This window comes from Conger conger, chromosome 8 (genome assembly GCF_963514075.1).
Source record: "Conger conger chromosome 8, fConCon1.1, whole genome shotgun sequence".
Lineage (NCBI taxonomy): Eukaryota > Metazoa > Chordata > Actinopteri > Anguilliformes > Congridae > Conger > Conger conger.
The window spans coordinates 18621253-18693341 of NC_083767.1; the positions used below are offsets into that span (position 1 = coordinate 18621253).

General features: G+C 42.3%; 1 protein-coding gene across 1 annotated transcript; it reads left to right on the forward strand.

The window, feature by feature from the left end:
• Positions 1 to 15359: 15359 nt before the first annotated feature.
• Positions 15360 to 56152, forward strand: LOC133135217 (E3 ubiquitin-protein ligase RNF38-like). The gene is made up of 12 exons (XM_061252064.1): positions 15360 to 17111; positions 32442 to 32503; positions 36324 to 36517; positions 37281 to 37551; positions 39003 to 39155; positions 40699 to 40866; positions 41670 to 41831; positions 42794 to 42897; positions 46707 to 46791; positions 48662 to 48783; positions 51250 to 51349; positions 52146 to 56152. The coding sequence occupies exons 1-12, from the start codon at positions 16553 to 16555 to the stop codon at positions 52206 to 52208; spliced, it is 2043 nt and encodes a 680-aa protein (XP_061108048.1). The 5' UTR covers positions 15360 to 16552; the 3' UTR covers positions 52209 to 56152.
• Positions 56153 to 72089: the final 15937 nt, after the last annotated feature.

Consider the following 72089-nt stretch of genomic DNA (forward strand, 5'->3'; position numbering starts at 1 on the left):
AAACCAAAGAACAGCGGTGACTGAATTGTTCCAGATAATTCATATTGACCTCTTAGGACAAGAGCATTATATCGATTACCTCCTGTTACCCAGTCATCTGCATTCAGCACAACTGGACACAGAATTTAATGTACAGGGTTTATGTGGTCTTGCAGGTGATTAGAAATTATTCATTTGTCCCATATTTGACTGATACCTATATATTAGCACTGAATCAGAAGAGTCAGAAAGCCACTATTCCACAGAACTGGTTGAGGTCTGAATCTTCTCGCCCCAGTCAGAGAGACTGTAGTGAGTTTCACTGCTTGTTGGACACGTCCTCCCCTGAGGGCAACTCAACTCGTAATGAGGTTAACAGATGACGCTTCTCAAAAAGAAAAAGAAAAAAAGACTGAAAGCCTACATTATAATTGTTATTTAACATGCATTTGTATGTGCAGTCAAAGTTTGAAGCTTTTATATATGATGGCAATACGTGTTTGAGGACAAACGTTTTTCCGTTGTGCCAAGCCACATATGAAATCTGTGACCGTGGGAAGCCTATATTCTTAGGAAAGTTTATATTCTTAGTTTGCTGGGACAAACACTTTTTGGCACATTGAGTTTCATTTTATTATAGTAGAAACCTCATTGTCTTTTTAGGACTTAAATAAACTGTAGTGAGTGAAGAGGTCATGCATGGATACAGTCCAAGCGAGAAGAAAAACCAAATAGCTTTTCTGTAAATTCATGCTCCCACTTGTGCTCTGACTAATGAAGTTCTGGTTTTCATTTATGTACTACTCTTCAGAATGTACTGTAACAAATCGAATGAATAAATAAATTAATGTTTTTATTTTTTGTCACCTGCCATGGAGCAGGAATAAACTCAGTCTGCTTAGTATTAACTCTCAGGGGTGATCAACTTGCCATGGTCTGATGAACCATAGGGTTTTTGTCTAAACATGGATAATAGCATTAAATGGTTTGAAAGATTTTCCACATACTTGTGTAAGTCTCCTATTATTTTAGGACACCTTCCACATTATTTTCCTTTAAGAAACAGCTAAACTTCTATGAGGAGGGAATTCAATTTGTCATATGAAAGGGAAATATCAGCGAGTCTCTAAATGCTCCTCAGTATTGTCTCTGGCATGTTTGCATGGCTGAAAAACATACAACATTTTGGTGTCAGCCATGAACCTATCACAAATCATATCAACACTCTAAAGAGGGGGTATTTATGCATGTCATGTTAATTCATACATTAAAAATTTGGTAAATATGAGTCAGTTGGCCCCTAACATGCACTGGCATCATTTGGATGTTCCACACAGCTCAGTCCTACATAATGTTATTTTTCAGTAAAATATGTGAATTCTTCCTCTTTTTCTAATTATTTAATTTAATGCGTATTGTATTTATCCACTCTCCAAATTTGAAATAATATTTAGTCTTTCAGGTGTCCCTGAAAGTTTAAACTTTCTCCAAAATGTCACATCCTCCTGTGAATATTATAGTACCATTTTAAGAGTTCTCTATCTTCTACAAAGTGAAATGTTCTGTGTTAAATCAGCCTTACCGAGTAAATATGGTCTCTGTTCGACTCATACTGTATGTGCTATGCTAGAGTTGAATGAACACCGGACATTTTACTGTGTACCAATATCATTTGTAATGTATACGAATTGAGTACAAGGTCCACTGAAGGATTACATCAAGAGATTATAGAGGAAAGATTAATGCTTGCATTATGTCACTTATTAAAAAGCCAAACATTCTGCTCAGGATTGTCAAGAGTAATCCAGCTGAAGTTCCTGTCTCTTCTGACATCTCCTCAGCAGAATCCAGCTTTACCTTCTCTGCTCTCTCCCTTTCCTGTGATCCGGGGCAGCGATTCAGAGCCCTGCTCCGGCCAAGCACAGCCTCGGAAAACAAAAAAGCCTAAAAAAACACAAGTTCCCAGAAGACCCGTGCTGGGCCTCCATCAAGAGCACTGCCAAACTCTCAGAACACACAAAGGTTTTCAACGGCCAAGTTGCTGAATGGAAGGAGAAGCACAAATTATGCTCAGGACAATGGATTTGGCTCGGCCTTAGGATATCAGGACAGTGACCACCTTTTTCATGGGTTACTCAGCCCTGGCCTTTAGGAGCCAAAATGTCTACGGGCTTTTGATTCCCTTCTATCCAGATTGAAACTTTCATTGTTGTCGGCCAAGTAAGTTTCCTCTCTGAGAAATGAGATGGTGAAACTCATGAACTGAATTAAATTAAAACACCCATGAACTTCCACATTCCACAGCTGTTACAATGTGGTTTTTCTTGACAAAAAGAATCATGTCATCAAACAAACATAATCAGTGGCATTCACAAGTATAGCTCAATCTTGTATAGGATGAATAAAAACAGTAGTGGTTATAATGATTAGTGGACATCAAAATGAAGCATTGTGTCTCAGTAGGGCCTAGAGTTTATCTTGAGCCCAAGGTTATATGGGCTGTTGAACTGAATTATTTATGAGCAGTTATCCTCCAGGTGTCCCAGTAACCATTGTGAGTTCAGCAATCATTTGGTAATAAGTACAGGCACATTGGTAATTATACAATAATTCAACAGCACCACGATAGAATAAGAATCAACACGAAGATACATTTTCATCGATGACAGAGAAAAACAGGACTATACTTTTACCTTGCAAAAAGAGTTTAAATAAAAAAATAAATTGTTAGAGGCAGATGTAGGTGAGTCAAAAAAGCAGTTTGAGGTGGTATGATTTAAGCTAATTTAAGATTTGACTGTGCTATCCACTTTGGCCCCCAAGTAGGCAATTTCAGCCTATTTTGCAGTAGTCTTATAAAAGTGTCAATATCTCAAAAACTATTCACTGCATACACATGGTTGAACACTTAAATTAAAGAAGAGGCCAAGAATGGTTTGACATAAAACTGGAGGCAAAGTTATAAATTTATGTAAAATTATAGGAGATCTTGCTGCCTGGAATTACCAAGGAGGGCAAGAGTGTTTCACTGCCTTGTGCCAGTCTCCAAGAAGCTGAGGACAGAAAGCACCTGACCATGTTGTGGAATTGGACAGGAACAATGTGTGGATCTTTTGGGTTCTGCTCCAGTGTGTTGCATAAACTGAGAAGGAGGTGTCTGGGCAGCTGGAACCGACTTGTGAGCCTCAAAGAAATCGCCTCTGTCTTTGAATATGCGCACTCTCTGAAGTAAGCTATGCTTTAATCTTCTATTAAAGCAATACATGTAAATGTAATGTAAAGAGAGGTCAACCATAGCAACAGATATCTAAGCTATGACTTGTACGTCCTATTTAGCATTGTTTACGTGTTTTAAGGAATATCTATATATCTATATACATACAAAAATATGTATATTTTATATATATGTATATACACATATATATATAAAATATACATATTTTTGTTCTCATATCACAACATGATTTTTTGACATAGAGAAATGGTATCAAGGATTGTTAGAATTTGCCTTTTATTGTCTGAGTCTGTGGTGAGGTAAGGGTTGCAAACCATGAGCGTGGCGAGGGAGAGGCTAGAGTTTTATTGCCTAGCTTTGCAAATAAAAGGCTGCTGAGCAACTAAACTGCTGTTCTCACTAGCGAAGAGTCTTTTAACGATTTTGCAGTTTTATTGTGTCATAGTTTTTATTATCTTAGAAACAACAATAATTTGGGATGTCGACGACTCAACCACAAGGGGGCAAAGTGGATGAGGTTAACTTCAGCAGCTCATATACATAATGTTCTTTTCATATGCCCAGGCATACAGCTCAATATTTAGTGAAGCAATTCAGGTTAAGTACCTTTCTCAAGGGTAAAACCGCAGCAATTCACCTGGGAATGAAAGCTACAGCATTGGAGTTGCAATCTCAGATCTATACACTGCTGATGATTCAGAAAATACTGAAGATAACAATTTGATCCACTAGACGAGTTACAAAATGAAATGCAAAGATAAGGTGAGGTGAGAGGGTAAAGAAAAGAGATGGCGAGAGATAGATAGGAAGAGAAAGAATAAGAGAGAGAGAAAGAGACAAAGCACGCACAGGAAGAATAATTAAGACAGCCTCTCCAGGGGTGCCTTGTGACTAATCAGAATAATTTGCAGCGAGTCATCCCACTTCAAAGTGCCCAGCCCCAGCCCCCAGCTGCAACCAAGCCTCTTTTCTCCGGCCCTCTATTTCCTGTCTAACAGTACTAGTGGGCTGTTGGTCCTCCCTGAGCTACTGGAGCTCAAGCAAGCAAGGCACCGAGAGCTGACAGAGGCTGTTTTACCTGCATGTGCAAATGCACCGTCTCTTTCTTTATGTGGTCTGCACCAAGACCCACCCCCACTCCTGACCACAATGTAAAAGGAGCTCAGGGCTCCCCACAGTGCCCCTAATATCAGTGCAATTACTTCAAAAAGAAGAGCTGGATAATTCAGGTTCATGAAGTAAAAGTCCTCCCCACCATTTTGTTCCAGTCACCTGGATTCGCTAATTAGCACAATTCTTCTGCCAGGAGGTAGAACTAATTAGTGAAATCAGCTGGCAGAGGGAATGCTGTACATGGCAGGACTTTTATTTTCTGACCCCTGGACTTTCCACCTCTGCTCTTCAGGGTAGTACATTCACTTGTTTTTAAAAGATAAATTGATGTGATGTGAAAGCCTCAACACAAGCAAAATATGCTACAGATCTTCATTTATGCAATTAAAATTACACATTTTCTAATCATTTAAGCATTAGTTTTGCCTCTTCATGAATTCTGACTTCATGTGTATTTTATATCAAAGATCGCATATTAGGTCTGTTTCCCTCAAAAAGATGTTTCACCAGTACTATACTGAAATTCCATGAGAATTGGATGACATATGCAAGGTCCAATGACTGCAACTTGGCACAGTTGAATAAATTATTCTGTGTTTTGTCATGTTATTGCATGATGTTCATCTCTAAAAGTACTCCACTTAAAATAACTTTCATTTTAAGCTAGCATGGATTCCAGTTACAGCTATGACAGTGTCACACGTGGCGATGTATCATATACCTGCATATTTATCAAGACACCAGTGTGATCTCTCCATTTCCCTCGGGGATACCACACTCACGCCGTCACCCAGTGCAAGGAACCTCGGCGTGGTGATGGACAGCAGACTGTCCCTTTCCGAGAACATTGCGGCGGTGACCCGGTCTTGCAGGTTCTTCCTATACAACATACGGAGAATCCGCCCCTTTCTCACCCCCTACTCGACCCAGCTCCTGGTCCAAGCGATGGTTCTGTCCCGCCTGGACTACTGCAATTCCCTCTTGGCTGGCCTCCCAGCGTCCGCCATCAGACCCCTCCAACTCATCCAGAATGCAGCAGCTCGTCTGGTCTTCAACCTTCCCAAATACTCACACGTCACCCCCCTGCTTACTTCCCTCCACTGGCTGCCTGTCATGGCTCGCATCAAATTCAAAACATTGGTGCTAGCCTTCCAAGCAGTTAAAGGGTCTTCCCCAGCTTATCTGCAAAAAATCATCAGACCCCACACCCCTGCCAGACCTCTTCGTTCAGCCTCCACAGGCCGCTTGGCACCTCCCCCTCTCAGAGCCTCCACCTCACACTCACGACTACTGTCTGTTCTGGCTCCACGGTGGTGGAACGAACTCCCCGTTGAGGTCAGAACTATAGAATCTCTCCCCACCTTCAAGCGCAAGCTGAAGACACACCTCTTCAAGCAGCACCTCTCCTCATCCCTCCCTACCTCCCTGTGAACCTTAATTGTTGTCTCTGTGACATGCTTTGTGTATCGGTATTTTTAGTTGGCTAGGTAAGCAGTGTTTGGATAGTTTTGCTCTGTTTGTTTGTTTGTTCAAAAAAAAAAAAAAAAATGGCCCTTGTCCTTATCTTTGTTGTACAGGTAGCAGTTGAAATTGTACTTCCCTCTAGGGTCTTTCAGCGAACTTATCCCTGGTTATGGGTATGCACTTTGTTGTACGTCGCTCTGGATAAGAGCGTCTGCCAAATGCCAATAATGTAATGTAATGTAATATCCAGTCAGCCTCTGTGAATATGTGAGACCTCACTACATACGTCATTTGGTAATGTTGTAACTGGCCAAGTCAAGCCAACAGATGTCAGGCCATAGATTCAGCTATTCAAATGGCTAGCTGAGTTTCAGTGCTTCAGTGTGACATACATTCAATGTGACGTTTCATGGACTGACATAGACATCTCGTTAATCCTGGTCTATCATTTTTCACTGTCTTCCACTTTTTTTAATCAACAATATTGACATACCAGATCACTTCACTGTCAGGCTAGTGAGTGGAGAAACACTCTTTATTTATTAAATTTTTTTTACTTGTTTTTGTTGTTGAAGGCAACAGTACTCAGTGGATCAATTTTCATGTCTTAATCAAGACTAATAGATAAATTAAAGAATCGTCTTACAGACATACTGTCCATACCCAATATGCTAAGAGGTGTTGGTGGTCTGTTGATTGAGGAGCATGCCAGTGTTAGTTATGTGTGGGGTGCTCAAGTGTTTGGTGTGATGTGTGACCGCACAGCAGGGTGGCAAGACCAAGAAGGCCTTCAGGGAATCGAGAGCATTGCCATAATTAGCACCTGCCTAATTATTCACTTGACCAAGCCTTTTATTCTCCGGAAGTGAGGGTTTTGGAGCCCACACTCTGGGAGTCCCTCTAGAAGGAAATGTATTTCAGGCTACAGACAACAAACTTCAAAGAAAATATTTTTGACAGATATTTTGCACATTTTCTCATTGCACAGCAAGGCCTTGGATATGTAACTGCCCCTGGCTTCAAAATGTTGCATTTTTTAAGGACAACAATAGCCTCATGACATGTATGTTTCTGTGGATAAAGGTATATACTCAACTCAGAAATGTTACATTTGTTTTGTAAAAAATGGCAATTACATTACAAAGTTAATGTTAATGTTTTTTTTTTGTTAGCATATTTGAAAGATTTGAACAGAAAGATGATGTTGGTAGCTTCTACTCAGATATGCAATTGGATCAACACATGATATTACATGGGTCATGGGTGTTTTTGGATACTTGGTATATGTAATCCAGCAAGTGACAATATCATAAACCAGTTGCATATACTCACTTATGTATTGTTGGCAACCTCTAACTCATGAGTTTTATGGTTACTGGGAGTATATTCTAAGTATTTTAAAAGGGCAAACAAGCCATACACACAGTTTTGGTGGTATTATATCATACCATAATGGTATAATAGTGTTATATTAAACCCATTGCATTTATGAAGGTGAAGGAATAAGATCCATCAAAAGTGTTTGGCTGAACATGCCAAGAATTTATAAATCACCCTTTTCAACAGCCATTGATTCTGGGTGCATTTAATACATCAAATTACTTTCTCTTGGGGTCTGGTTCCAAGTACATATTGATGTTTTCCAGAAAAAAAAAAGAAACAAAGTACTTTTCAGGGCCTAATCATGCATGTTGAATGTTATAACAATGTATACTATCTCCTATCTGTTGCCAGGCTGATGTTCCTGTTCACTTCCTCCAGAAAGCTGAACTCAGGCCCAGTCCCAATAGTCAGATCCTAGTAACCAACCTTTGTGCATGAGATGGGAATGAAATAACTACATTTCTCAATATCTCAAGATTTCCCAGTGCTTGAATCACAAGGTGGTTTCCATTGCTTCAAGAATTTCAGTTCACATATAGGCTTCCATTAAGAACACAAAAGAACTAAACTAAAAAACAACAAAATTCAAAGGGAAAATGTGTTTGTTCTTGTGTTTGCATTCTTGGAATACCTCTTGCACTTCTTTTAATGCATGAAAAAAAAATCTCTCTTCATATTCTGTTCTTCTCCAAGCCAAGTGCCCTGCTGCCAAAATCCCTCGGCTTTGGCTTGGCACAGATAGGGAGGCTAGCCTTTTTATCCCTCTCCTTTCCCAGTTCTTTCTTCATCTTCTAATTTCCATCCCTACGCATCTTCTCACTCTTTCTTTCTCTTTGTTTTTACATGAGAAAAGTATCAGAGGAACAGTGCAGTTGTGCTGACATGCATTCAAGACGGCAAACATTTGCTAATATTAACTAACCTTTGTGAACGTTATAATTTTTTCCTGTTTACCACGAATATTCGCTAGCATTAGCTAGCGTTAGCTAACAGTTTGAAAAGGTAGTGCATGGCAAACAAATATGGCTGCTGATGGGGAAAACTGACAGAAATTGACAATTATTTGGCTGTTAGAAAACACTTTTTAATCAATGTAATATTTGTCAAGCAACGAATCAGCTAGCTGGCATTGTTAGATCTAAGTCACATCCATTTGTTTTCAAAATGTATACAAAATGGCGAACAAAATGGAATGCTTATTTAAAATCTTTCAAGAGTAACTGTTTGATACAAACATAGCTCGAGGTGAACATTTTCTGTCTTGAACGAACATTTGGTTTGCTGTGTACTGTCTCTCCCTTTTGGAAGCGGTTTCAACAGGCATAAAGTTAGACAGGTGCTAGCGGGCCATGACATCCAACGCAAGTGTACCAAAGAAGTCATTGGTTCCGCTGCAATGTGACTGTGTGGAAATTCATACATATAGTGAACAGCAAGAGATTCAGCAGATGTATTCCCTGTTGTAAAGTTCTACAGAAATGTCTTCATCACACAAATGCCTTTTTCTTAGACATTTGCACTACCAGAACATGTATGCTCATTTCGCCTTCAGAATTTCAACAATTATTTTCAAAAGTGATACTTAAAGTTTCAATAACATTTCATATGATTATAACCATGCTTCTTTATTTCTATATTTATTTACTTATTCTAAAGACAAACAATTACAATGAACTGTAAAAGGGCTTTCTTACACAAATTCCATTTATGACAACTTCTATTTATGTTGTTACAACATAATGTTAATGTTAATGTTATGTTACTCTTTCCCTGAATGAATCTAGTGACAGGTATGTGTACATTTATGATATTTTTATGTATCTATTTCAGCTGCAGGGAATTTAGTGTAATACAGCCAAGTGCTGATGCAAGCTACAATCAAAGGATCAAAGTGCTTGCAGGGTTTTGGTTTCTGGCCCTTTTACTGTATCTACTATGCTCAAAGCTTGCATATCCCCTTTCTAAACCTCCATCTTATGCTGCCTCAATCGCTCCCTTAAGCACAAACACTCTGAAATAAATCTTGTGCTCACACATTGGCAGCACATGCAAGCGCATGTTCACACACTTTCACAGAGCCACGCAAACAGAAACATGCATATGCACACCCACAAAACTCTCATAATCACCAAGCATGTACCCGTACATAGTGTAGACTGTCAGGCAAACACACACACACACAGTCAACTAAGCCAAAAACCATGAGCAAAATGACATGCATAGATACATACGTACATATAAACAAACATCCCATAGCATTTTATTTATAAAGCACTTAGCTGACACAAGAGCATTCGGCATATTCAATTGGCCAACTATAATAATTACATTATAATTAATGTGGTTTACAGGGTTGTTATAGTTTTGCTGCTAAAGCTGATCTTGTAAAACTTTGAATTGTTGTACCAGTATTTCAGTGTGACCACGACTAAGTCTAAGTATTTTTTAGAAGCATAATTACGCAACAGATATTATTATAGAAATAAATGAATGCTCCACATATCTTTCCATGTACGTACATTCATTTCTCAGATTATATTTCAAACAATTTAAGCTATCATTTTCTGTAATGTGCTGTGACGAATGATGTCTCTTTTGAAAGAGGTTAAATTTTTTATTTGACATTTTAAAATCATCCCATCTGAGCGTAGACACTTAATTATTGAAACCATTTCAAAGATGAAGCAAATGGTAATGGGAAAAACTGTACTGTGTTTAAAAGTTTTAGAAAAGAAAAAAACAGGAACAAGTCAGGAGTTTTGAAACTGAATTAAAGCTGGCTTTCTCTTTAAACCTATACACTGTTCCAAAAATTACAAATAAAAGGGTGACTGTAAACAAAACAAAGATCTAAATTTAAATCCATGATACATCAGTTAAGAAATATGGACCATGGATGGCAGCGGATTAAAACAATGGCTATATTCAACAGCACCAAAACATAACATGAATGCCTGCCATGGGACTGAACTGAACATCTGGCTGCAGGACGTTGGAGGCATGGAAACTATCGGGGTGACTGTGTGCAGCCTTTATACTGTGGCCAGTTACATACTTTCTCACCGCCAACCGAGCAGGGCCAACATTCCCACCCGGCTTACACGCCCACGAAACATTGTGTCGCAAATACGTAGCAAACCATTTCGAGCAGATTTCCTGTTTGGTACAGTCGATAGACTGTTTTTGTTTACATATAATTGAATAAGCCCAATGAGTCGAGACCTTCTATATACCATAAAATGTGCCTATTTAAGGGCAGCCCCTTCATGACACACCCTGTCAAACCATGACCCTCAGAGCCTTACGACAAAATTAATTATGAGGAGGGCACGGAGGTTTTGGGGTCTCACTTAATCAGTTCAGAAGACTTGATATAATAGCTTAAAGATTGCAGGATAAATTAACTTCTGATCTTTAGCATGAAATTCATTGTTTTTAAGACTCAGTTTGGAAATTTCCTGGGACATGAAGGTTTAGGGGCACTTAGCACACATCTCTGTTAAATGCAATCATTGTTTGCATTGTACCGTATTATAAAAATACTTTAGAGTTTATCTATATGTATTTATGTTTCAAGTGGAAGGGTCTGTTTCAAGCCAAAATTATTTATATACAGCATATTTCAGTGAATGTTTGTATTTGTGTATTTCTATTCACACGTATCCAGATAGGCTATCATGTTAGAAACTTGTGCGAAACATGACTTCCCTGCCTGATGGGACTGAATGCTGGACTGAATGTACATGATCACTCTGACTCTATTCATTCTCTATTCTAGCAGGCCTCAGGAATTGTTTGAAGACAGTCATTGTTTGAGTCCCTTCACTTTGACAGGGTTGCGGATGTCTGAAAGTTGGCCTTGCCGAGTTCCAGACAAACCCGTTTCCCTACTCCCACTCACTAACTACTTGTCCATCGTCTCTGCCTACCACAAGCAGCTGTTGGTGCCTGAGCTCACCATTGTCTATTTCATTTCCAGCAAACAGACGGAGAAGTGCAATCCAGGACACTGAGATTGTATTTCAATTTGAAGCTTACTTGAAAGTTTGTTATTATGTATTTAGTTATTGAAGTTAAAGTTATTGTTGTGTTAAAATAATAAACCTGTACACATTAATGTTGCTGTGCCTTTTGTGAATGTACTGATAATGCACATTGATTCTGTGATGGGCTGGTTTTAGGTGATTTCTTTTTACTTTGATGCTTTCTCTGTTTGATCTAGTCAGTCATTTACAGGACAACACTTTCTACTTTTTTTTGCATTCGGAAATTATTTGAATATGGTGTTTTGTGCCAGGCGGCCTGTAGCGTAGTGGTTAAGGTAAATGACTGGGAAACACAAGGTCGGTGGTTCGAATCCCAGTGTAGCCACAATAAGATCCGCACAGCCGTTAGGCCCTTGAGCAAGGCCCTTAACCCTGCATTGCTCCAGGGGAGGATTGTCTCCTGCTTAGTCTAGTCAACTGTACGTCGCTCTGGATAAGAGCGTCTGACAAATGCCAATAATGTAATGTAAATGCTCTAAAATGACAACATAGGGGTAACGTTTGAAGTAATCATTACATTTCACAAGACAAGTGTGTATGAAAATACAACACAGATACTATCACTGCAAATTGCACTTGAGATTAAATGATATATAATTGAGATGCCCATGTGCAATATATTCATTAAGAAAATAATATATAAATGCAATGCAAGTATCTACCCTAAATATACTGTGAATCTTGTTCTTTTGTAGGAACAGTTTTTTTCTTCTGACCAAAACAGTTCATCCATTTCCGTGCAGATTCAGGAGCATATCTTTCCTACATAGCATTAGATGTTTAGTTTTGTTTAAAATTTGAGTAAAACATCTCTTTAAAATGGGCTTTATTTTGGTTATAAAAGGAAACGTATTGATAACACCTTTCTGCATTCACGGTGTCAAGATGAAAACCTTATCTTATTACAAAGAACGGTCTCACTTTATAATAAGGTTCAGGAATTGGCATTAACTAATGTAGTGGTTAAAATGAATTAATGATGGACAAATACATTATTAAATTAACTTTTCATTAGTTAATGCATTTGTTAACAACTAACATATTTGTTACATGTTATTTATAAATTAGCCAACCATAGGCTGACCTTATATTGAGTTAACCATTAACAAATGGCTTTGTCATTCCAATATGAATTGGCAATAACTCATGTAGTTGTTAACATGAATTAATGATGTGCAAATACATTGACAGAGCTTAACATTAACTTCTCAGTAGTCATCAGTTAACAACTACATTAGTTCATGCCAATTCATGGAACCTTATTGTAAAGCATTACCCAAAGAACATTTGCTATTTGGTCATATTATCTGAACTTTTCAAAAGAGGCAAGCAATTAAAGTTCAGTGAAACAACTATACAATCTGTTAATTATAAGGTAGCATAAGGCAACAAAAAACTGTGATTGGCACTCCATACTGGCAGGCAGCAGAAAGACAGAAATGGCTATAATGACTGGCATACAGCATCAGTATGTTTTGAACAATCTGGTTTTCTTCAGGCAGCAATTCATGTCAGTTTTAATTGCCAAACGATTGTCCCTGTAGTGCCTAAAGGGACACCTGGAGCATAACTGCTGAAATTCAAATTGACAAATCAGGTTGGCATTTGCTCAAAGATTTTCTCCAGGCTTAACCATGACTGACAAAGGCTTGACAAATGCTTTGAAAAAATGCTGAGAGGTAGCAAAAATTTTCTGAAATCTGAGGGAAAGATACCCAAGAACACAATTACAATGTCTTGTCTGAAGTCATCCTTCTTGCCCACTGGTCCCAATTTTAAAGACAAAATCAGCACTCCAGCCATGAAATACTTCTACCGCATAATAACATTTGGCAAATAAGATCCCATTTTATTATTAATTTCACAGGTTGGATATTTAGTGTCTATTGTATAATTCCAAGTATGGCTGGCTTGGAAAGTTGGGTTGCAAAAATTAGTTGCTTGGATTTTCGAGTAATATTATGCTACATCTGTTTATACATTTGTAACCTTTTAATATATCTAAACTTAGTTTTTTTTCCCCTAGTTTTAGCGATTGCGTGTGTCGAAGTGTCCCTGAGCAAGACACCTAACCCCCAAATGCTCCCGACAAGCTGGTTGGTGCCTTGCATGGCAGCCAATTGCCGTTGGTGCGTGTGAGTGTGTGTATGAATGGGTGAATGAGAAGCATCAATTGTACAGCGCTTGGGATAAAGGCGCTATATAAATTCCAACCATTTACCATTTACCACAACAGAATAAATGCAACTCAATGGTGAATCCAATACTGCAGCTGCCCAGGAGGGGGATGGCTTAACATGCCAAGATGAAAAACCCTTTAACAGCCTTGTTAATGGATCTCATATGTCTTTGTCATGCCTCACAATGGACACGGTAGCATAATAAGAATAGAAGTGATTCTTAACCAGAATGATTCTGGCTTGAATTTAGGGTGGTGTAGCAAATCATTTAACTATTACTTGTCATAATTGATTGGATGGTGTGCCAAATCCTCTTACTGGAATTCCTTCTGAAAATTGATTAAATGTAAGCTTGAAAACTGTTTGGCAATTTTGTGGAGCTTGAAAACTGTTTGTACATGTTGTGGGCTAAGCTTATAAACAACTTCCACCATTTACTTGCATCTTTAGTTTGTGTTAATATTAGCAGGCCTTCATTCTCTCTTATTCCCTCCCTTTGTACACAGTGGTTTTTTTAAGTGATAGAAGCCCCTCCCCTTCTGTTTGAACAGACCAATGAAGGGACACACAAACAGAACCCCTCGGCACACACATCCCACCGCCTCACTCCCTACCCCCACTCCTAACGGCAAAACACTCCTTACCCTTGCCACTTTCCTTATCCTGTGAATAAACATAGCACATTTGATGAAAAAAATGTTTTTCCATGCCAGTTCATTGGCCTGTGTGTGTGTATGTGTACATGCCTTCATTTCTGTGTGTGTGTGTGTTAGGCATACAGACCGAAAATGCCATTACATGCCATTATGTGAGTAAGAAAGGAATATGGAAAATGAAAGAAATGGAAGGATTGTTTCCATGAAAGAAGTTGATGTCACATTGCATAACGTATCAATTTAAACACACATGCAGTTTTGGTTGCGACCAATTTAAAGTGACCCCTATCCCCCTTCATTCTGCAAAGTTCAAAAAGAAATCCAGGGGCATGCACAGAAGATGAAGATATTCATGTTGTACTTGGATTGGTCTGGAAAATGTGCTTACCTAGGAAAACACTTATTTGAAGTGTGAACATTTGAGAATCAGAAAGGCGTTCGTCCTCTTAAACCCCTTACACTCATCTTGCTAGGATAGCTATTTTCATTTGAAGTGTAGTACCCTCTTTTGAAGGAGTCTTGAGCATGCGTTTACTACCTGGGATTTATGTTAGTTCAACTGGTGCTGCTTTTACGTTTAATAACATTTATAGATATTCGTTTATTCAATAATATGAGATATGGGAGAACAATAATGTGGTGTATGTTCCCTGTTTACAGGTAGCACTATGGATAATATTAATTTTATAATTATGATAATTATTAGAGTGAGAGAGAGAGTCCATGCTGCACCCTGGCTCCATGCTTAAACGAGTGTCACTGCAACATACAGTATGTTAATTACAATACAAGACCACGGCATGCACCCACTTTTAACACGTTAGAGGCACATACTGCTAATGTAAGGCGTCTATTCGGTAAAATTAGAAGGAAAGACACAAAGAAAAACTCTGAGAACGAAGTAGACTACCTTACTAGTTTCAGCTATCAGTACGCGGGGACAACCAATCGCATTCACGGGTTGTAGTGTTCTGTATTTGTAAATAATTTACAACTCCCTACCTCCTCTCCCCCCTCGCCTATCCGCCTTATTGTGCTTTCGCCAGGCATAAACAATCGATTTAATCGTTTTGTTCACGACAAATAGAATACCCATACAATAACGCAGAAAGCGCTAAGCGATATTATAAACATTATTTTCCAGGAAAATAAATTTTATTAAGCCAGTCGGCAGTTCAAGAAATACAATATTAGCCCGAAATTCGGAGTTTCATCTATTTTTTCTGTTTTCGATTTATTTTGTCTTGTCAGAGATCTGAAATCCCATTGATTTTCAGTCATATTTCACATTGACATCGCCAGGGCTCTCACACGCTGCTGGAAGTCCGTGGTACGGTATTTCCAACAGAATAACGCGGGGATTTAAATCGGAAGAAAAGCTGCGCGAATTTGATTATCTATCCAAGATGATGAAAAGGCGATACTCATAGTTTTACTCGGCTTGGAATTGACTGGATCTCGTCCAGTGTGCGAAGGGGAGGTTACTTTTCCCAGCATCAACTAGCTGTAGCTGGCTGGCTAATATTACCACCCGGACCTTCTCGGCATTTGCCCCCAGAGGAAGACAACACAGACACAAGAATAATCATTATATTTGCTAGCAAACCGCATGTTTTCCATTTTTTCAGAATGGCAGAAACTTAGCTAATGTTTACAGGAACCTGCTAGCTTACTTGTGTGAGCTGTTATTAACTTAGCTCGCTAGCTTAACGTTAGCTACGATCAAATTAGTGCTAACGTTAGTCTACCTAGGGTGCAAAAAAGAAAATGGAATAACAACATTAGTCTTTCGTTTTGTTTTCCTTTATTTTTGGACGTGTTGTGGCTTACTTAAGTTAGTTTTACTGTAAATTTGGTTGATTGTTAGCGAAGTAGCTAGATGCGTTTTGTTGCTAGCTATTAGTTAGCTTACAAGAAGAGCAGAGCAGAGACGTTTCATGTATTGATGATTTATGCGTGTGAATGTTAGCTAGCTAACGTTAGCTAGCTAATTAAGTGGATTGGATGCTGAGTGAGGGATGATCTTACCGAAGTAGCTTGCCTGCAGGTTAGCCAGGCAACTGTCCATTCCATTTTCTAGCCAAGTCTGATTATAGAGTTGTACGTCCTGTTGTGGGCTGTTTTGGTATCTGTCTTAACAGCTAGCGAAGTCACCAACATTGGCTCCCGAAGTCTAGTAACTTCCTAGCTAGTAGAAACTAACTAAGTTAGTAAGCTTTTGTGACATTTTGCTTTGGAAAGCGGTGAGTGCTTGGGAAACTGGTTGATGCTTGCTGGCTTTTAAGTCAAACGGCATTTGTTTTTTTTATCTTTATATAACGGTGGTGAGCTTACTATCATTCGTTGTTTTGCGTTGCTGTCTTTAACTGGTAGACTAGGTAGCTAGATAGTTAAGACTAACTTATAACATGCTAGTTGACCGAACAACGGCTGTTTTCTGACTTAAAGTGCTTTAGTAAGCTAGTTGCTACTTAAAGGGAGGGACCCCACAAGGAAATGCCCATCGCTGCAGCTGGTCAACCTACAACACAGGAGCCTCGTGTCTATTCCCAGTGCCCTGCTATTCCAGATAACGTTACTGTCCCGAAACGGAACACTCGATGTGAGGACACGGGCTTTCTGTCTCAGCAGCAGGCCGATTACGGGGGCGCGGAGGGGGGAAGGGGTATGGGTAGGCACAGCCACACCGGCAGGCTTTCACTAGCACCAGTGTCCTCCTCTCCGTCGCAATCCCCTCCTACCCCCTCCCCCTTCACCTTCTCTTACAACCACCCGCAACCCCCGGCCATGGATCCCCCGAGGACTCGATCGCGATCGCGTTCTGGATTCTACCAGTACGGCATGAACAGTGGTGGTAACAGTAATAACCCGAACAGTAACAATATTACCAACAGCGGAGGCATCGGGATCCATCACCAACAGCACAACCCTGGACGCCTACCACTTGGAGCACATAGTCCAACCGAGAACCAGCGTAACGTTACCCCAGGAAATAACCTGTCAGTCGGAGCACATCGACACACAGGCCCAGGAGCACACAGACACTTCGGTACAGGTACATGTTTTATTCTGTCCTAACATGTAGGAGTGGCAGCTCTCCGAACCTCTGTGGTGCTACTCTTGGCTAAGCCTTTTCTGTTTATGTTGTTGGGGGTTGGGTGGACGGACGACAGGTTTAACGCAACAGAAAAGCTATGTTGTCTTACTTGTCTATGTCTCGTGTCTTTAGTTGCCTAACAAGAAGTTCATTTCACACCTGTGGTAATCGGCCTCTGTTCGCGCGCTCTCTCTCTCGATTTCACTTCACAAGTTCAGTTCAGTTCAGTGGTGCTATACTTGCAGGGCAAATATCCTCAGTGCCAAAACATCAGCTGGCTTGGCAAGCGACACGGTTGAGTAAACAGTGAAGCTGGTCCATAGCTTGATGTACTGCTCTAACGTTGCACTCTGTGTCTGTGTCATTTATTGTCCTGGTTCCATCGCCCCTATGTCTGTCCCATTTAGTATGCATATTTAGAATTTAGCGAATAGCTAAGTGGCTCATAACAACTTGCTGTTATACGATTGTTTAGGAATAAATAAATAACTAATAATTGGAAATGAGTGAGAACTTTGACATGTGCTCTCAAAGTATCCCACAGGCCAATTATAGATAATTCTTGTAATGCTTTACAAGTATAAGGCTTTAGAGCCATAGGAAATGGTTCTGAATGAAAGTAAGGTTAAACATAATTTTTTGAAGGATAATTTGTTAATAGGCACAAGATATACAGACTGTGAAGGATTAACCGTGCTTTGAAGGTGGATTTGTAGTGGATTTTTTGCTTCCTAGCCCCTTGAATGTCCTGATACCCTGGTGGTATTATGATGAAGGCTGTAAGAAATGTTGCTAACTCTATACAGTATCCTTAATCAAACACGTAAACCACCTGGACCAATTGCAAGTATACAATACAACTGATAAACATAAACTCCAGAAAAATGAGATGTATACCAAAAAGCTGTTTAAAATGGCATACTCTGTAACTGTGACTTTTTCCAACTAAGATGTGCTGCTGTTCTTTCTGTTGGCCTATTTATTTAACTTTGGGAATTTGATTTTTGTGTTTCTCATTTGGGCAGACATCACCCCGTAAAATAACTTATTCAGTTTGACAGCAATTTCATGTAGCTGATACGCTCTTCAGGGTTTCACAATGAGTTGTTGCAAAATAAATATTGTGTATGCTTGCTTTACAGAAACCTGTAGATTCTGTTATGTCTAGGCTATATCAATTACAATTACCCGTTTGAGAATTGACACTTCCTCTGCACAGAATTAAACTGCTGTCTGTTCCTATAGCTCAATACACTGTCTGGCTTAAACCAAGCACCACATAAATATTAGATTATTTAGGCTAGCTGCCACAACTGGCACAAACTATTCTCACGGATGTTGCGGCAATTTTGTGGCGATGTCATAATATTGACAGAACATTTCAGCAACATTGTGTGAATATTAGGGTTTAGGCATATATAATACTATGTTGCGGCAATGTTTTTCCCATGTAACATTGAAGAAAGTTTTTTGTTACCTTGGTTTAGCTTGGCCAAGTCAGGCCTGTGCAGTTCATTTCCTATCTCATCTGTACTGAATCTGTAGGTTACAAATGGCACAGTCATGTTGAAGTTTAGCTTAAGCTTGTTTCGCATAAACAGCACCTTATCTGCTGCTGAAGTACTTGTACATCTGCCCATGGACTGTATCACAGTGAATATCTGGTGTTCCTGGAGTAGTTTAGATAATCTCAAGGGACATATGAAGGAGACGCACGCTTCTGTCACGTGGACGGGCTGGTGTTGGGAGGGGTCTCGGTCAATGATAAATCGTCAGCCATTGAATCAGACATTGCATAATTTATTTCCAGCGGGGTTGATGGTAATTTCATCCAATTGCTGTTCAAGGCAGTTACTCAAAGCTGACCAAAGTTCTTATTTTGGTACGCAAGCTTTTGGAAAGTCAAGTTGAAGCAACTAGTTCTGTTTTCCAGTGTAGATAATAGACCTAATTAGCGGCTGAGCATGAGACATATTTGCACTGAGAAAGCACGGAACTGAAGTATTGAAGACTGCTATCGTAACTGCTTGAAATTCACACAAACATCACAATCTGTGCTAACAAATACATTTTTGGCTTCCCAAAATACATTCCGTGCCATTCTGGCTGGCTTCCAGGTAGGCTTTAAAAGTCTTAAAATAGCTCTCCTGGGTGAGGGTGTTCTAAGAGTAGAAGTCAAGTGTGAACCATGATAATCTGTTGATGAGGCTTGTGATAATACTCATTCTCACATTCCCAAGCCTTCAAGTCCAATCAGTATTTTTGCTTCAAACTTTGCTTTGAAACCAGAAGTATGGGCATTTCAAAAAATATTTTCAATCTGAGCTGTTATTTTGCATGGAGCATGTATCTTTACATCTTTAATGAAATAACATTTGAAATCTGCATTAGAAGTGGAGAGTATGCAGGTGAAAACAGAGTAAATGTGTACCTTTTTATGATTGATATTTTGTTGTAATCGGATGATCTGCATTAGAGTGAATAAAGTAATGATGCAATGTAGTAATACATTTTTACTCAACTACCACCTACCCCCACTTTATGTAACAGCCAGTTATTCGAGTAGAGCTTGGATTAATAATATTGTTTTGTGTCGATGAACATATTAAAGCTGGGGTAGGCAATTTTTTTTGGTTATCTAACCGATAACCAATTTTTCTTTTCTGAAGTTTAAATAGTAAGTTCGGTTTTATAAAATGCGCTTTCACCTCCACCAGTGACAAAAAGCACAAATTGGTTGGACAATTGAAAGAAGGATTGTGGCTTAACTGCCCGTTAGGCTGTTTACAGTCTAAACTAGCAATTGACAAGCTAGTTCTTGCAAGCAACCTTCCGCTATTGCAGTGAGTTACGAATACAAATGCCACAGGGAATTGAATTCTTGACCAGTAGCCTATCATTAGCCATTGGATATTGAGCAAAAATTCCCTGCCTTAAACGGATCACATGAATTGTGTCACCACCACAATTGTCCTGCGCCATATAAATTCAAATGCATTTGGCTTATATTTTCACTGTTATAAAAATATAAGCCAAATTGTATAGAAACCTACTTAGTTCAGATTGTAGACAGCGACAAAAATGTTAGAATTTCAAACCTTATGATATTTGAAGTATGTACCTCTGAAATGATCTGGAAGCTGAAAGATGAGTTTTTCGGTGGAATATAACCTTAGCCGTTTAAAAAATGGGATGGTAAACATTTACAAAAACTGATTTGTCCAAAGGTCAATCACTAATAAATACGCTTTATTTAATCTTTGAAAATAGATACTTAGTACTTACTTAGGTAGTGTGTCACATACATGACACACTACCTCTGTAGAAATATAGGCCAAACACACCCAACTATTGTGGTTGCAGATATTGAAATTGGACTCTCAGTATATGCCAGTTTGAGCCATTGCAGATCTCAGTGTCTTGTCAGTGTGCTGTCAATCAGTACCTGCGCTGTCAACCTGCTTCGTAGTCCAAGTTTAATCTATGTTTTTGAAATCGGTCCCATGTGTGTTATTTGCATCCTGGATGTTTACTTTTATTGTCAGTTATGGTGATTGAAATCATGATATTAAAAAAAGAAAACAACCCTGTACCCAGAAAATGAATAAAGCAAGCTCTATCAGCTGTGCTTTTGGACTATTTTCGGCAGTCTGATTTGTTAAAACTTGTTGGTTTCTGGTAAGTTCTAATGACCCAAAAATAGCTTCTCCCCACCACATGACTTAGCATCAAGAGTGCCGCGCTAACGGCATGATGAGTAAAATGGATTGGTATTTTATTTTGATCACTTGGAGGGAATTTAATTTCATCACGGGATGTATAGTTCAGAGCAGGGAGGTGACTGAGATGCTATCAGTGGAGCAAGCCTTCCTTGGGCAAGATGATCTTCTCACAAGGAGCCCCTTGTGCTGGGCTGTAAAGGGAACGAGGACGGGTGGTGGCCCATCCGTTGACTGCGTGCTTCTGAATCGCTAGCAGGCAACTTCCAAGCTGTTTACCGTTTTTATGCCTTTCGGGAACAGAGTACGCGAAGACTACAGCAAGCCCAGCTTTCCAAAGCTCTGGAGAAGGGCCTCCACCGATGTCTCCTTTACTCCCAGAAGTCCAGCTGGCACAAAACATCCTCTCAATGTTGCTGGGATGTTTTGTCAGTGTTATAACATCACAGCAACATTGCAGCAATGTTTTGTTAGCTGGGTGACTGGATTGAACACTGGGGTGTAAACGTGTGTGCAGCTCGCAGCGAGGAGAAAAAAAATTCCGGTTCAGTATGGATCATAAAATTTAGCCCTCAAATCCAAATTCAGCCCTGGTTTTCTTATCTTTTGGGTAATTAATTGAACACTTAGTGCTACTAATAGGCCAGAATGTCTTCACACCTAACTCCCAGGTAAAGGGAGTGTGGAAAGCCAGCAGTTCTCGGCCCTTGAGGACAGTGATTTAATGATCCCTGCGGTACGGTGATTCAGTTGTGACAGTATTTGCTTCACAGCCTGGGTGGCGGTATAGCATAATGGATAGTGAACCGGGCTTGCAGCTGTGAGATTATAGGTTTGAAACCCGGATGGTGCACTCCCATTGTATCCTGGAGCAAGGTACTTAACCTGAATTGCTTCAATAAAAAATTTCCAGCTGCGTAAATGTATTGTGTCGTAAAAAAACGGTCAAGCTGTATGCGTTTGTCTGGATGAGAGCATAGCCCGAACACAGTGTAACGCGACAGTCTTTGAGTGCCCATAACCTTCAGGAACACAGGGTGGGAGAACTCAGGCTATTATCAAGAGTTTTTAAAAGAAATGAGTTTGTGAATATGGCTCTTTTGCCAAGGGTTTCTATAATAAGGACGTTCCTTTTTTTTAACCAAAATAAGGCGCGCATAGAGACCGGGAATAAAGGCGGCTTTAACGCGGGGGCGTTTTGTCAGAAGGCCCGGCCCACAGCTGCCCGATTCAATTCGGCTTTTACCAGCTGCAAACCCCCTGTTTACAAGCCACCGCCAAAGCGGCGAATGTTTCATGCCTCTTAACTCATTTCAAGGGTATTTGTAGAAGCGGACCCGGGGCAGGGAGAATGCGCATTCGCCAACGTTCCCCTCCTCCCCGTCGGGCGAAGAGACGCCACCGAACCCTGTAATGAAGGGTCTGGAGTGCGCCTAGCTGAGGGGCCGTGGCCTGCCCGGCGTCATGACCGAGCCGCTCCGTCCGACACGAGATCATACCCGGCCCCCGGAGCGCGAGGCCCGGCTTGAAGAAAGGGGTCACGGAAGCACATGAATAAATCTATTTTTAAATGAATTCCGTGATGAATTCTGTTGTGTAGGCAAGGGTTTTGTTTTCTTTTTTTCCCCCTCTTTTTCCACGTTATATTTGGTGCTCATTTTTGTTGGCTCACATGAAGGATTCAAATATGTAAATACAGTAAATACAGACCTACAAGCTTTTCTTCAGCCCTAAAAGGCGTATTATACCCTATAATATTATCATTCCTCCATTTCTAACAACGTTCTTGAATTAAAGGAAAAAGCTTGCTTTTTCTTGCTTTTTCTTGTTGTCTCTGGCCCAGGCCTGAGGGGGCCCCAGGATATGGGGTGTAACTATTTTTAATTTGTTACAAAATATATGTTGCCCCGTGAGAATTTATAGCTGCGGCCCTGGACAAAAATATGTTGCCTTTTGGATTGGCATTGGCATTTTGTGTGTTCTATACATTCTTCCCAAACGAATGAAAAAATGTAGGTAACTTGGCCCTGTATTTCTGGCCATCTCAAGAGAATGTGGTCTTTAGTGCGCGATCACCAGAAGCAGAAATGATCTGTGTCTGCAAGAGTATGTGTGTATACATGACTGTGTGCGAGTGTGCTCCTTTTCTACTTATAAAGCATTCTCTATATTCATGTAGGGTGAAGTAAAGGTTCTAGTTCCACCATGAAGGCCAAGAAGCTTCCGGAACAACTTGGAGACAAAAATCTCCAGCATAAAGGCACCGATCTGTAACAGGGCTTAAAACATGTTAGTCACTGTACAGCTATATCTTTAACACTCCCTATGTAGGATAACACACCACCCAGACACTGCCTAGGTCAGGCTTTCCCTCAGAACCGAGCAGCTGGTCAAGCAGGACACTGAGCAGGGAAAATGGAGGTCTGTGGCAGCTTCAAAAGAGTGGTGACACTGAAGGAGTTAATCGAGAGAGTTGGGATGGGGAAGAATCTGCATAAATCTACAATAATCTTCAGGCATACATATTTAAAGTGACCACATAATCTCTTTAACATTTTCAAACATTTTAGCAAGAGCTGGTTTCATTCCTTTTCCAACCCGAAAATATTCAGCAAGTGCACGTTCCTGGTGCTTCAAGTGCTTGGGCTGGCTTTCTTCTTTGCACGGCACCCTGTTGCACGTATTTCTGGAGCTCTGCTGTGGTGGACCGCCTCGGGAGGGAGTGTGCAGGTCTGAAATTGATTTTCTTAAATCCGACTGTACAGATATGAACAAGAGTATGCTGATGAACTGCTCAGAAATGCAAAGAAAGAGCTAAACGCTAAAGGACTGAGTGATATAGCTTTGCAGCTGCTGACAACAAAGGCTTGGTTAGGTTCAAACGGTAACGGTTGCTGACACGAGATGGTGCTAACTCTTGGAGATTCTTCATGCTTTTTGGATAATGTCATGGTACATATAGACAGGAGTCTTTATGAAACTAATACACCCAAATTCAATTGGAGAAGTGGGCTAAATCCCCCTCGTGACAGGACCAATAGTATTAATGTCAGTAGGCGTATTAAGTTGTTTTGTCCTTTTTGGCCTGCAATATGCGATATAATTGGCTATTAGCATTTTCATGAGTTATTGAAGGCATAGGACTATCATTTAATGTCAGTAATTTTATTTGGTTATTTTTGTTTCTTTAAAAATCAAATCTCTCATTTTGTGTCAACATTAACTCTTACTCTCATCAACAGTGCATCTTTTGGTGGTTCTGTACATTGAGGTCAAAAATGTAATCTCAACTAGGCATATCAAATGCAAAGACAATTGTGCTGCGATTCTCTGTATTCATTCATTCACTTTGCTTGCAAGCCGTTAGCACAAGATTAGATGTATCATTTTAAACCGACTAAAACATTACAACTTAGTAAATTACAAAGGAGAAATCGGTCGATGTGAATGACAAAGTAACACAGTGAAATTTGCCCCTAATAACACGTTTGCCATTTATAAAAACAATTATAATGTAGAGGATATTATATATGAAATATAATTTGTGGTGATGCATTGCAGCCTATTTAAAGCTTTCTGGTAAAGGCAATTATTCCAAGTTAACCTTAGGGAAAGCCTTTAGTTGGACACGCTAAGCACATGATAAGTCAGGGTTGCTTATGAAGCTGAAATGCTTTGTTTCCCTGGGGTCTGGTCACATGGGTCAACCAGAGCTGCGTTTAAACAGTTTATCAGCCTGATACGGAGATCATATTCTTCAGAACGCTGTCTGGATTGTCCCGTAGAGGGAGAGGTTTTCGGTGGAGATTCACAATCTCCTTTTCACAAAAAGCCATAGCGATGATTAATTTCCATAGATCCGCTGATTAGATTGCACTTTAAGCTCTGGGTAAGGGGAAACCGGTATGGGAAGCCGAGAGAAACGAGGGGATTCAGAGACGAGAGGAGGGAGGGAGAGGGGTGAGAGAGAGGGGTGAGAGCGTGGGGGCGGGGGTGTGCTTGTAGAGGGAAAAGAGGATAGCGGCGGGAGGGAGGCTGGCCGCCACGGGCCTTGGCGTACCTTCAGGCCCGCGTTCACTCACGGCGGCGAGAGAAACCCAACCCAAGCGGGGCCACAGAGCCGAAGCGGGCCCCCCTCTCTCAACCCGTTCCAGAACATTCCCTCCGCCTTTTCCCCCCTCCGGCCTCTCCCGCCTTTTTCGGTGCTAGGGGCGTACTCCGTCACCGGGCCAGCGTGTTTACCTCGTCTCCCTCGGCTTCCCGCCCTTTCTCCTCCCGCTGTCCGTTTCGCGCCCCTGCAGATTTAACGCGAAGCGTTCTGTCGACGCCCATCCGAGCCACTCCCGACGAATCCACCGCGTCACCGGTGAAGCCGACCTGCCCGGAGCGCCAGATAAACACATTTGCGTTCGCACTGCCGGGAAATCCAGGTCATGGTCCTGCTGTAAACCGAGCCGCCCGATTTTTTTAAAAGCGGGGCGATCAAAAGAAATGGGCCACAAAGCAATTTCAGTACCCAATTCAGGTCACTTAATAAACTCTTTTCAAGGATTCGTGTAACATTTCCAATCCACTTTTCACCTCTAAAAATAGAACCCGTCTGGTTTTATTTAAGAACAGAACTGCTAATGGATTGTTAGGTTGATGGTATGAATATTCATGTGAGTCTGACTAATAGTTTGCTGCTGACAGTTGAATTCCTTGGTGCGGTGGAAAGTTGCTTGGACATCATCGTTGCAAATCATTAAAGATGCAGTTTATGGAAACACAAAAAGGTTGAATTTGTCAGGATTTAGCCTGCAGTTCATTTGTATTCTCACATTCATAATCAGAATTATGAAAAAATTAAACTGATTGATGCATATATCTTTAACGATGAGGCCTGCATATGAACATGCAGGCAGGGGAAAATCTGAAAATATCGCTATAGTTTAGTTAGCCTCTAAATGCTACACCAAATCAAGCCCATGTATCCAGGGTTAAATGCATGTTGTAATTCTGAATTTGGCAGGGAACAGGTGAACCTGCTGAAAGGGCCATTTTGCTACTTCTTTTCAGTCCAGTTTATTATAAGTGAATCAATACACCCAAGTACCTAAAATCTCCTCATCATAACTGAACGGTTCATCTCTGGTTAACATTTTCAAATCCAAACTTACCCAGTTTAGATGGGAGCAGTGTTAATAAACACTTGCAGGTTTTACACACAGTTGTATTTCATCCAGTTTTATCCTAAAGCCTAAAATAAAAAGTATAGTTTGGTTTCTTGTCAGAAAAACCTTGCTCATGAGTTATGGAAAATAAATGTTTTATTATTGTATTGCCTATATCCTAAGCTAAGCTACATGTAGCTACAACAACTCCCCAAGGATATTTTTCAAATTAGCTAGCTATAAATATTTCAACATTAAATAAAAGAATTACCATACCGAAAGAGAAAACGCGCCCCCTCCAATTGAACCTCTATTTGGGTGCACTTGGGTATGCCCAGCCAAAACTGACAGGTATGAGAGGAAAAAAAAAAGGAAGAAAACTGACTCTAAATAATATTTATTTATATACACAATTTTCTGTCTGCTAGCTACATCAGCTCTTTAGCAGACAGAAAAGTCAGAAAAAATTAAGTATTTTTGTTATTATTTTTCCCTATCTGACCTGACGGATCGGGTTTTCCCACTGACAGATCAAGGGTGGGGCGGCCCTCGATGTGGCCCCTATTGTGCGGCCTCCACTGGATGGTACTGTGTGCTTCAAAATCCTAACCAATCAGAGTTAGCAGTTCACATGAACCGGCAAATACACATAAAAAGCACATACTTCAGAGAAGGGCTCTTATTCTACACTTCTTTCCACATTCATGTCTTCTCAGTCCAACTGGCGTTTGTTTGGGCAGAAATGAAATTTCATCGGCTTATTGATATAACGCAACTGCTACGGAACCGCAAAACGGACTCTGAATGTGAAGGACCGTAACATCCTTCTTTTCCGACCGTCTTTTCCTTCTTCGTCTTCCTGACCTCTCACCTCCCATCCCAACCCCCTTTCCTTCCTTCCTTCCTTCCCTCCCTCGTTCCCCTGCTTGGGGCCCCTAAGCGAGTGCTCCAGGGTTATTCAGTGCTGTCCCACTGCCTCCTGCTTCTCCCATGTCCTCATGGTGCCCTCTACGCTTTACTAACACAGACTACAAGCAAAGATCCATCTGCTGTAGTTACAGGTCAAAGCAGCAATTCTGTAAACTGTAGTTACAGGTCAAAGCTATGACTCTCTGTATGCTGAACTTAACCGTCACAGCAGTGACTTTCTCTAAATTGTAATAACAGGTCAAGCGGTGACTCGCTGTGCTGTAAGGTCAAAGCAGTGACTCTCTGTATGATGTAATCATCCAGGTTTTAGAAGCTGTTTCTTACATGTTCTTTTTCTGTTAGGCTAACTGTCTGTTGATTGTTTTTGACCAAGCATTCTGTGAACAAGCTGATCATTGGCTACCAGGAGACAGGGTGTTTATAATTAATACTGCACAGTTTGATTGGTCTTTCAACCGTAGTTTTCTTACCAATGCAGCTAACTTCATCTGAACTTGCGTACCCGCACGGGTGGAGTATTAAGCAGGGGCCGAGTGAGGGATACATTGGCCCCCTAGAGTTATTCTGTGTGCGTTAGCACTTGCATGCCCGGTGCCAATACTCTTCAGACATTGTAGGCCCAACGTGTCTGATGTGTGTGTCTGTAAATGTGAGATGCTGTTGCAGTCATATGTTACACTCAGAAAAAGGTACAAAGTAGTGCCTAAAATGTAAAAACCCTTGTGACTGGGCTGGTACCTATGGGGTATTATATAGCCAGCTATACATAATTTGTTGCTGTCACTTTTGCTTGGAAAAAGGTACTTGGTTTAAATAACTTTCAGTTATTGTACTTCCAGGGAACATTTGATAAATTTGTTCCCTGAAGAGCAAAATTGTACCTCCACTGTGCCTTTAGTGTGTGAGTGTGGGGGGAGGGGGGGGGTTGGGGTTGGGGAGCACACAGGCAGAAGCACGGCAACGTTCATCACTTGGAGGAAATCCCATCATTCCCCACCGGTCATCTTCCTGCGCGGGCCACCCCCCACGACAACCCCCACCGTTGATTCCTGCACGGAGGCAGGACGTGAGTCACCCCCCCCCCCCCCAGCTGCCAGGGAACGGGCCGATCGGTGCCGTTCCTTTGAGTGTCATTCTCCCTTCCAGCCCCGGCCCTACCTCTCACTGTAAGGACGTCCACAGTGCCGGCCTTGTTCGGCTTCCCCCACGATGCACCGCTTCCATACCATTTGCATATCAATCGGTGTCCGGACACTTTCTTAAAGGACATAAAACTGACCCTTTCTCTTTATTCCCAGGCTTTTGTCCTAACTGACCTCCAATTAAAAGGTTGTCCTATCTCTTTTTTGACATTTATTTAGTAGTTAAAGCAGGAGCATTTCCCATTTGTATAAAGCACACTGAACCTTGGTTCCATCTGAGGAAGTTGCTTGCCTGGAAGATTGGCTTGCCTGTGGTTCTTTAATGGGCGAAATCTTTTGTCATCAAACCTGGGCCTGGGGCTAGACTAACTGCCAGTGTACCCTGACCGACATCAGTATGACTGTTCTCAGCACACTGTGAGAGCGGCAAGCGATTTCAATTTTTTAAGTGGGTGTGCCTTCAGGGGGTTGCTGGGCAACGGAGCACAAGCAAGGTAAACAATATCAATGAGTGGAGTTTTTTAGTTTTTTTTCTCTCCCAGAATGTGTATTTTTAAGTCCAAGTGGAAACATCACGCTGTGAGAGGTTAGCACTCAGACCTTCATCTCCCCTCCTCTCTCCCCTCCTCTCTCCTTCCCTCTCTCCGTGTTTTCTTCCCCCGTGCCTCCCGGGTTGTGTGGCGTGCGGGGCCCGCGGTTGGGAGAGTGTTTACGCGGCGCCGTGTGTGGGCCGCTACACGCGCCTGCGTGCCAATACTCCGAACCGTCGACCCGTCTGGAGCAGGTTGGGGGGATGGAGGGGGCGTGTTCCCTCCCCGATGGAGCTGTTGTGAGCCGGTCTCATGCGGGGCGGTGCTCGAACGTTGATTTTATTTACAGCCGGATCGAAATACCATGGAAAAAAGCATCCGTGTGAATGTGCATTCGCCGGCCACCCCCTCTGAGACAATTTTAAGGTAAACGCTGTTATTGGTAAATTACCTACTTTACTACCTTCAATAAAGAAGACCTTGCAGTTTAAAATGCCAGTAGTCATTTTCCAGATGTTTTATATATCTAAAAAAAACTTTTGCCAAAGGGTCTCATAAAAAAAAAACCTAAAGGTTTTTTTTTTTATATATAGGCCAAATAGAAAAATCGAGGTCTAACAGAATATAATGTTTACAGAACATTATATTCTGTTAGACCTGCTTTCATGGCTGTTTGGGGATGTTTGTTCGATAATTTGTTTTCAAAGAGAGGCTTTGCTAAAATTGGTGGGTGTGAGGGCTCTTCAGAATAGATTTCTCCCTGTTCTGTATTTTTGAATGACATTCAATAATATTCAACAATATTCGTTAAGATATTCAAAGTAAAACTAACAAAGGCCTTCTGCAACTTCTTCTTAATTCAAACTAATCTCCTACAATGCCTGAAACTGCTATCTAAGAAAATGATGGGGGGGGGCTTTGGAGATGTTGGTGTCGTCCTTGACATACAAATGGATAGGACATCCAAGACAACTGATTTCTAAAAGATCTTTCTTGCCTCTAGCATCAGTGACAGAAAAGAGATTGTTGAAATTCAGGTTGGCACACACTTGGACATGCTGAGGACCATTTTTACATTACATTACTGGCATTTGGCAGACGCTCTTATCCAGAGCGACGTACAGTTGATTAGACTAGGCAGGAGTCAATGCAGGGTTAAGGGCCTTGCTCAAGGGCCCAACGGCTGTGCGGATGTTATTGTGGCTACACCGGGATTAGAACCACCCACCTTGCGTGTCCCAGTCATTTACCTTAACCACTACGCTACAGACTGCTACATTTCACACCCCTTCTGGATAACTAGTCCGCATTTCAACTGTAGGCCATAACGTGAACTGTTGTAGACGTTGACCGCTTGTCGCCATTTGGTCATCCTGCTCCTGTTTGTCCTTTGTTTGCGATGGACGCAGAAAGGCTAGCGTCCTCCCTCAGGCCCGATATTTATATTTACGCGCCTCACCGAAGCTGGGAGAAACGGAGCGTTCTTCGCCGGCTAAAACGCCGGGCTTCTCGGTTATTAATGCGCACCCGCTTCTCGCTTCGCCATAAGCCCCTCGCCATTGTTGCCTTCGCTCGCTTGATGTCTTTGTGTTGTCAGTCACTTAAGACTTCATAGAGCCTCATTGTAAAGGAAACTGAAAACATTCTCTCCCTTCTGCCTTTGTTTGCAGCAGTCGAAATGCTGGGGGGGGGAGGGAATATATCAGCCTTTGTGCATTTTGACAAGACTTTATTTTTATTTATTTATTATTATTTTTAAGGGTGTTTTCATGTGGAAGAAACTGCGCATTCCCCCCGGAGGAGTGTTCTAGGCGAATCCGAGGATGTTCCGAGCTAAAGGAGAGGAAGGCTAGTTTTGACAAGGATATACATTAGCTAAAAGTGGAAAAATAGCAGCAGAATTTTTGATAGCATTTCTCAACCCAAGCATTTTAGCCTGGACGCAAAAAACGAGTCAAGCTGTTGACCTCTCCGGGTCATGTCATAATGTCATACTATTTTGGTATTTTGCATCTTTTTATATCTCTCTTCCCCCCCCATCCTCCATTCTCTCAATTTCTCATGCTCTGTTTTTATCCCTTCTCCGACACGCCAAGTTGGAGATCGACACCTAAAATGCGGGCATGTGAGGCTGACGACATGCCGATGATGTCCATGCTGTTTTTCCTGATTTTATTCATAGATCAGCAACCATGCCAAAAAAGTATGTGGTCGTGTGAATAAACCCGTAGGTTGTGGCATAGTTTGTTACTTTAGAAGACTTAACCTGCCAGTAGTCAATGCGTGATTCAGAACTGCGTTGTTCTTGTGCGTCATCACTTGGTTTTTGTAGTAGTTTGTGTTTCTGTGTTCCTCTGCCCCTGAGTCATGTACACAGTCATGTATACAGCCTATCATTGCCTTGGAACATTTAAGAATGTGCTTCTTTGTCTTTGTAGTCTCACAGAGTCTTTTATAGTGGTTTTTATATGGTAGACTACTGAACCTTTTTAGAAGCTGTACTTCACACGGTAAGTTTTGTTTCCCATGAATCTGTGGAGTGTTGCTCTCTTTATAATCTACCCCTGGGAATTTGAGTATGAGACAGACTTTGTTTTAACTGTGAAGTGGTTTGTTTTTACATTTGCCTCATACACTATCCTGTTCTTAACATTCCTCGCCCGTACGGTGTGGTTTGAGGTCGTCTGTCAGCGTTGCCCGTTTTATTTTCTCGGGCTTTCCGTACTGTGACGTTACGGTTCCTGGCCTGCTCTGTGTCCTTACAGTTTTTTCCCCGTACTGTGACTGGTTTTCCCTGTCCTAGGTTTGCATTGTGCTTGTATTATCTCCGTGCTGCGTGCGCTCTGGCCGCCTGCCTCTGTGTTCCTTCACGGGGCCGGCCCAGAATTTGTTTTTCTGCCCCTTTCTCCACGGACCGCTCTTCCGCGGTTCAGTTTCGGCCGGTTTCGTTCTTTCGCCGAGCGCTCGCAGAGGCCGAGGACGAGGAGGGCCGGAATCCGCCGTGAAAGGGGAGAAACCACGGAGAGACCGAGGAGGAGAGATAAAAGAGCCGTCCTGTTCGCTTCTGTTTTTGTTTCGTGGTTGTTTTTGGCACGGCGGAGCACGCTGACGGGAAGCAATGAGGGTTTTTTTGTGTGTCAGTAATCAGCAGGAAAGCACCTCACCACTGCAGTTGAGCATGGTCGAGTGCCCGCTGGGCATGGAGAAACCTCTTTTAACCCTTTGAGGTGTAAGATCACAAATATGCGATTCAAATTAGCTGAAAGGAATGAAGTTCTGGAACAAAATAACATTCCAAAAACCACACACAAGATTAGAATGTTTTTGACTGAACATTCTAATGTTGATGTAACTGCCACTCCTGGTAATTGAAAGCAGTGGAGTTTTAGAACACTGAAAAAAAACATTCCAGATAAAACTACTCTTGAAAGGGTTAAGGGAACCAGTAAAGCTGCAGTGGTGCTTGGTGCGGAGAAACCAACATTCCCTCTGGACCATCCGACAGCCGTTACTCCCAGTGACCTTCATGCACAGCTATGGAGAACCACTCTCATCCTGTAGCTAGCATAGAGGGCCTCTATCCAAGAGTTGCTTATTGGCTGGATTCTGTTTCTGACAGCTGTTTAAATGATGCTTGACTGGAGATTGGTGTCTAGGTCATTTCAGAATCTTCATCCGTTTCTTTGGTCCATATCTCATGAATAGGCTTATGCTTATATTCATACGCTTCTATTTTACCTGCTCTATAGCTTTCCTAATTGTAGCTGGGTTTTCTTCTCGTGGTATTAATGCTAAAACTCTTTCCCCCTTGTAGGAGGAATTGGGGCTGCCTTCCACTACCATCCAGACCATGCCTTCGGTGAGGAGAGTGACAAGGTGGGCAGAACTATCTTTCTCTATACACCCACACACACACGCGTCTGCACACCGCACACACGCGTCTGCACACCACACGCACACACACACGCACACACGCACACACGCACACACACACACACACACACGTCTGCACACTGCGCACACGCACACACGCGTCTGCACACCACATGCACGCACACACACACACGCGCACACGCGTCTGCACACCACGTACACACGCGTCTGCACACCGCACGCACGCACACACGCACACACGCGTCTGCACACCACGCGCACCCACGCACACACGCATCTGCACACCACACACACACGCACACACGCATCTGCATACCACACACAAACCTGCACCCACGCACATACGCGTCTGCACACCACACACAAACATGCACCCACGCACACAAATGCACACAAGGCCGTGCTTGAACAAAAGTGTCAGGGGTTGGGTTATTTCTGTCGCAGTGAGTTTCAACATTATTGCTGACATACCTCATACAAACACTGTGTTCATCCAGGTGTGCTTGGCTGGACAGAGTTGTCAGACGCACGCTCAGCCATAGGCGACAGTGCAGTGGGACTGCGGGACTATAGCGCAGTTCCTGTCGAGTGTGACAAATCATACGTGTCAAATGCGATTCAGAGGAATCCCCGTGTGTAGCAACCAAGGCTCAACGCTGCTCTCCGTTAGCATCAGAACGCCTGGAGCAAAGTTAGCGTAGCCACGGCTTTGGGTTTGGATGTAGCATCCTGCGGGCCTGAAGGCCTCTCCACCTGCTTCCCTACGCAGTCCTGTCCCCGATGCCCTTTGTCATCTCCGTTTGAAAGTCTGAAAGAGAAACCGCATATTTCGCTATTTTATTCGTTAGAAAAAAGAGGAGACGGTGATATTGCGTGTTTGGGGAACGATCCCGCTTGCCGGCAGTTCTTTCTGAGGCCCTCTATACTGGGTCAACAGCAGAGGTGGAGAAACCAGGTGTAGAAAGTCCTCTCCGGTACTTTCTTGCAGTTGTCTGGATATGCTAATTAGCACAATTCTTCAGCCGGCAGGGAGAACTAACTAATTTGTGGAATCAGCTGGCTGTGTTCGTGGGTGGAAGAAACACATGGCACTTTCTGACACCTGGACATTTCACCTCTGTTCGATGGTATGGGTGATGCACTTCCGTATAAGTAGCTAAATGTAGCAGCTCTGTGCCAATAATAATAATAATAATAATAATGATAATAGGAAACTATTTTTATCGCACCTTTCATACAAAATAAAAATGGTAAAAATTTAAAGAAAGCAAACTGAAAAACAGAGTACTTTGCATTAAAAAGAGAGCAAACTGTTTAAAAACATCAACTAAAATGGCGGACATTAAACTTCAGGAATTGCCAGAGACCTTGAGAATAGGCAGGTAAGACATTAAAACACCCTAGTCAGGAAAAGGCGAGGCTGAAAAGATATGTTTTTAGCTGTCGTTAAAACATGTCAACAGAGCATGCACCTCTAAATCCAATAAGCGATGGAGTAATCCTCATGTTGGCGTCCGTGGGCCTACCGGGCACGACTCGGCATTCCCGTCTACAGGGCCAGCCGTATCCGGATCCGAGTGTCCTGATACAGGGCATTCCCATAGTTACAAGGCCTTTGTTTGGGTACACACTGACCTAATGCTTCCTGTCAGCAGAGACGAGTCTAGCATTGGCAGGGTGCTGCGCATTATGTACGGAGGACCCACCATCCCAGCAGTAATGAGCCGCAATGGAGGGAGGGCTGAAATAGTGCACCGTGGGCTTATGGGACTGAAGCATAAAGAGAGGCAATCGTTTTGTTTTTTTGTTTTTTTTTCTCTCAATGCAGGTTTAACACTGTTGCGGAGCAGATGCATTTTGCTTGCTTGATAGGACTGAGAAATGTCAATGCTTTTGTGAAAAGAATGAATAATTAACAAGTTAATGAAGGACATGAAAACAGTCGGGATGTTTTATTTTATACATTTTTCTTGTATTTTTATACAGAAAAAACTTTGTTGTTGCTCTTTGGTGTGGGAGTTTGCAGGGTGAAAACGAGGGGGCCTGGAACATTGTTCTGTCAGTGTGTGTACTGATGACTTCCTCCTCCTAAAGTAGCACTTTGCTACTTGGTTAACGCCGACAAACAACCCTAAGTGAAGTTTACAGTGTTTCCCCTTCTGCTAAGCAGGTCTGCATTTGAGACCACCGAGCAGCGTGCTTATTTTAAGACGAATACGAAGGCGTTTGGACTTAAGACTCATTTGGCTCACTGTTAGCAAACCGCCATTTCCCCGCCCCCGTGCTATGCGAGTCAAATCTTTTAACGCCATTGGTAAGAAAAAAAATATCGCTAGGAATTGCTATTTATACATGAGCTGATTTTGCTCGTGCAAATTAAAAGCACCGGGGGTGATTAAGCTGGCAGCGTTTGCTTTCAGAATCGTGTTATGTACCGCCTAGTGAAACAAATTGACCTACATACCCTGATGCGCATCATATCCTGACCTTTTTATTGTGATATAGGGCATGTGGTCTGTAGTCAGCCCCCAAGTCTCTTCTTGTTTCGGTTTTTCTTATTATACTTATCTCTCTCTCTCTCTCTCTCTCTCTCTCTCTCTCTCTCTCTCTCTCTCTCTCTCTCTCTCTCTCTCTCTCTCTCTCTCTCTCTCTCTCTCTCTCTCTCTCTCTCTCTCTCTCTCTCTCTCACACACACACACACTCTCTCTCCTGCGGTCTGCACTCTATCTCCCTCTCCCATTCTCTTTTTCTCTATTGTTTTCTCTCTCCTCCTCTGTCATCAGTTTCACATCAGGCTAATGAGAAGGATTTAATTGACAGTGCAGTGCATGCAGTGGCAGTGGCCTTCCTTGGTCTTGGTGTTTGCTGAAATGCCAAGTTGGTGTGAAGGCGTGCGGTAATGTGAAGGAAGCATCCCCCACCCAATTCCCCGTTCTCTGTGCGTTTGTCCCGGGAAGAGCCTCCCTCCCTCTCCCTCCCCCATCCCCAAACGCAGACGGGAGGCCCATCAATGTTTCATGTTAACGGGACGCGCCTGTCTGGGTGTTTCTGCCTGTTCGACGGCAGGGCGGGGCGGGATCGGGTGGGGCGGGGCGGGGCGGTGTGTGGTAATGGGTACAGTAACTACCCCGGGGCAGGTGCTGTCTGTTCATGCCACGTTCACCCTGAGCCGAAGCTTGGTCCCTCAACCACGGGCCGTCAATCAAATGGAACTCTCCGTCTGCCATTAGCCTGGCCGTTCAGCATTTACCCTCTGGGCTTTCCTTTCTGTGTCTGCGCGTGTGTGTTTGTGCCTTTGTGCGTGCGTGCGTGCGTGCGTGCGTGTGTGCGTGCGTGCGTGCGTGTTTGTGCCTTTGTGTGTGTGTGTTTGTTTAATATTTTGTGTGTGTGTGTGTGTGCGCGTTTGTGTGATTGTTTGTCCGTGTGCATATCCGTGTGTTTGTGTGTTTGGGTGTTTGTGTGTCCACGTATACGCATTGTGTACATGCTTGTATGTGTTCTGTGTGTGCATGTGTGTGTGCGTGCTTGTTTCAGTGCTTGTGTTTTGTATGTGTATGTTTGTGCATGTGATTGTGTGTGCGCGTGAGTGTGTTTATGTGTATGTGAGTGTTTTAGTGTATACGTTTGTGTATATGTGTGTGTGTTGTGTGTGTTTGTGTGTGTGTGCGCACGTGCCTGTGTGCGCACGTGCCTGTGTGCATGCATGTTTATGTGTGCATGCGTTCCTGTTTTGTATGTGTGTGGGTGTGTGTGCATGTGATGGTAGAACAATGTTAACGCTATGAATCCTCCTCCTTCACAGAACGAGGACAGCCCCAGCCCAAAACGCCAGCGTCTCTCCCAGCACCCGGTCCTGGACCTGACCTCCGCTCCTCCCTCCACCCCCTCACCCCCCATGCGCCCGTGGGAGCTGCCCCCCAGCCGCCGTCCGCACCCCCTGGCCCACCCGCACTACCCCCCCGAGCGCTGCCACACCCCCGCACGCAACCGCCGCAGGTGAGCACGGAACTCACAGGGAAGAGGATGCTGGGATATGTAGTCTTGCGCGTGAATGCATTACTCCACTTCTTATTCAGTTGGGTGAGGGATTTATGTGCCCTCTTTCCCTCGTTTACTGACAGATTATTATTATGGGAGGCGAGTAGCGTTCAGTAGCACTAGCATAGCATTTTATGACATCTCGTGCCCTTTCTGTGGCTCAGGTCACATAGTGAGATGCCGGATGTTGTGGTCTTCTGTTGTAAAATGTTTCAGCAGCATAAGTGGAACATCTTGTCAAAACTGCTTTTTTAGCTGAATAAATATTAGTTATCATTACTGTATGCACCATATATTGAGGCAGACCATTTTTTTTATCCATGTATAAATCAGAAAAAATGGGGAAAAAAGGATTTATGATCATTGTCATCAGGCATCAGGCATTTAAGCAAGCAGCTCCCTTAATTAAGTTCCCAATTAACTTTTTTTTCAAGCACCAGCAGGAAGGGAGGATGATGGGATATGTAGTTCTGTGTGTCACTGTTGTTGTGTGTAGTTTGTCAGCAGTGTTTTTGATCCCCAGCCCCCCTGGTGAGGCACCAGCCGGAAGGGAGGATGATGGGATATGTAGTTCTGCAACCCACTGTTGGTGTGTAGTTTGTCAGCAGTGTTTTTGATCCCCAGCCCCCCGGTGAGGCGCCAGCAGGAAGGGAGGATGATGGGATATGTGGTTCTGTGTGTCACTGTTGTGTAGTTTGTCAGCGGTGTTTTTGGTCCCCAGCCCCCCGGTGAGGCGGCAGAGGGCCCGACGAGAGCGTCTGTCCCGCCACCACCACGTGCTGGGCTCCCCCGGCCGAGGGAGGGACGAGAACTACCGCCGCCCGCCCCACCACCCACACCAGAGCTACCCCTTCAGCCAGCCCGCCCCACCCCAGGGGCTGGAGGAGCCACGGGCCTTCCACCCGCCCACGCTGTCCCCCCGCCTGCTGCACCCCGCCGCCCACCCACACCCCCAGCAGCAGAGCGCCGTGGTGGTGGACCTCCACGAGCAGGTGAGGCCCCTGCCTGCTCGCCGTCCAACCAGAGCAGCTCCCCACAGCACAGGTTTAAAGAGGCACGGGTTGAAAGACGAGATCGAAATACGCTTTTTGAATTCTTTGAATTTGTTCTGCTCATTTTTTGCGGTATCCATAACTCAGGAATTGCGCAATGTAACAATACCAAAATCAGTATTTGGCCAAACTGTTGCCATTGTAGTATACCTGCGAAATGGTTTTAAGATTGGTCGAAGGTACAGACTGTTCTATTTTCATTCTGTTTTTTATTTATTTTACTATTATTTAAGCATACACACGTATAGCCTCAACAGACTGCAACACCCAACACGAGGAAATGTTGATTGTACTAACACAAACATAAATGGTAGAGTATTTGCATTTGTATATATTGAACTTGTGCTGTGCTCTAGCTTTCATAGCCGGTATCGTGCTTTGCGCATTGTTGGTCTGGAATGTACTTGCCCGATCACACGTGTACAGCGATCAAAACGCGACGCATAACAATGTATCATTGTGGCCCATGGCACTTCCTCTGTGACGCCTGGAAGGCAGCAGGTTCAGCTCAGCCAACCACAGATCATGTGTATGTATCTATCTGTATCTATGTTACTGAGCTAGCTAGTTTACGCTATTAAGTTTTCTTGTTCTTAAAGCTGCTGCCTTCCAGGCTTCACTGAGGGAAGGAAAGGACCTTGGGAGCCAGTGTGCTATGCACATTCGCGAGGACCCCGAGCAGTTCGTAGGCTGACGCTGGTGTAAACGTGACCAACTCCCTCCGAGAGACAGGAGGCTGCGTTTTCTCCTCTCCGACCACGAAACGGGCGTTCGGCCCGGATTGCTGGGGCAGGTCCAAAAACGGGGCCGAAACGGGGCCGAAACCCGATACCCCCCCGATGCTCCCTTTTTTATTCACCTCCAGGCCGAAACGCAAGAGCGCCATTTGCATAAAGGGGGGCGGGCCCTCGGGTGTCCCGGTAACCTCACAGAGCTGCTCTGACTTCCTGTTTGGTCTCGGCCCAATTCTCCGCGTTTGACTAAGCCTGCCTGGTGTACTGGAACAAATGAAATTATCCAAAAAGTGTAAACCCCGCCCATCTGCTCCTTGTTGCAGGCTCAAATGAAATCTTGATAGAGCACAGAAAAGCATTTGAATCCAAAATAAATTGTGCCTTTAGAAATATAATGTTCTTTCTGCGTTTTGAGTGGTTTTGAGATTGGAGGCTTCAAAGATACCAAAGTGAACGGCTTCAAGCAGATACAGCCTTTTCAATTTTTCATTTTTTCATAATTTTAAAACTTCACACATATATTTACTGCCCTATTTGTACCTCATTTTTGTCAAAAATGTCAGTTTAGAACCTGATAATTCTTAAGGTTTGGAAGTGCTGTTCGGCCCCACGCGCAGAGCTGTTCTGACTTCCTGCTTCCTCCCCCTCCCTCCTCAGCTGCAGCAGGGCACGGTGCCGGTGTCCTACACGGTGTCTCCCGTGTCTGCTCATGGCCTGCCCCCGCCCCTCTGCTCCTCCCAGCAGCAGGTCCCCGGATGCTCAGTGGTGTTCAGCGGCCAGCACTACCCCGTGTGCAGCGTCCCCCCGCCCGTGAGTACGCCTTAACCTGGTGGCTAACGCTAAGGTACATGACTGGGACCCGGAAGGTTGGCGGTTCAAGCCCCGGTGTAGCCGCGATAAGGTCTGCACAGCTGTTGGGCCCTTGAGCGAGGCCCTTAGCCCCACATTGCTTAGTCTAATCAACAGACTGTAAGCCTGCCTTAACCTCGCCTCCACAGAGCCTTACCCAACCTTAACCCCGCCCACAGACCCTCAGGGTATCTAACACCGCCCACAGACCCTCAGTGGACCGTAACCCTGCCCACGGACCCTCAGGGTGCCTGAACCCCGCCCACAGACCATCAGTGCACCTTAACCCTGCCCACAGACACTCAGTGCACCTTAACCCCGCCCACAGACCCTCAGGGTGCCTTAACCCCGCCCACAGACCCTCTGCCTGCCTTAACCCCGCCCACAGACCCTCAGCCTGCCTTAACCCCGCCTCCACAGACCCTCAGCCTGCCTTAACCCCGCCTCCACAGACCCTCAGCCTGCCTTAACCTTACCTCCACAGACCCTCGGCCTGCCTTAACCCTGCCTCCACAGACCCTCAGCCTGCCTTAACCTTACCTCCACAGACCCTCAGCCTGCCTTAGCCCCACCACCAGAATGTGCAAACCCCTTTCTGGTCTTCTTGGTTGGCTCAATTTCACCAGGCGCAGGATAAATCGAGCCCAGAAAAGTATCTGAACCCAAAACAATTATGTATTTAATCCAGGTCTGGTCAGCACCTTTGAAAATGCGCAGTCAATGTGAGTCAATGCACTTGCTGTTATCTGGCGCCCTCTAGTGGCCAACAGTGTCACATTCAATGGTTTACCTACTGCACTGGGCTACTGCTGAATTAAAGGCTGAAGCTAAGAAAGCCATGTAGCACAGAGCAGTACATGAAACAGACTTAATGTTTTATGTATTTTTAAACCTGTTTGAGGGGTAGTGTGTTCATCAGGGATGTTAAAAGATTTGAAGCATGGTTCCGAGTTTTTCCTTTGGTAAGGCAAAATACATGTCTCACATGAGCAACTCTGGGCGTTTTAGCTGGCTTACCGTCTCCTGCTTGGCTGAAGAGCCACATAGCTGTGACATTGTTCTAACAGGAGGATGCAGTGTTATTCAAGTGTTATTCAGTCCACACAAACCTTGTGACCCTAACTGTTCCATGCTCGCGGGTGTGACTGTATTGGTTTTAACTGAGCTATTGAACTCCCCCTCTCTCCCTCTTCCTCCTCTATCTCGCTCCCCCCCCTTTCTCCCCCTCTTTCTCTCCCCTCTCTCTCCCTCTTTCTCCCCTCTCTCTCTCTCTCTCTCTCTCCCTCCCTCTCTCTCTCTCTCTCTCTCGCCCTCTCTCTCCCTCCCTCTCTGTCCCTCTGTCCCTCTCTCTCTCTCTCTCCCGCTCTCCCTCTCTCTCCCGCTCTCCCTCTCTCTCCCTCTCTCTCCCGCTCTCTCCCGCTCTCTCCCGCTCTCTCCCGCTCTCTCCCGCTCTCTCCCGCTCTCTCTCTCTCTCTCTCTCTCTCTTTCTCTATGTCTCTCTCAGATGCTGCAGGCGTGCTCAGTGCAGCACCTCCCGGTGCCCTACGCCTTCCCCTCCCTGCTCTCCAGCGACCCCCCGTTCCTGCTGCACCCGCCCCACCTGTCGCACCACCCGCCCCACCTGCCCCCCCCGGGGCAGTTTGTGCCCTTCCAGGCGCAGCAGTCTCGATCGGTGAGCAGGACCCCCCGGGTGGGTCAGGGCTGGGGGGAGGGCAAAGCACCTCATGTCTGACTGAGTCATGACTGGCAGCCACTCACATACTCCCTCAGTCTCTCCATTTCAATTGGCTTTATTGACATGACTAAATATCTGTTGCCAAAGCATATAAAAATACAGAATAACAATAATAATACATATACATATTAGATTCATATACTATATTGTGAATCGGTAATAATTAACATTCAGTGATTATCCTATAATTGGTAAACCATGTATAGAGGTGATCTGTATGGATACTTAAGATTTATAGGTTATATACATACAGTGGCTTCAGAAAGTATTCAGACCCCTTAACATTTTGCACACTTTATTGTGTTATAGATTACATTTAAAATTTAACATTTTTGCCCATCAATCTACATTCAATAACCAATAATGACAAAATGACACATTTTGGGTTATTGAATGAAGATTGATGGGCAAAAATGGTATTCATTTAATATTAAATCTACAACACAATAGAGTGCAAAAAGTGAAGGGGTCAGAATACTTTCTGAAGTCACTGTATGTACACATACAGTAGTGCTTTTGTTGTGAATGTACACAGAAAGTTGCCTTTTGTTGTGAATTTAGGAATTAAATTGTTTGGGATATTATATTTTGGGATATGATTGTGTAGTTGGTTAATGGCTTTGCAGCCGGTGTCCCATATTTTGCCATATTATCCCATATCCTACATCCCATATTATCCCATATTTTCGTGCGTTACGTGATTTGCTCCACGCTCACTGAAGTTCTCCTTCCTGTCCCAGCCGCTTCAGAGAATCGAGAACGAGGTGGAGCTGCTGGGAGAGCACCTCTCTGTGGGCGGGGGGTTCAACTACGCCCACTCCGCTCACCCCGGCTCCCTGCCCACCTCCACACAGCTCCAGTTCCTCTCCCATGAGCCACTGCCCCAGGAGCTGTTTGGAGTGGTAAGTACACCGCCTCCGTGCCTCACAAACCGTCAACACCGCCTGCCACGCCCACTTCAGATTGGTTGGGTTCGTAACTAAACGGCTTTAAGTTTAGTGGTAGGAAAAGGCAAGCATTGCTGGGCTGAATGGCCTGTTCTTATCATAATGTCATATCAAGTTATGTTATCTTGTGGTTTTGGGCACTTCCTGGCATTGCATTGTTTGACTGCAATTTACTGAAAAGGAGTCATCAATGTCTTTTTCTGTAAATTTGAAATGGTTTTTGGCAGGAAAATACACTGAAATTCACTGCAGTGCCTCAAAGACGCTTGGTGTTGCAGTGCAGGTGATCATATGACACAGTTTGGTCTGCCAACATAGTGTAAGTCAAGAGCAGACCTGCTTTAAAGCACAGTGGGCCAAACAAAAACATCAGCACAGACCCATGTGCCAATATATTAAAATCCCCATACGCAAAAAGACATAATCTTTCAACATTGTGCATCTTCGTGCTTAAGTAAAGTGATTTTTATTGAAAATATGACAAATTTGCAAAAGTGCAAGGAACGGTTAAAAACTAAATTAAATCAATATTTGTTGCGACCGCCCTTCACATTTAAAACTGCATCAATTCTCGTATCTACACTGTCCTGCATAGAAAATCAGCTGGTAAGTTGTTCCAGATATACTGGAGAACTTGCCATAGATGCCAGGTAATCCCGGACAGCCTCAATACTCAGGCTCAAGTTTTTTATCTTTATTTATATTATATATATATATTATATTATATTATATTATATTATATTATATTATATTATATATAAATCTAAGGTGCCTAAGACTTGTATGGCATGATGACATTCTGCCACCACCTCCAGGCACAGTTAGGTCGTCTCTGCTCTAGGTCCTGTCAAAGCATAGCCTGCTATCCTGTTTCTTTCTCAGAACGGTAACGTGTGTACCTCTTCCGTCTGAAACAGCCCTACCCCCACTTCATGCCTCGACGAATCACGGGCCGACGCTATCGCTCCCAGCAGCCACTGCCACCCCCACCGTACCATCCCAGCTTCCTGCCTTACTTCCTGTGAGTAGCCCTGCCCCATGACAGATGGTGTTTATTTGTGCACTTTAGCCCGTGTTATTTACACTGAGGAGTTTAACGGACTTGCATCACTGACACACAAGTATGTATATAGTGGGATATACTATGGCGTCTCGTGAGCTCAAAAACTAAGCATTGATCTCAAGCTATTTTCTTACATTTTTATTGATGAACAAATGTGCTAACGATCTGACTAATCAATCGGAAAAGAACACGCAGCTTCTTCACATCGTGTTAAATGATAAATACAATTGAGAGGGAGAGGGAGAGAGGGAGAGGGAGAGATTAAAATAAAAATATCAAGAAGTAGAAAAACAAGCACAAAGCAAAAGGAGAAATGGTTTGACAGAGAATGTGCTTCATCAAAAAAGAACTTAAGAAAGCTGTCAAACAAAAAACATAGAAACCCCAATGACCAAGTGGGACGCCTCGAATACTTTCAGGCTCTAAAACAATATAAAAAACAACTCAATGTGAAAAAATCACAATATATGGAGAGTGAACTAACCAAAATTGAAAAGGCTGTAAATCAAAATTCCTTCTGGCAGCTATGGAAAAAAATGAATACAACTCCCCAAACAGAGACTAGTCCAATTAAAAACGGCAATATCTGGAAAAAATACTTTGAAGATCTTTATAAGAATCCAGAGAGCCAAGGTTTAACTTCTAATCAGACCTTAACCATTGAAAAACTAAAAATATTGGAAACCACAATAAAAGATAATCAATGTGCTCTTGACTATCTCATTAGCATTCAAGAACTACAACAAAAACTCAAAGCTCTAAAAAATGGAAAGGCCTGTGGAATTGACAGCATCAATTCAGAAATGCTGCAACACAGCAGTCCTAAACTTCAATTTGCTATCCTAAAGCTCTTCAACCTAGTGCTGAAAACTGGAAGCTTCCCTGTGATTTGGAATAAAGGTCTCATAACTCCCATTTTTAAAAGCGGAGACAAACTTGACCCCAGCAATTACAGAGGGATCTGTGTTAATAGTAACCTTGGAAAGGTCTTCTGTAGCATATTTAATTCTAGATTATCGACATACCTAATTGAACGCAATGCACTATCAAAAAGTCAGATCGGCTTCTTACCCAAACACCAAACATCAGACCACATTTACACTCTGCACACACTTATTAAGAATCATGTCCACACAAAAAACAAAGGAAAAATATTTGCCTGCTTTGTAGATCTAAAAAAGGCTTTTGATTCAATTTGGCACAATGGATTACTTTTTCAACTCCTTCAAAGCGGCATAGGTGGAAAAGTATATGACCTAATTAAATCCAAATATTCTGAAAATGAATGCTCTGTGAAAATTGGAAACAACAAAACAGAGTATTTCATCAGGGCTGCAGCCTCTCTCCCACCCTATTCAATATTTACATCAACAAACTGGCCACTACACTCGAACAATCTCCGAGTCCTGGACTAGAATTACAAGGAAAAGAAATCAAGTTCCTCATGCATGCAGATGATCTAGTCTTGGTATCTCCTACAGAACAAGGGTTACAACAGAACCTATCACTGCTCGAGAACTACTGTCAAAATTTGGCAATGGCCATTAACCTGGAAAAAACTAAAATTATGGTGTTCCAAAAAAAGGCCAGATCACAGGGATCCCGATACCGGTTTACTCTGGGGGAGACCACATTGCAGCACACTATGGAGTACAATTATCTAGGCATAATAATCAGTGCTTCTGGCAGGTTTGACAGAGCTATAAATGCATTGGCAGATAAAGCATGCAGGGCCTACTATAGCATCAGAAGATCACTGAACAAATTCCATCCACCAATTAAAATTTGGCTTAAAATTTTCAGCTGTGTAACTGAACCCATTCTTCTCTATGGGAGTGAGGTGTGGGGCCCATTACTTAACCAGAAACCTGCATCTTGGGACAAAACTCCCATAGAAAAACTTCATCTTGAATTCTGTAAAGACATCCTTAAGGTCCATAGAAATAACCCAAACCATGCATGCAGAGCAGAGCTGGGTAAATTCCCTCTGTCCCTCCCCATGATCAAAAGGGCTATTAACTTCCAGGCTCATCTAGCCCAGGCTGATCCTGAATCATACCAGCACAGAGCATTCATGAGTAACTGCCTCCACCCCGAGACAGACCCCCTGAAACGTATAAAAGAAACATACCATCTTCAAAACAACACCCTCCATACTCTTTCAAAAACACAACTAAAAATAATAGATAACAAAAACAAAAATGAATACATTGAAAATTGGCTGACTGAAATAAACAACTCCAACAAATTAGAATATTATCGGTCATTGAATAGAAAATACACCTTAGCACAGTACCTTGTTAATATAAAAAACCCCAAACAGAGAAGCACCTTAACAATGTACAGACTCAGTGACCATAGCCTGGAAATAGAGACGGGACGCCATAGGAAGGAATGGAAGCCCAGAGAGGAGAGAACATGTAAACACTGTGGATCCGGAGAAATAGAAACTGAATCTCACTTTCTCCTCTCCTGCCCCATATATGCAACTCTAAGGGAGGCTTTCCTAGGGAAAGTTAAAACCAGCATCACATCATATGACAGCAAAACATATGATGAACGATTAAGCATATGTCTGGGAGAAGCACCAGAACTTATAGAGTTGTCTGCACAATATGCGAGCGCTTGCCACGAGCTAAGAGAAAAGAAAATTAACACTGTAACATAGTCCCATAATCCGTTCCAGAGAACAGGAATTAGAGATATTTTCATCATTATATTTTTCAATCAACTTTTATTCACTTGATAATACACCTATGTATTATATAATTAACATAATAACCTCTCACCATCACTTATTAAACGTTGTTGTTGTTGTTGTTTTTATTTTTATTTAGCTGTTGTTGTTGATGGTTGATGTTGCTTTTTTTTGTTTGTTTGTTTTTTCCCCCATTATTTATTTATTTATTTTAACAATTATTGTATATTGTACTGCTTTGGCAACAACGGTTTATTACCATTCATGCCAATAAAGCCATTTGAATTTGAATTTGAATTTGAATTTGAGAGAGAGAGAGAGAGAGAGAGAGAGAGGGAGAGAGGGTTTTTTTTATAAATACCGATTTAAATAGATTTTAAACAGATTAATTGAATGTATCATTAGGGTTGGGAGCTGAGAACCGGTTCCAAATTAGAAATAAATCCAAAAGAACCGGGTTACTGAAGAAATTTGAATTTCCATGTGAGACTTTTTACCAGAGGATTAGATTTCTTAGACTCTTAGATGGCTAGATTGCAGTAGATACATTTGCGAGATAGCTACTGTTATCGTTTTAACGTTCCTTACATATATATACACGTTTTATATGAATATGCGTTGGAGACAGTGTTGTAAATGTAAACACGGAATGTGGATAGATTGATTGTATCCATTTACATTCTTTCTCCTTATTAATCCCCTAACAAATTTCATTGTCAAATAAAGTCGCTATTGTGATGTCTGGTGAATCGTTGGAATTCATTTAAGGTTGAGGTAAACAGACAAGACAGTTCGACATCAAAATTATCTGCTCCCTTGGAGCGAACAATCCAGACAAAAACATTATTTCCAGTTTTTTCTCCTCACACCAGCCCTGTGTAAACTGGGGGGAACTATTGGCTTCAGCTGTGACTATTGATTTTAAGGAGAAGGACGGGAGTCTCTGGGCAGAAGCCAGTCCCGCGGGTCTCGTCCCAGTCCTGGTAGAACCCTGTGGGATGGTGCAGGGTCCCGTCGGGGTGTGAGTTTGACAGAATGGTCACTCTTTTGTGACTCTCTTCCCCTTCAGGTCGATGCTTCCTGTGCAGCCCGCCGTGGGACCAGCCATCAGCCTGGAGCTGGACGTTGACGATGGCGAGGTGGAGAACTACGAGGTGAACACAGGTTTCTTCATTAAGCCATTCAGTCCCAGGCCCAGTATGAAGTGGCTCCAGCCGAGAATTTTGCCTTTGGTTGAGAAGATTTAATAGGGATTTGGTAGGGGCCTAAAACAGTAGTGTAGGAGTCATTTTGATTGGTTGAGACGGCTTAAGGTCAAGAGTGTCATATGGTTGTTTCGCTTGGGACTGGAAGGTTTAAAGGTGCAGTTCACCCAAAAATTTAATTAAAAGTATGTTTCTACTTACCCAGAGTAGGCTCTGTCCGAGAGTGTGACGAATTTTCAGTTATTTTTTAGGTGCAGTTTCTTTCGAAAATTAACTTTTGAAGACGTTAACCGCAACGGCTCTTTCCAAATATAATGCCACAGTAACTCGCAAACATCTTGCAACTATTTTAACTATTTAATTGACTGCTGGAACTCACCAACTGTATCCGCGCAAGTTTCCACTAAAGCGCACCAATGAAACAAATTCACTTGAGACCGTTACACAATTTTTACACTGCAAAAAATGTCTGTCTTGGGAAGGGCTTTAGTTTTATCATGAGAATTAAAATCTTTTTTTCTCTCTGAAATCGAAACTATTTGTTTTAAGCTGCAGTTTGCTTATCAAAAATGGGTTGGGTCATCAAAATGAGCTGTGTCATTTTGGAGGAGTTTATTATTCCTCTCCCCACTGCAAACTGAAGCTCTCTCTCGCCCCCTAGCTGTCGGCAGCGTTAACACACCTCAATCGCGTCAATTGGGTCCACAGCGCTTTCCCCATGTCCACTCTCCTCAGTTCTGAGGCCGTATTGGAGGGCTGGTTCATTTAATCACCGGTGTCTTGAAACAGGACCTTCCAACCATCGTCATTCCTTGAAAGAACCGCTGTTTGTTTTGTCCTCAAAGAAGTTTGTTTCCATAGGGTTGCTTTCTTTTCCTTTAATCTCTCATGTAGTTGGGTAGTTTAACTTTGGCAAGTTGTCGGGTTCATTCATAAAAGTTTTGTAAAAGCGTGGCTAATTTGTTCTCTTTAGTAGCTTTGAAATTCAAATAGAAGCCCCCACCACCTTCCCCCTCCACACCCGATCTGTTGCCTCCCCTCTCCTTTTATTGGTGTCATTAACATTAAAAATAAAATCCTCATCAGCAGGAACAAATAGAAATGCTTGTAATTGTTTAACAGTAATGATTTTAACAACAGAAATATTGTAAATGTTAATGGCTGCAACACTAACTGCTGGGCACCAAATCAGCTGGCACACTTTATCCCTTTCGGGCTCATGTACACTATTAGGGTTGAATTAACCCTGAAGGTTTTATTGCGCGCAGTAACAGTAGCTAATTAGTTTCCCGGGCAATGCGGCGCATATTTTTAGCTGTAGTCGTTTGCTCGCTGCCCCCCAAGCTGTGGCACGAGGCCTTCTGGTGCTGTGCGCCCCTCCTGCCATAAAACAGTCTCCTGTGGATTGATTTCAAGGGGCTTGGCCAGAATTGCTTTTGTAAATGTAGCTGTTGTCACAGGTAATAAATGTGTGTCCATAATGGGCTCCAGAATTATTGGCACCCTTGATATATATGCACAGAAAGTGCTGTAAGCTAAAATAAATTCTAGTTATTGACATCAGCTATTTTTCTACATGCGGAAAGTAGTGAGCTTTATTAATGATTCATACCAAGAATACACACACTCGATAAACAATGGACCATGCACTGCCCAAGATTGAGTTGCTTGTAATGAAAAACCTGCCAATTAAATACATTTCTTCCTATCAATTTAATTGGATATGGGCATCTCCAGCAAAAAGATGTTGCTCAAGCCTGCCGGGTGGCACTCGGGTTTTCAGAGGAAGCTGGGGATGACGTTGTCCTTCTCTCCCCAGGCCCTGCTGAATCTGGCCGAGCGTCTCGGAGAGGCCAAGCCGCGGGGCCTGACCAAAGCCGACATCGAGCAGCTTCCATCCTACAGGTTCAACCCCAACAACCACCAGTCTGAGCAGACCCTGTGAGTGACAGCTGCCGCCTGTTCTGACTTCCGCTCTATGCATTACCTTACATTTATTTAGCAGGCGATTTTATCCAAAGCGACATACGGTAAGTACATACCGAAGGACGTTAGAACGACTGCAGGACAGGCCAGATAAGGGACAATTCCCATCAAGAATCTGTTGTCTACAGACATGGACATCAAGTCTCGTACACATGGTAAATAGGCCAAGTCAGTAAGTTATAAGATATAAAGTAAATGGGACTGTAGCACCAAGGTAACTACAAATGCAAATATGACCGTACTAGATTAAAAGTAAAAGACAAAGTTCAGCAAGGGGCCTAGAAGATTAAGACAGGTGATGCCCAAGTGATAATACATTTACATTTTACATTTTAGTCATTTGGCAGACGCTTTTAATCCAAAGCGACTTACAAGTGCATAGGTTCTACCATAAGTCAGAGCATCACATCCAGAAACTAGCAAAATACACAGGAAATGCTGTTCTAAACATAGTTGTCATCAGAAGTGCATTTTTTATTTTTTATTATTTTTTGGGGGGGGGGGTTCGACAAGGATAGGGATATCAGAAAGGAGGGGCAGGGGAAATCAGGAGGGAGGACTATGGTAGAGTTTGAAAAGGTGGGTTTTGAGTCTGCGTCGAAATAGGGGGAGGGATTCTGCTGTTCTGACAGTGGTAGGCAGGTCATTCCACCACTGAGGAACCAGAACGGAAAACAGGCGTGAACGTGCAGCTCGACCGCCAGGTGCACGTAGAGAGGGAACCGTAAGGCGACCAGAGCTTATGTTGCTTTTCATAGATTAGGCCACTCGTTACATTACATTACAGTATAGGCATTTGGCAGATGCTATTATCCAGTGCGACGTACAACAAAGTGCATACCCAAGTGCACTCCCAGAGTGAAGTTATAGCTAGTCAAAGAAGAGATTAGTCTTCAGACTGTGGGGGAAATCGGGCAGTGACTACGCAGTTCTTATAGGAATGGGGATGTCGTTCCACCACTGGGGAGCTAGAGTGGAGAAGCTCCGCAGTCAAGCAAGAGCCATTCACACGTTGGTAGAATGTGGAAGTTTCCCTGCAGCAGCAGAGCAAAGTGGTCGAGCTGGTGTGGAAGGTTGAATTTTGTCCTGTAGGTCGGGAGGGACTATCTTGATGGCTGCTGTGTAGGCCAGAGTCAGGACGTCAGGACTTTGAATATGGTCTTGGCAGCAATTGGCAGCCAGTGGAGTGACTTCTGCAGGGGTGAGAAGTGTGAGAACTTGAAGACGAGTGAGGCCGCCATATTTTCGATTAGCTGTAGTGTTTGGATGGCGCCGGCTGGTACACTTGCAAGCAGGGATTTGCAGTAATCTAGCTGGGAGGTCACCATAGCCTGGACGAGTAGCTGTGTGGAATATGTGGTCAGGTATGGTTGAATCCTCCTGATGTTGTACAGAAGGAATCTGCAGGGCTGTGATGTTGCTGCGACTCGCTCCTTGAAGTCATGCTGGTAGTAGATCAGGACAGAGGAGGGGGAGGAAGCTTAGACTGGAGGACAGCTGATGGGATAGGGTTAAGCAGACCGGTGGTTGCACGAAGGTTTGTGTCCAGTTGAACTATGTCTGTGGCCTCCAGCATCTCGAAAAGAGGTCAGTGCCGCAGTCGGTGTGCTTCAGGGAGAAGGTGACATCACCGGATGAGTGAAGAAGTTGCTGATACCGGCCGCCTTCCCCTCAAAGTGGGACAGGAAGTCATCTGCCGAGAGGGAAGAGTGAGAAGAGGGGGAGAGGGGGAGGAATGAGCATCGAAGAGAAAGTGGTGGAAAGTATTTATGCGGGTTAGACGCATGCATCTTAGACTTAGAAATAATGAAGTTCTTGCTAATGTGGTAGCAGATGTAAAGGCTGCCAGCAAGGTGTGATATGAGGCCAAGTCACCGGAGGATCTGCATCTGGATCCACCTCCACAGTTCTGCTCGAGCGGAGAGATTCTTCCAACTATGGGCAGGGTTGTGCTGGTTTGGACACAGCATGAGATAAGGTTTCAGGTAGCAACATCGACAGACAGTTTAGAGAAAGAGGCAAGAGGAGGATGAGTGATAGTATCTGCCAGGTATGTTGTGTACACATTTACATGTATTGTAGTATTCGGGGTATTCTAGCTGCCAACCGTGGTATGCTGGTTGGTAAGCTGATGTACTCTTCAAGGGTTCAGGTTGTATCTATGCAATTGCTCTATGACTCGGAACTGTACTTTTTCTAGGGTCCTGAATGCACTTGTCCCTGGGTTTGATTTGTACTATTGTACGTCGCTCTGGATAAGAGCGTCTGCTATATGCTGGTAATGTAATGTAATGTAATGTAATGTAATGTAATGAAATGTAATGTGTGTGTGTGTGTGTGTGTGTGTGTGTGTGTGTGTGTGTGTTTCCGTGTTTCCGTGGAGGGTGTTGTTGCTGTATGTAAATTATATTTCTTTTACAGGTGTGTGGTGTGTATGTGTGACTTTGAGTCCCGTCAACTGCTGCGTGTCCTACCCTGCAATCACGAGTTCCACGGCAAGTGTGTGGACAAGTGGCTCAAGGTGAGTGGATGGGAGGGGCTTCCACAGAAATATAGCAAATGTTTACAAAATCACTTTAACACTACCGCAAAGGGCTTTGTTGAGCATGATTTCATTTTTTGGAAAAAAGCGGCTGCTTAGTTACATCTTAGATAAGGTTTAATTATTATATCTGTTAACTGCTTTAGGCTTTAAAGAAATTAATTGACTACCTAATTAATCTAATTAAATTAAGCTGTAGACTGACTTGTATTACCATTTTCATGGTGCTAACGAGCAGGGATAATAAATGGCGGAAGGTAATTTTATCTGTCTATATTTTTAGCTGTTCATTTTTATTTTTATAATTTTTTACAGCATTCATTTTGTTGCCTTGACCCACAGTTGAGTTGAACAGTATATTATTGAGTTGGTCAGAACTGTGCGAAGTTGGCTGGATGATTCTCTCTCTCTCTCTCTCTCTCTCTCTCTCTGTGTGAAAATAGACTGCCTTGGTATTTAATATAAAGGGACTCATATGGGGGCCACATTGGCTCAGGCCGTAAGAGCAGTCGTCTGGCTGTCCGAGGGTTGCTGGTTTGATCCTACCCTCGGTGTGTCAGAGTCCCTGAGCAACACCAAACCCTGACGTGCTGGTTGGTGCCTTGCATGGCAGCCAATTACCGTTGGTGTGTGAGTGTGTGTATGAATAGGTGACTGAGAGGCATCAATTGTACATCGCTTTGGATACGTGCTACATAAATGCCAACCATTTACCGTTTTAGCATTTAGCAGGGACTAACACCGACACTTTCTCTCCTCTCCTCTCTCCGCCCAGGCCAACAGAACGTGTCCGATTTGCCGGGCGGACGCGTCGGGGGTCCAGCGGGATTCCGAGTGAGGGGGCAGGGCCCGGGTCCCGCCCACGCACACAGACCCTCCTCCTCCTCCTCTTCTTCCTCTTCCTCCTCGCATATTCAGTCCATACCTCCTCTTCCTGTCTTCTCTCCCCGCGGGGCTTCCTCCTTTCCGTCGTCCCTTCCCAGACAAACTCGCAAACGTGCACAAACACACGCAGACGGGCACAGTGCACGCGCGCGCGCACACACACACACACACACGGGCGGGTCCTACCCTTCCAACTGCGTGTCCACGTATTAGAACTTAGAGGGGGAAAATAATAATTGTGGTCTTCTCAGCTACAAGCGACAGCAGAAATCTTGGGATCGTTTGACTAACTGTGTGATTGGAACTCCAAAGATGATTATTCTTATTATTACAAGTATTGATCACTATTATGGTATAATTGAATGTTTTCTAATTGTGTTGTTGTTTTTTTTTTATTATATATAAATTGCATTTTTTTTCCTTTTTTTTTTTTCTTTTCTGTGTGTGCACTAACATTCCCAGGTATGTGAGAGCATTATTGTGTGTCTGTATATTTACCATGACTGTGAGCATGTCATTTTTTGTGTATGAGTAAATATATAAAATATATGGGGGAAAACAAACAAAATTAACAATGTTTTATGAATTGAGAAGTACAAAGAATATATAATAAGAATTGGGAACTATGGGGTAACTCAATTACCTACAATATAGCAATCTGTCTTAGACAATTGAAACTGTGAGATGTATGGCTGACTGCAGCAATTATGTTACACATGCGCTAATGATTTTCTTGTGAATTGAGGGCTAGGCGATATACCGTAAACGATAATTATTAAGTGCCATAACAATCATTGATCCTATTCAATGTTCTATTGGCGTTGCCATCTCTATATATTACGTAGTTTAAGGGTGGTAAACTTCAGAAGCCATGTGAAAAGCTTACGGGAGAAATAAAAACATTATCACGGTTATACATCGAGTGACGATAGGACAGCCAATCGGCAGCGTGGTTGAAGAGCTTCCATGTGATGATGTCATGATCATGATTTTGTGAATGACGATTATGAAGAAGATTCATTCATTGACACTGCATATAAACGCTTTAATATACTTAAAAACACTTAACATACTTAAATTACTTATTTTATATTACTGCAAATTCCATCAATTACTTGGTTATACAAGTCGGGTATTACAGTTTGGGAAATCCATATTTTCCCTGTAATTTGCAGGCTACTGCTTGTCAAATGTTAGTAGCGTTTCCTTAAAAGCTGGTTTTTCAACCGTATTGAACAGCCACATTTCTTTTGCGATGTATAACATCACACTGCCAGTTACCGCGTGCCATGGGCTTCTGTTTATATTTTGACACCCAACTGAAGGTTTTTGCAATGCTACATTGCCACAATGGACATTAACTGACTGCTTTTGGGACGCCCAAGTTCAGCTAATTGTTGTTCTGTTCAATAATCTGCTGCTACATTGAAATAGGGAGGTAAAGTGGATGTCCCACTGAATTGCATTTCCGGTATACTGCTAAATGCTATGCTTGTGCATTTCATCATAGACAGCAGCAGCAACAACTTCATATAAGCAAACAAAGCATTAAAGTGTTCTGCAACCACAAAATGAAAAAAATGTATGTCTCTTGTAGGCTATAACTGGCAACGGTGTGGAAGGCAGTTCATTAATACAGAAAGTCACTTTTTAGCACAAATTAAAGCACAATACTTTCAAATATAGCACTGACTGAATTCAAACGAACAATGCAAATTGGTTGTGGTTGGCTCCAGTTGACTGAATCACGATCAAAGTACAATTGTTATGGCTCTAATGACATATGTTTTTCACAACCACATAGAAGCTGCTAGACAGATTGGCTGTTTAATGTCTCATTGGTGATGGTTGTTATAGCATTCGGTAGTCATTATTACAGTATATCGCCTAGCCCCAATTGCGTGCATCTGTGTGTGTGAGCATGTGATATTGAGCGCCATCGGTCATCTTTCTGTGTTATTTATGCAATACTTGTTCAGTACACTGGTTTTCTGTTCTTCTAGACTTCCCTTCCGTATAAGATGTGCAGAGATGGAAGTTTTTTTCAGTTTTAAAGCACGCTGGTCTTTTACTGTACAGCGTCCCCCCTCCCATCCAAAGGGCAGCATGTCACCAAATAGCATCGTTTTCCCCAAACGCCCCGACCCTCGTTTGTTCCCGTCGAGTCTGAAGTCACCCTCTCCGTCAGAGGTGAAGACCGCGGGGTATGACATCGAGGGGGAGTGGTGGTGGCTGTCGTTCTATGTTCGTTGAGGCCTTCGGGCACCAGCACGCCGAATTATCCCGCGTCAATCGAAGTTTGACGGTCCACGGGAGACGGGCGCGGCTTCCACGCCACCCGGGTGAGGAGTTCCGGTCGGTTCCATCGATTCCTCCCGACCCGAAGACCAAGTCCTGCAGTACGCATGCTGGAGGGCGGGGTTCGACGTCCAACCCCACCCCATCGAAACACGCGATTGGTTAATGACAAATCCCGCCTTTCGAAAGCTTGGAAATTGACTAGGTGGCAAACTCATCAAAGGGCGGGGTTTGACTGCAGCCTGCGGGCAGAAGCTTCTTAGCAGGTTGGCGCTTTCTAAAATGGTGGGTTTGCCGTTAATCCCACTCTCGGGACTGGAGAAAGTGAACCAGTATGAAAAGATGGGGAAGGGTTTCCACAAACAAACCAGGCCCTGGGTTACTACCTGGGCGCTTTCACACTGGACAAGCTGGGAATATTCATGTTGTTATTATTGTTATTACTTTATGATTATTTAGGTAAAAAGTCAGTTTTTGATAGACCTGGCATGCGGACCGAACTCCGCTAGCATGCGCACCTGCTGCAGAAGCTGCCAGCGGGCTACGGAAAGCTCTCCTCTCGAGTCTCTCGAGACGTACGCGTGTATTATTTTATTTTTTCCGCGATGTGGTTACACTTTTTGCTGCACTAAAGGGAAGCACAAACTCTTTCGATAATTGCTGCAACAGCTGCCAGCTGAAACTCTCGCTTTCTCGGGTGATCGCCTGGAGTCCATTTTGCCCTGTCGGCATGGAATTCACAGTTCTAATTCTGCCACTGGACAAGGCCAGGCTACTTTCTTCTCAGTGTGTGGCGGCCATTTTGTTCGGGTTTAGTATTTTAGCATTTGCTCAAAACAACAGTAATGAGCTGAGGCTGCACAATGAGGCTTCCACAAACCCTGTTATTCCTATTCCTCGGTTGTTTTAGTCTCTCTTTACGCAACCTTATGTCACTTCTCATCCACCTATCTCCAGTGAATACATTTACCAGCTTCCTCCACCCTGCGTACACCAACCTCCCACTCTCCCTTGTCCGTCTCACTCAGAATGTCATTAGAATAACCAATTCCGATATGAACCTGCAGTGTCTTAATACCAGTTGCCTTTTCTACACAAGTCCGTAGCTGAAACGTCGATATCCTTTATTCACTCCTCTCCTGTCGAATGTACCCTCCGTCTTTACGTCTCCTTTGGGGTTAGGCAGCCTGCATGTTACCTTTTTCATAATCATCGTTGTGTTATTGCAAATTATTATTATTTTCTTTCTGCTTGGTACACTTGCAGTTACCTCATTTTTAATATTTATGTATTTTCATAATTTGCTTAACCAACATGAGAGCTTTTGGGGTTTTTTTGTTCATTTTGTTCTATTAAATTTACAAAACCATCCTTTACCTGGACATTGTAGTGTCATATGTATTACCTTGTAACCAAAATCATTTGAAGGCTTGATATAAACTTTTTAACAAAAAAAAGAAAGAAAAAAAACGTTTGTACATTTTTAATGAAACTCACTAGTAATGCTTTACTAAGTATAGCAATGGATTCATTTTATTCCCTGTGCCCAATGTTTTCGGATTTTAGAGGGTGGTTAAATAAATGTATAACGTACACTGACCCTGCCGTGGGTACGCGTGTTGTCTTTATTAGTTAGTTCCAAAAGTACTGCCAAATTAGTGGCAGTTGGCTGTACTTCTGACTTCATTAGGAAAATGAGGTGTGGTTCAAGTTGCCACCAGATGGCGATGTTGGTCTTCAATCGAAGGCGGCAGTATGCCTTTGGGCTGTTCCCAGGCACACTGCCAGTCATATAATCGTGGATAAGATTTGCCATGGCCATAGGTCAATGTGGGGGTCATCCCATTTTAAATTCTGTGCTCTTCCTGGTTAGCAGTTTTCATCAGTATCTTGATTCCTCAGACATTCCCGGCCATATTTCCAATGAATATTAAATATTAAAACATATATATATATTTTTAAAGGTGCCTTTTTTGGTTTGAAATGAGTAAATGTTTCCAAAGCATTCATCAATACTCTAATAAAACAAATAATAATGAACAAAAAAATATATATATACACACACTCACTGAGGACTTTATTAGGAACACCTGTTCTTATTCATGTGATTACCTAATCAGCTTGTCCGTGCATTGCAGTGCAATGCATAAAATCATCCAGATGAGCGTCAGGAGCTTCAGTTAATGTTCACCTCCACCACCAGAATGGGGAAAAAATGTGATCCAAGTGACTTTGACCATGGAATGATTCTTGGTGCCACACAGGGTGGTTTGAGTATCTCAGAAACTTTTCATGCCTAACAGTCTCTAGAGTTTGCAAAGAATATTGTGAAAAAACAAAAATATCCAGTGAACAGCATTTCTGTGGGCAGAAACGCATTGTTAATGAGAGACGTCAGAGGAGAAGGGTCAGACTGGTCAAAGCTGACAGGAAGGTGACAGTAACACAAATAATTACACATTACAACAGTGGTATGCAGAAGAGCATCTTTGAACACACAATGCATCATAACTCTAAGTGGATAGGCTACAGCAGCAGAAGACTTATTGAGTCTTAAAAATGTCTAACAAATACCTAATAAAGTGCTCACTCAGTGTAAATATATATATATAGCCTCGTCTCCTCTTGCCTTGCCTGACTCTTTCACACGGGCTATGTCATGTATTCACTTTAATCTCTTGGTGACATCGCCCCTGCAGAAACTTGAAGAGCCTGTCAGGGTGCGCAAGGTTCTCCAGCTCGGCTGCACTGTCTGCCTATAACGAGGCTGCCTTGGGAGGCTTCTGTCTCCTGCTCTAAACCAACCCCCACAGCAGAGCTTCTCTGTCCACATACATCCACCCACTGACACCCATCCATAGCACTGCTCGGATCAGAAGCTACACGTCACCTTGGAGCAAAGCACTCTTCCCCAAGAAAAAATGTCACTTCGCAATTTTGTTCCCCACAAAGTGCTTTAATTCTCGGGCACATTCTCTTGAGAGATTTAACATGAGATTTTGAGGCAATACTGAATACAGATGTAAGTAGATTTCGCTAAGGATAACGTATGCATCAGGACTTGGAGCAGACTGAACACCTGGGATTTGTTTCAGGAATTTCATAGCAGTACCTTTCTGCTGCCAGCAGATGTCAGCATTGCCAATTCACTGAGTGTCGCATCCTACTTGACGAAATAATCACAAGTAGTCACTCTTTACATCATTATACAAATTTTATGAAATTGTAGATGTTCCACCATGCTGTTGGAGACCATATTGCCCCTTTAATGTATATTTAATATATAATCCAATACATATTAGTCCTGTAGGCCACTCCTCATGTAAGCAAATACGTGAAAGTTACAGTGAAAAAAGCACTAACATTACGCAATACTTAACTGACTTGGTGTTGCACACTATCACTATGTGGTGAGATTGTGCAATTTTCAGTTTGTAACCATAAAGACATTAGCTCATTTCTAAAGGTTGGTGGTTATTTTAAGTTGTGAATATTTAAACTGCAGTGTGGCCACTGAACGGCCCTGCGAAACCATAAACTATAAATTACCGTAGGGAACCGTAGGGCATTCAGTTGCTACACATTTAGGCCTATATAGACACAGCCCCAGTAGTTTCTCCCCCATGATGCGTAGTTAGTCAGGAAATGAGATCACTTCTCTATGAAAGACAATTCCAGCAGAAGTAGCAATGGGAGCTGACTACAATTTTGCTAAATATGACCATGAAAAAAAACACACTGCCATGACACAGACGTGTAACAGGTTTACATCTCTCCAGAGACATACTTATTATTATTTACTGTTATTTACAACAGAATCAACAATTACATTCTCTGTGATCTCATGTCTGCGTTAGCTGTTAGAACTGTGCTGCTGAAGCTTTGGAGAGTGATGTCTTCTGACACAAACAAGTTCCTTTTTACATACTGCAGTTCATCCCACAATGGTACATTGAGCTCACCACGAACACTGCCGCTAAGAAAATGAGTAAGGCTTGGCCATGTGTCATTTGTCAGAATCAATCCCACCCATTGAACAGATGATAGCCAGTGTCTTACAGACATAGGAAAGGGCCAAATATACACTCAGTGAGCACTTTATTAGGTATTTATTAGACTTATTTTTTACTGCTGTAGCCTGTCCACTTAGAGTTATGATGTGTTGTGTGTTCAGAGATGCTCTTCTGCGTCCCGCTGTTGTAATGTGTGGTTATTTGCTTTCCTGTCACCTTCCTGTCAGCTTTGACGAGTCTGGCCATTTTCCTCTGACGTCTCTCATTAAGAAGGCTTTTCTGTCTCCAGAACTACGGCTCACTGGTTTTTTGTTTTGCTTTTTGCACCATTCTTTGAAAACTCTAGAGACTAGTGTGTATGAAAATCCCAGGAGATCAGCAGTTTCTGAGATAATCTGAGATAAACCACCCTGTCTGGCACCAACAATCATTCCACGGTCAAAGTGTCTTAGATCACATTTTTCCCCCATTCTGATGGTTGATGTGAACATTAACTGAAGCGCCTGATCTGTATCTACATGATAGTATGCATTGCTGCCGCACAATTGGCTGATTATATAATCACATGCATATGTAGGTGTAATAAAGTAAAAATTTTCCTAATAAAGTGCTCGTTGAATGTATACGTTTTAAATGCCCTTCTCATAAATCTGCTTGAGATACCTGAAATGACCCACCATACATTTGAAATGAACCGTCAACATGTAGCTTTGCAGGAGAAAAAATATCTACTGTCAGCAGTGAAAAATGACACCTAGCTTGCAGTTGATTTTTATATGTCCTTCTTTTCCTGTCATGCTGTATATTACCTGGCTTGCAACACTACACGGTAAAGCTGTACAGGAATCACTGACACACAGTTTGTGTGGATCTCTGAGAGTTTGCTGAATTCTCCAAGCATTATACAACGTTGTGGTGTAAGCCCACTGATCTGATGTATACCCAAGGTAGGCTATCTACCTATCTACCTATCTAAATTAATATACAACTACGATAGAATACATTTTATTATACAGTGGGGCCCAAAAAAGTATTTCCTTGTGAAAATGGTTCCATTTTGCATTCTTCAATTGTTTTCAATAGTTTTCATTAGTTTTCATTATAAATTATGTTCAGCATTACAATTTGAGTGAAAAGTTCAATCTGTGAAAAATGCATGAATTTCTGAATTTCTTGGTATTTGGTATGTCTCCCAGCATGCACTCAAGCTGTCTTGGACTCCACAAATTTGTGCAAAACCTGATGATCCATGTTATCCCAGCATTATTTGACAATGTTCCAAAGGGCATCTTGTGATCTTACTGAATGCTTGGCTTTTGTCAGTCTTCAAGTGTCCCCATACGTTTTCAATGGGGTTGAGGTCAAGCAATTGAGGATTGTGTAGCACTCTTCTTTGGTCTAGTTCTAGCATAGCTTTGAAGTAACTTGTTTCACATTAATAAATCATTTGTTTTAAATTTGTCTAAATCCTAAAACATTCTGTTTATTTCCATGATTACATGAACAAATAATTCCTAGATTTTCAATGTGGTCTCAGCCTTTTAGACTCATGAGTGCAGAGGGTACTGTGGGATAGAAAACCATTTTGAACTTTTATAAACACTGGGTTATATGACACTTGAGAAGTTTGCATGGTGGCTGTGGCAGGTGTTTGGCTGGATGTATAGAGCTTCTGCATTGGCTTCATAATGTTGCCTTATTTCTTGAAATGAGAATCAATCAATCAATTGCTTTTATTGAATTAATTCCAAGCTGTACGCATCTACACACGTGACAAGTGTATGATAATGTAGTCAGTTTTTCCTTTTCCACAAGGCTTTCCTGAATTTTTCTTTAGGTTCTAGGCCTGGATACACTTCAATCCTTATGACGCCATTAAAACTAATCTCACTCCTCTGTGGGGCATTGCAATCTGATCACATGAGCAAGCCAATGATGCAACACTGCAAAAGAAGGAGTAGAACAAAATCCTTGGAGTGACCTTGACATCTACAGCAGAGTGGCCGGCTAGAGTTTAATTATTGTAGCGACTCGTGGGAGAGCCGTCGGAACGAGTAATTTATTCTGCCTTTGTACAATTCTGCAGCCATGCACAAAGTCCATCAGCCTGCAGTAATTGGGGCAGAACTGTAGAGGTATTCTTAAAGTGTCACACGCAGCTAGGCCATCCTGGAAGGGATTTAAATATTAATTAATTACTCAGAAATTATAACATGGGACCAATGTTTCGCTCATGGAAAAAAATCTAAACTGAGCTGTTCAAATGCTGGCCAGTTATTTTGCTTTTGCAATTATTTTGCTCATAGAAACTTTTTTATCATTAGTCTGGACAGGACAGATATGACATGCACCGCAACAAGCAATTCTCTCTTGCTTATCTCATTGGTTGAACATTCACCAACCAGAGCTACTGTAGCTAATGGCTGTTGGTCGCGTCCATTTGTGGAATAAGTGAATATAGATTAAATCAAAACTGTCCCAAATTATTGACAGGTCACACAAATGTTTCCTCCTGAATTAACAACTTAAAGCAACAGAACAGTTTCTTGTCAAAGATGAGATCAAATCTAAAACATGAAATATCTGAGTGTTCAGGATTCAGGATTAATATATAGTCACAATCAGTTTTTCCCCTCTTTTTAAGATTAGCCCCATTTGCACTATTGATCAACTTTGTGTGAAATGCTCTTGACAAAACATGTTTGTTTGTTTTTTAATGAAAGTTTCTTATCTTAGAACTTTCATAAGTGCCTATGATTTATACAAAAAATAGCACCTCAACATATTTTATATCCATTTCAGCTCATTGTCAGCCAGAAACATGGGGCCCACACTGCCTGTGGCTGAGTGTAGGCATATCTGTAAGTCTGCCAGCATTCAGCAAGTTTGGGCAATGGCGTTCCACAAGCAAGACATTCCAGACAAGACAGTGGAAATGATGATACACGGTTAAAAGAATGCAAAATAGTTGTTCCGTTCTGCCGCGAGCAAAATACTGATGGACTGACAGTTGGCATCGTCAGTAGACCTACAGGTACTGTTGCTGGGTTAGAACTATGAAAATATCTTCGTAGTAGAATGTATACTTTCCTTTTTATGTGTGTGGCATTCAATCAATGTACTTGAGAGGACACTTGAACCCTTATGCAGGGATTAAAGCAATAAAAATCTTTGAGCCTGAAAAGTTGTCCAGGAGGAAATGTGTGCAATGTATTGAATTAATAATTATATGAATTTAAAACTGCACTTTGCCTGAAATAAGACATGGTGCCTGAGAAGCCCTGCTTTTGCACCCTATCTAGAATAGTATTTCATTAGATGTTCCTCAGTTATTTATTAGTCAACAAACTATATACCGTGTAGGCATTCATTGGCAAATGAAAACCATTGCTTTTGGGGCGGAAGATGTAGAATGATCCGCCTAGTTAGGTAGAAATGTAATTGAACATATGCCCATGGGGCCTTTTTAATAAACCTTTAAACCAGTGAGTTTCTGAAGGCTCTCGACACCTTGATTGGAGGCTTCCTGTGTTGACTAACCAGCCTTCTCATTACTGAAAGCAGGGATATACTGATATTCTGCATAGCTATATGCTACATGGTGGAGAAGCAGAGGCACTGGGATCTATTTATACCACATAAACTCACTGAGTACGTTATTAGGTATTTATTAGACGTGTTGGTCTTCTGTTGCTGTAGCCTAGAGGTTTAACATGTTGTGTGTTCGGAGATGCTCTTCTGCATGCCACTGTTGTAATGTGTGGTTATTTGCATTACTGTCACCTTCCTGTCAGCTTTGACCAATCTGGCCCCTCTCCTTTAACCTCTCATTAACAAGACGTTTTTATCCGCAGAACTGCTGCTCATGAATGTTTTTTTGTTTTTCGCATCATTCTCTGCAAACTCTAGAGACTGTTGTGCATGAAAATCCCAGGAGATCAGCAGATCTTTGAACAGATTTTTGAGATACCACCCTGTCTGGCACCAATAATCATTCCACGGTCAAAGTAACTTTGATCACATTCCTTCCCCATTCTGACATTTGGTTTGAAAAACAGCAGAACCTCTTGACCATGTTTGCATGCTTGTATACATTTAGTTGATGCCACATGATTGGCTGATTATATATTTGCATTAACAAGCTGGTGTACATATTTACCTCACTGAGTGTATCTCATCTCACTTTAGACAGTGGTTCCTAACCCTGTTCCTGGTCTACCATCATGGAGGTTTTCACTCCAACCTTAATAAACCACACCTCATTCAACAGCAAGAGATCTCCTTGAACTGCTCATTAGTAGAATCAGGTATGCAAAATTAGGGTTGAAATGAAAACCTACAAGACAGTAGATCTTCAGGAACAGGGTTGGTAACTACCGTCTGAAGAGATGTCTTGTGAAAGGAGTAAACCCAACACTGTAATTATGGGTGGGTGGTGTTGAGGCTCTGTCCCATCAATTACAACATTGTGAGGAGACATGTCCTACTCTGCGGTGTCCAAACAGATTAAAATGCTTACATGATTCGTACAGGTCGGGACCAGTCACTAGAAAATTGGTGAATGTGCCAAGTTCTCTTAAATGACTCATATGAGAGAATTAAGACCAGCTATGACACGAGAGCCAACATGTTGCTTGTACTGAACATACACATCTTTTCCTAACACGTCTGCATGGAACAACCTAACCCAAACTCAGCAGGCATCTAGATATCTGTCAACTGTTGCAGATTTCACGTGTGGCAAACTCCAATGTTGATGTACATTACATCACTATTTCTGCTTTTTAATTTTACCCAAAGCTCTATTGTTGTTTAGAGTTAGTGATGTTAATCAGGAATGGAATGTTAATAATAAATATCCAGGTACCCACAGTCATAGGAAACTAATGAATGCCCTTTCTTTTCAGTGGGAAATAAAGGGTTATGAAAGAGCATAGATACTGCAGAAAGCTTTCAGGCAGGGACACTAGAAGGGGGTGCAGACATGTCCCGACAAGAGTTCTGAGTAGTTACACCTTTGCTTGAAGGTGCTGGATTTTGAATCTGTTGATAATTTATATATATATATAGTGATATATTTTTTTGCATTTTCCACTATGCATGCCTCATAGAGTGGAAATAAAAATGCTTGTGAATTCACCGTCAATTTATTTTCAAACAGCATGCAATTTCACGGACAAAAAGGTAGATAATGAACACAACCCACTCCGCTGTGTCTTCTGCCCCGGTCACTATGGCATCTCAAGTTTATCTGTATCTCTCATAACCGTGAGCAAACAAAGTGCACCCAAGTGCGGCTGTTCATTCAGCTGTTTGCTTTTATCCCCCGTTTGGCAGAAAAACAAAACGGTGATTGGACACAACCGTTACACTCGATCAATAAGCACACAGATGAGAGGAGGATGCGGTCAGAAAGTGTGAAGCACTCAGCTTCACTCTTAGCCCATTTCTAGGGCATTATGTTTGTACTTATGTGTTTGTTTTACCAAGAAGAGTTAAATGACAGATGAACACCCCGGAGGAGTTTGAGAGCTCAGGGTTGTGTCCTTAAAATTGAGCACTGCGTTTTTTGATGTGTGGAGTGACCTGATGCTACCCTTTTTGCTTCTGAGTGCCTGGGGCGGGGTGCGACAGAGGGGAGGGGGTGTTGCAGTGGAGTGTTTCATAAGGAAATTGGAAATATAATTCACATTTTTAGGTGCTTCCCTGACAGATTTGTTATTTTATGTTCTTCGTATGTCTGTCTATAAGTCTCAAGATTTGTATTTGTCATGTGAAATTAGGTAAACTGCTAATACAAGCCTGTCTTTTTCACTGTTACACTGTTACACTGAAAAGTAAATATGCTTTTGTCTTATCTTACAATATAATTCTTATCACTACAGTATACCCTTACTGAGCAGTTTATTAGGAACACTAACACTAACCTACCTGTAGACCTACTTATTTATGCGATTATCTAATAAGTCAATTGTGTGGCAGCAGTGCAATGCTTAAAATCATGCAGATGTGGGTCTGGAGCTTCAGGTCACATCAACTATTAGAATGGGCAAAAAATGTGATCTCAGTGATTTTGACCATGGCATGATTGTTGGAGTAAGTCTGTAGCTGCTGATCTCCTGGGATTTTCCATTCTCTAGAATTTACTCAGAATGGTGTGAAAAACAAACATTAATATTATTAATGTATTAGGAAAACAAATAGTATGCACTCAATCAGTGCAGATATGTACAATTCCATCCTTAACCCTGGCGCCTTTCTTTGCATGATTGGCGAGATTTTAAACAAGGTTGAAGTTTGTCATCTGTGATTATGAAATATGATTTCCACACTGCTGTTCTCCTTTGCCCTGATAACTTTATGAAACTTTGTCATTCGTAGTTTCACAAGTAAACTGAACACCCCTCCTCTGTGATTTTGGAACCCCCCTCCACAAAAAAAGGAATAGCAGGAGTAATGTTTTTGTAAAGGCAAGATATGAAAGAGAACATTTGCTTGATCGGAGGAACTTGCAATGGCAAAGAAAACTAAAGTAGCAAAAACTAACATCTCCCTCTGCTACCTGGAGAGATAATGGAAGCTACTTTATTTTATCTCCAAAACAGTTTTTCCCCAGACTCCAGTTTCCCAATCACTTATTTGACTTTTATTTGTTCTATCTAGGCACCACAAAGAGATATTGCTTTGGCAGTATTCAGGAGACATTTGACAAATGTGATAACGTTGGTTACAGTAGGGAACTGGCAATTAACATCTCCCAAGTGACAATGCAGCGTTTTATTTAAGTTTTAGTTAGTTCTGATTTTTTTTGTGCATTTGTATTTTGTGAGTGCTTTCGCAATAAAATCTATTGGACTGCTGCACGGATACACTTCATTTGATATTCTTTTTATTCACATTCATATTTTGTTTGATGACTCGGCATGTGAACCAATTTCACAAAATAAAACGTCAAAATCTGGGTATGGCTACAGAGATGGCTACATTAATGTAAGCTTCTAAGTTGTGAAAGTTGAAAAAAGGTACTCATTTGTCAGAATGCATGAGTCAACTCCCACACTCCCAGAACACAAGATAATGGGTTTACCTTCTCACAGAAATCAAGTCCCAGGGGATTTTAAAGAGAGAGAGAAAAAAATATTGAGGTTGATGTACAGCTTTAGCTGAAGATGCAAATTTCAGAATAATACTAAGTAGAAGCAGACAGTAGAATATGTGAAAAGTTTTGCCAAGCAGAACTTATCAAAATGCTCGATTATTAGTTTATGCCTCATAGAATTACAAGATAATGCTTCTTAATTTATTAAATGCCTTTGTTGTGTATAAAGCATAAGATGTTCATGTTAATACTAATACTAACTCATGTTAATGATATTAGGTCATTTTCACAAATTTCATAACTCCATAACTATTTTATTAAAATCTGAACTACCAAGTCAGCAGTATGCTTTCTGATTCCCTCAGTGATTGGCATTGAATGTTCATATCTAAATAAAAATCAGAGGGGGAATTCCCCCTGCAGTGGCTTGTTGATAGGAAAGATGGATTGTTGCCTCTGTATGTCATTTATATTTAGTTCTCTCCTATGTCCTGAGTATAGGCCACTATTTCCATGTGGAAATCTCACACCAGGCCAGCCCGTTTTGTGGTTCCATTGCTTTAGTCAAGCCACAGCTGGATTATTCTACAGCCACGGTCACACTCGGTTTGTCTGGCGATCGTAAACGGATTCACTCACGGCCGCATGTGCAACCACGCTAGAGCTCTCGGCAAATGCAGTTCTAACCATCTATAATTCACGCACTAGCCTTTTCCCATCAGACTGCAGGTTTGTTTTGTATTTGAGTATGTGGGTAGATATATATTTTATGACTGCAGTGGGCTAAGTGGATAATGAAAGGCTGCTTCTCTGGCTGTACCAGTTGAGTAACTTCATGGAGGAGATGCCTGTTGGTTTATACCCGTTGCTGAAATAAAATATGTGCGATACTGCAGAGTTGTCCCATGATATCCTGTCTGTGTGTGGGATTAAGAAAGGGCATTACTGAGAGAGATGTTCAGTCGAAGGTTGAACAAAGCAGAATTACTCAGATTACTCAAATAGCTGCACTAAATAAAATCTGGACCCCCCCCCAAATCTGGAACATTGACTGAAATAACAAGAGCTGTTCCGGATTTTACTCTTTGTAGTTATCTGGCTAATTCATCTGGCTAAGTAATCCTGCTTTGTGGAGCAGGCCCCTGGCCACACCAAGGGGGAAACACTTCCGGTCAGTACAGGAGTCAGTCTAGAGCGTGGCAGTAGGTCTGGATCAACTGATTGTTTGAAATGCTTGAAACCAGTAAAAATGTCTGCGATTGCTGACAATTTTGAAAAAGCCATCTATTTTCCCCAGCATTCAGGTGTGTGCTTGGACACACAGCAAGAATTGAACACAGAAGGTAGTGGAATTACTAGGGATATGGCTGGAGATTCAACCATAGTGGAAGATTGCAAGAGAAGCCATTTCAAGGAGAATGGTGGATATAGTGGTTTCAGAAAGTATTCAGACCCCTTCACTTTTTGCATACTTTATTGTGTTGTAGATTAAATTTTAAATGGGTAAAATTGCCATTTTTGCCCATCAATCAAATTTTAGAAATACACAGAATGCACCCGATCACAATTTGGAGTTCCAGAGTAAAGGGCCTGAATACTTATAATAAGAAATTTAAAACATGTTTTCACTTTGTCATTATGTGTTATTGAGTGTACATGTATTTCTACTATCTCAATGAAATGCAGTTTTAGATATTGCCACATCATTTCTTTCCCACATTACAGTTAAGCCCCCAGTTAATCCCAAACCAAAAAAAAGGAACAAGCAACAGCACGAAGAGCTTCAGTATATGCATAGTTTAGCATCCGTGTGAAATCCCTCTTGGTCTACTGCCCCAGCGGTTGGCAACCCCCTCCCACATTGCCATTTCTCAAGCTGTTCCATTATTTGCCCCGCATTGATAGGAAAAAAGCTGTAAGCTGTCTTTTATTCTAGTTTGTTTTGGATAGAGAAAACCCATTCATTTCCCGTTTTCGTTTTGTTTAGCTTGCTTTATTCGTACCTCCAGAGCAAACACAATAGCCCATTGAGCTTCGCTTTGTTTGGTTCTGCAATTGCTGTTTTGGAGCTCTAATCTGTTTTGTCATTCTTTGAGAGCTGTTACATATCTCTGGGGCTATTATTTGCAGTTCTGGAGCCAGTTCCAAATCAGAGGTGGGAAATTCAGGTCCAGAAAGTAAAAGTCCTCCCCAGTATTTTGTTCTAGTCATCTGGGTTTGCTAGCAAAAGTCCGTTAGCACAATTCTTCAGCCACACTCTCAGAAAAAAGGTACAAAAATTGCCTAAAAAAGATAGTACCTTGTAGGTAGTATGGGGTAGTATACCCCTACCCATTGGTTTAATACTTAATGTGTGCCTTAAAGAATAAAATTGTGCCACCATTGTTCCTTTCTTGTTTCTTGAGTATGCAGAAGACATTACATTACATTATTAGCATTTGGCAGACGCTCTTATCCAGAGCGACGTACAGTTGATTAGACTAAGCAGGAGACAATCTTCCCCTGGAGCAATGCAGGGTTAAGGGCCTTGCTCAAGGACCCAACGGCTGTGCAGATCTTATTGTGGCTACACTGGGATTAGAAGACTAATTAGTGAAATTGTGTGTGGGTGGGAGAAACAACTGGCAGGACTTTTACTTGACCCCTGGACTTTCCACCCCTGTTCCGTACACCTGAATCTCTCCTGTGCTCATGGGCAACAGCTATAAATATGGAAACCCAACGATGACAGGAAGGGCACAATTGTGTCATCAAATGAACAAGGGGAGTTAATAGCTTGATGGCCGCTGCTTCAAGAACAGATCTTTTTTTTTTTCCCCAGATGCATTCGGTTTGACATTGCACTTGGGAAAAACTAACAAGCGGTTCTTCAATCAGGCACTGGATGCGCCTAGGCAGGAGTTTCTGCATGATTGCCTCTCTTCATTTTAAGTATGCCTCTCATTGCATAATTGCCTCATCAATTCTGTCTCCGTCACCATAGTATAATTGTGTTTGATGTTCAGACAGCTGTGATCCTGACTTGGATCTCAGAGAAGGTCCTACTTCATCTCCAGGGCATATTATTTCCCTTTTGAGGACCCCTCATAGCTTCAGTCCTCGCCTTGACGACAAACAACCGTAAGTGTATGTCTGTACGTCTAGACCACTTCAGCTTCTCCAGATTAATCTACTGCTCATCAGGTCTTCAGGTTAAGGGAATAGTTTCCTTTTGTTGTCACCCATTTTCAAGTCCTGTCATCCCCATATGCATGAACTTTGCAATGGTCACCCACAATTAGAGACAATTAAAAAACAGCAAATTAATAACTAAATAAATAAAGCTTGATAAGTGACATGCCCCTCAGTCAGACAGCTTTAACCACAAGTTATTTTTTCTTTCCATATTCCATTTGTGTTCTTTACCACACATTCTTACCACAATGATGCTTTCTAAATAACTTAGTTGCCTAAAATAAAGATATAAAAATGTTGGTGACTGAATATCCCTGGTCCATGGTCAAGTCACGTTCAAGTCAATCGTTAAGAAGCTGATTGTGTATGGTACTGCCTGCACACTGAATAGCTCCGAATTAAACAGACATAAATCTATGGGATAGAACAACCGTAGCAGTATATGATCAAGTGTGATTTGCTTACTCAGACTGTGTTGTCTTTTTAATTAACATATTCTTTCTTCACTGGTCATGCTCCATATGACACACAATTTTCATCCTGTTGTAAAAAAAAAATGTGTAAATGTTCAGCAAAAACAATATTTATCAGTATGCACTGTGCTGTCAAACAAGGTGGCTCATTCAGATTTTTGACAATAAGCACATTAAGAATTTAAAGTATTGTGTGATGAGAGATTTGGAGAGCACACTGGCTGTGTTAACTTAAGTTAAACCATAATATTGGCACCATATTTCAAGCAGTATCAGTTTTGTATATCCTTTTTATTATATTTTGATAATGGGCACACACAAATCAATTAATGATATACTGTATAAAAGGGGAACAAATGGGAAATTTAACTATTTTCAATACAGTTCATCAAATATGTATGTAATGTTCTGTTCAGTGGAGCAACTCACATTTCTTATATTCATGCTGACTCCGCCTTATTAGGAAATGATTAGTGGAAGCTAGCATTTTTGGTATTGCTTTATTCCATAGCTCTCAGTATTCTCTATTTAGTTCCATTCAGTGGGGAGTGGCTAGCTGTTCTGCCTCAGTCCCTTTGCTTGCACTCAGTCAGGTATGGTTAACAGGTGTGGTGTAGGGGGGGACCCAATTTAACCTCCGTATTATGTTCAGTTTGACCCAAGATGACTCAACAGTTAAGCTTTTTTTCCATCATGGCACTGTATGATTTTTTTCATTTTCAAATTTTGTGAGATTAAATAGTAAACCTCCAATAAGTCATGAACCAGCTTTGCATACAAAGTGTTGTGTGGGGTTATTTTTAGCTGTATAAAACGTAAGAAAATACACAACCATTTTTTTTATTCTTATCTCATCTTATTTCTTTGTGGATGATTCTGAAGGCACTTTTCCCATACAGGTCAAACTTTCACTTACCTCAGGCTCAAAAATGAGATGCTTCTCACAGATGTTATGGATAAAAGGCTAGTCATTATTCTATCGCAATAATTTTGACCCCAAACATAAAGGCGGTCATAAAGTTACATAATATGAGGGTTAAAACCTTCTGGCAAGCCTTCTGACAGTTGACTCTGCTTTCTTTACTATAGCTCCTTGCTTAGCATTGCCGAGCGAGCTCCCCGTCTACATAGGCATTCCATAACCGACGTCCCCTGGGGGAGAGGGGTTGACAGGGCTGACATCTGCGACGTTGGCGAGGAAGATTTCTGGTTGTGGCCGTCACTTCAAACGGAGGTGCGTATCCGTCCACGAAGGGGAATGCCGTGGGAGGTGTACAGAGGAGGTGTACACGACTGCCAGAGCCTGTGTGCCTCCCTTACCTCCGCCCCCCTTCGCAACATTGAACAAGCTTCTCCCATGAGAGGTCTTCTTTACCGGTGTGCAACGGCAGAATAAAAGGATTGACTGCACTTTTTGCGGTATTGTATGGACAGTTGGGTCAAAACCTTGTGTCCGACTGTACCCAAATGCTCATTAACTGAATCGCTAGGAACGTGGACTGCGGTGTCCTTGCAAAACACTTCTGAAGTCACAAGCCTATTTTCCCAGAGAATCTTAGGAATGGTAATGTTAAATGATAAACATAAGACAATGTACAGATCTTTTCAGAGCCTTTCGCACAAGAGGTTTCTATGATATGAGCTGCATCATCTGCATCATCTTCCTATGTGGTCTGTTCACAATGTATAACACATTGGCAGTGATTCATTTTGGTTGTTTTAATGTTAAGGTTGTCTAACCACATTGGCAGTCATTATTTTGGGTTGCTAACATGTTCTCTGTTGTGTGGCAAGGATTTGAGTCAGAATTGCTGGGGGAGATATCATCTCATGGAGCATGTGACACACAGTGACAGTCTCTCAGATCTGAACTGTTCTGTGGAGAGATGCTACATCTCTCCAGTGTTCTGGTGTAACCTGCTCTGCTAGAAATGCAGGCAGTGGTGATGATGTCTTGTCCAATCCCCTTCCCAGCAACCAAGGGAATTCTGCCTCAACATAATCTGTGTGTGTGTGTTGTGCATTCACACATGTGGGTTAGTGACATTAAGTGTTTGCTACCAATTGTCTTTATGTATGTTTGTTATTGTAAATGGGTGCATCCATGTGAAGTTTTGATGATGCCCTTTCCAGCCTCAAACCACGCTTAATTTCATAACATTTATTTTCTTTACTTCTAAAGATATACTATAACTACTAGAATTATCACTTTAATAGCATGTGTTCTTTAAGAGAAGTGCCTATATATATAGCTATGTTCATAAACATGACCGTCATGGCAAATCATGACCGCAGGTCTTACCATTGGTGTAAGTCTTGCTGACACACACAGACATGTTCAGCATGTGTGGTTGGCGCTTAAGTCATACAAACATTGTCATTCTGATGAGGTTTGTTCTCTTCACAATTTTCAGTGAAGCGGTAGATCTCCAGGTCTACTCCTAATGCTCATGACTTGTTCATGCATCGCTGGAAACCTGGGCAGGCATATCCCGTGTGACAAAGCATGTAAAAATGCAAGTGAATCACCTTGTGTTCTGCATTTCTCTGTGAATGCCCTATCAGTAGAGGGCAACAAGGAAACAGCCTGTCTCAAACCATCTGCCATTGGCTACTGTAATGTCAGGTGCCAGTGACTCTGGTGCTGTGCACTGCAAAAAATATATATTACTAATTCAGTGCTGTCTTGGAGTTATTGAATCCCATTGAGAGCTTTACCAGGGACAGTTTCTGTTTAGCTGATCTGACTTAGAGAGTATAATCTACCGCATTGGTTT

Coding starts and splice junctions, on each gene's coding strand:
- LOC133135217 (XM_061252064.1), top strand. CDS start 16,553: ATGCCCATCGCTGCAGCTGGTCAACCTACAACACAGGAGCCTCGTGTC. Junction 36,518..37,280: donor CCCGCACGCAACCGCCGCAG/GTGAGCACGGAA, acceptor TTTGGTCCCCAG/CCCCCCGGTGAGGCGGCAGA. Junction 48,784..51,249: donor CACCAGTCTGAGCAGACCCT/GTGAGTGACAGC, acceptor TTTCTTTTACAG/GTGTGTGGTGTGTATGTGTG.